General features: G+C 40.9%; 3 protein-coding genes across 12 annotated transcripts in view; 1 reads left to right on the top strand and 2 right to left on the bottom strand.

Annotated features, from left to right (window-relative positions):
* The window catches only part of PPFIBP2 (PPFIA binding protein 2), a 159,334-nt gene extending 151,744 nt beyond the window's left edge, over positions 1-7,590 (top strand). For 2 of the 7 annotated variants that reach the window (XM_075065190.1, XM_075065187.1), the window contains 5 exons: positions 218-343; positions 2,769-2,957; positions 4,166-4,345; positions 6,584-6,649; positions 7,401-7,590. In XM_075065190.1, coding sequence (XP_074921291.1) covers positions 218-343; positions 2,769-2,957; positions 4,166-4,345; positions 6,584-6,649; positions 7,401-7,472 — 633 coding nt within the window. In that variant the 3' untranslated portion in view covers positions 7,473-7,590. The remainder of the gene's footprint in view (positions 1-217; positions 344-2,768; positions 2,958-4,165; positions 4,346-6,583; positions 6,650-7,400) is intronic. The other 5 variants (XM_075065188.1, XM_075065189.1, XM_075065192.1 and 2 more) reach the window with 4 other exon arrangements.
* The window catches only part of CYB5R2 (cytochrome b5 reductase 2), a 35,999-nt gene extending 5,910 nt beyond the window's left edge, over positions 1-30,089 (bottom strand). Inside the window, exons 1-9 of one of the 4 annotated variants that reach the window (XM_075065198.1) lie at positions 30,058-30,083; positions 28,434-28,580; positions 27,034-27,106; positions 25,760-25,866; positions 23,022-23,151; positions 19,686-19,769; positions 18,825-18,909; positions 17,800-17,913; positions 7,737-8,323 (exon numbers count right to left, since the gene is read on the bottom strand). In XM_075065198.1, coding sequence (XP_074921299.1) covers positions 8,320-8,323; positions 17,800-17,913; positions 18,825-18,909; positions 19,686-19,769; positions 23,022-23,151; positions 25,760-25,866; positions 27,034-27,106; positions 28,434-28,580; positions 30,058-30,072 — 759 coding nt within the window. In that variant the 5' untranslated portion in view covers positions 30,073-30,083 and the 3' untranslated portion in view covers positions 7,737-8,319. Of the gene's footprint in view, positions 1-7,736; positions 8,324-15,857; positions 16,591-17,799; positions 17,914-18,824; positions 18,910-19,685; positions 19,770-23,021; positions 23,152-25,759; positions 25,867-27,033; positions 27,107-28,433; positions 28,581-30,057 lie in introns of those variants that run through there. The other 3 variants (XM_075065195.1, XM_075065196.1, XM_075065197.1) reach the window with 3 other exon arrangements.
* A 7,108-nt stretch (positions 30,090-37,197) lies between these two features.
* On the bottom strand, positions 37,198-67,343 carry OVCH2 (ovochymase 2). The gene is made up of 21 exons (XM_032788230.2): positions 67,253-67,343; positions 63,551-63,660; positions 62,720-62,811; positions 58,960-59,132; positions 57,374-57,469; positions 56,139-56,290; positions 55,173-55,368; positions 53,387-53,410; positions 51,611-51,701; positions 51,369-51,502; positions 50,107-50,247; positions 46,711-46,841; positions 46,037-46,130; positions 44,279-44,410; positions 43,943-44,014; positions 43,106-43,292; positions 41,581-41,650; positions 40,294-40,489; positions 39,707-39,858; positions 39,192-39,357; positions 37,198-37,208 (listed from the first exon to the last, which is right to left on the bottom strand). Exons 1-21 carry the CDS (start codon positions 67,341-67,343, stop codon positions 37,198-37,200), a joined length of 2,511 nt encoding a protein of 836 aa, XP_032644121.1.
* Positions 67,344-72,089: the final 4,746 nt, after the last annotated feature.

Genomic DNA, 72,089 nt, shown 5'->3' with positions numbered 1-72,089 from the left:
AGAATTTAGGAAATACTAATTGTTAGCCAGAGAAATGACTTAATAGTAACTGATAACTAGGCAGGCGTGAAAGGTAAACTAATTAGCTGAGGTTCAGCCTTTTTCAAGTATTGAACTGTATTTTCTTATCTGAATTGTGTCTGCATGTATGTATATAAACTAAAATTATCTGTGTAAAGAAGAGTAGTATATTGTCTTTTTGTGGTTACTTTTACAGAATAATATTTCACCTTCGGAAGTAGTGCAGTGGTCCAATCACAGAGTGATGGAATGGCTCAGATCAGTAGATCTGGCAGAATATGCACCAAACCTTCGAGGAAGTGGAGTTCATGGTGGCCTCATTGTGAGAACTGGTTCATCGTTTTATTCCTTTATATACATATATATTAACTTAGCTACAGTAGTTTTGGTAAGGTAATTTGGAAATGCATTTTCTGTTTAATTTCCAAGTATGAAACAGAAAGAGGATATACCTTAATTTTAGTAATCTGTTGCTGTATGCTCACTGATCAACTTTCTTAAAAGCTATTGAGTCTGTTTGTTTTATATAAATTAATTTTTACAACATAGGAAATGTAAAGAAAAAAGAAATATTAGAAATCTAAAAACTAAAATGATGTCACATTGTCTTCTGGACTAACAGGGAGTGCATGAAACAGAAAATTTCTGAACAAATATTTCCTTTCTACTAGCAGCATCTCCCACAATTCTGAATGTCTGGGCTGCTTCCCTCCGTTCTGCAGCTCTCACAGGCGAATTAATGTCGGTGCAGCATGCTCTGGCCATGCCCCCCTCTGCTGTTGCTTGCCACCAAAGGAGTTATTCCAACACTGGAAAAACTTGTATACCAATATGAGTAACTCCAGAGTAAGTAGACCAGCTATGTACAGTGGACCAAAAAACAGTTACATAGTAAAGGTTCCACTCAACATCTGACCTTTTGGCTCATAAGCCATTAAGGGGGGTAGAATTATAGGAGATGCTACTAGCAAAAAGGAAATCACCAATAAGAAATGTTTTCCCATTCTGCAGCCCAGCATCCCCCACAGTTTTGGACATTTGGAAAGTAGTGAGCAGTGATTATAGGGAGGATTATAGAAAAGGTCAGAAAGAAGGTATGGGGCGGGAGGAAGCCGTTTCCTCTGGGCTCCAGCTGCTTTAAGTGGTTTGGGACTCCCAAGTGTGCTCCTCAGTTATGAGAACCAGAGGATCTGGTAGACGCATGGGAATAGCATTGCAGATATTGCCCTGGGCTAACCACCATTTTAAGGAGCTGAGCACCAGCAGCAGGACCTGCTGTGGGGGGAGTTTCGCTGCATAGATGTACCTCCAGAGCCCTCCCTCACTGAGTCCATTCCTCCAGGGAGTGGAGATATAACACTAGAGGCCTCCTTGTCAAATTGGGAAGGAGGATATAGTTTGAGTCTGACTTATTTTCCCAGGGTACTTAAGACCCATTAAGACTGGGGAGGAGGGGAGAATCAACTAGCATTGTCCTCATCTTTAGAACCTCTCCCTGCTCTGTTCAGAGACTCCTGGTCTGTTTCTTCCACGTTGAAGTCACCCTCACATCCCTCTTCGACCCATGGCCCCAGGACCTAACAGAGTTCAGGGCGGAAGGCTGGGTACAGACAGGAAGGCTGTCTCACAGATGGGGCACCTGTTAGATTTTGCCCTGTGCTTTTTGGGCTGCTCTGCCACATCTGAGCAGTGCAGAGGAGCCAGCAGAGATATGGTAGCGGAGCTCGGGGTGAGTTAAGTCACCTGACTGTAAACCAACCCAGGGATGAGAGAGGCTAGGAAGGGAAAACGCTGCTCACCATTGCCCCCCCAAAAATCCTTAAAAGAAGAAAATAGGTGGCAGCAACAGAACCATCATTCATATGCTGCCCCAGAGGGGGTGTAGCCAGAACGGGTAGTGCCAAGACTTTTATACATCTCTGAGCTGCAGAGGGGGGAGCAGCCCTGATGTCCAGAACTGTGGGAGGTGCTGGCTACAGAAAAGAAATTATAGTGGAAATTATTTTAATAACTTATTGATAAAACATCACCAGACCTGTTCAAAGAAATAAAATGAACTTGAGACAGAGGCTGGTCACAGAAAAAGAATTGCCCCGGGGTTGCTGAGCTGTGGCACCTTTGCCAATAATCAGGAATTGTTTAGACTTGGGAGTTAAGATGACAAGCAGCTAGGGTACACTGTTTCAAAACCCACAGCAGCGAGTCTCCAGCCTTGGGCTCATGCTACGATGTTAGAACCAGTAGCGTACCTCAGGCTCATAAACCCAACCCAGCCTGATCCTGAATGTCCACACCATGGCTGTGGGTTTTAAAACACATTTTACTTAAGGCTACATCTACACTAAGGGCACTTTGAGGGCAGTGGATTGCCTTTACAAATGTTTTAGGGCTTTTGTTTGTTTGTTTTGCTTTGGCAACATAAAATTACCACAAGTACTTCCTAACTTCTCTATATGTTGTTAGAGAGAATAGCTAAGGAACAGTGCAAATACTGACTTAATGTTGTTTAGTTAAAGGCATTTGGAAAGTTTTTTCAGGTGACTCCTGTCACTTGCAGTAGTTACTCGAGAATGAGTGAGGCTTTTATTTATTTGTCTGATAGTGTCTATGACAGAAATGTAATTACTAAGAACATACAGATCATTTTAAGCAGCATTATAGGATGACTACTTTTTAAAATTATGTTTTTATATATGTATGTTGTAGAGGTTTGTCTACATAAAGCATAATTGTGTTGTTCTTAATAGATTCTTGAACCTCGCTTTAATGGTGACGCACTGGCAATGCTTCTTAACATTCCACCTCAAAAGACCCTCCTGAGACGCCACCTGACCACTAACTTTAACGTGTTAATTGGGCCAGAAGCACAACAAGAAAAAAGAGAAATAATGGAATCTACAGCTTACACACCTCTGACTACCACTGCTAAAGTTCGGGTATGCCACAGTGTGAATTCTAGGATCTCTCAGTGTAGTTCAGTTTGCTTTTCTTACAGACTCAGGGGCCAACTCTGGGAAGTGGGGGGAGGTCAGTTCCCACTAAGGTTACATTTTAGTTATTCTTAATACACAGCGATTCAGCATAAATTCATCATAATTTACTAAAGAAATAAACATGCAATATTATAACTTTTTATTCAAAGGAAACGCAATCCAAAACAAAATATTGTTCATTTTTATCATTAACTGTTCCCAGTTTTAACAAAGATTTAACCTAGTTTCATAAAAATTATTCTGAATAGCACTGAAAATTAACAATCCTCTTCTTTTGAGCTCCTGCAGTATGTTTGATGCCAAGTATACAAATGGTACCTGTTAAATCTGTGCTTTTCCCAATGGCCTAATACAGTGTTATGATTTGCAGAACACATATATCAGCTCTTACTGTAGCCAAAAATAGAGCGAGGCTGTTTGTAGACCTGATCTTGCAGAAACCTATGCACAAGTGACTTCGTTTTTGTAAACAGTCTATTGATTTCAGTGGGGTCTCTCTTAGGCAGGTAAGTGCTATGTTTGCTGCCTATGACCCCAGTTTAAGAAAGAGCTTAAGACCATCCTTGTTCAGAGTACTGAAGCCCACACCAGTGGCCTTGACTCAGCAAAGTACTTAAGCACCTGCATAACTTTAGACACATTAATTGTCCAATTGAAATAGTTGAACTATTGCTTAAAGTTACACAAATAGCACAACTGACTTCACTGGTCACAGAGGTGCCAAATGAAAATATCATATGTTAATCTGAGCTATGGTCAAACCCTACTAAATCACACCAATGATGGGGGAGACCTTTTGTGAATTAGCAAATATACAGACAGGTTTGTTTTTTTTTTAAATCATGGCTATCACAAAAACACACTTGATTTATTTTGACAAATTTAACTGTGAGAATTCATCTTTTTCCTAGTAAATGTACTGTAGTTTAGCTAGCAAAGATAATCCAATGTTAATCTCAGCACAGTGTTCTGCTATTATATCCTTTAGTAAAAAATATACAAGGGACGATTAAAGCAGTATTTTTCTAGTTTGTGGACTTCAGTCAAGATTTGTGCATTGTTGGCCTGTACAAAATTGTAACTTCAAACTAGATTTTACGTGTTAGATAAATTGTTTCTCTTGCGTAAAACTTTATATTTCATTATTTTAGCCAAAGAAACTTGGATTTTCACAATTTGGAAACCTACGAAAAAAGAAATTTGATGAATCTACAGATTACATTTGTCCTATGGACACAAGTCCAGGTGCAACTAATGGTACTCAGAAGAGCTATGGTGGATACAAAGGACTTAATCAACTCACTGATAGGGAATTGGACAAACTGGATCAGGTGGGACAAATAGATTGATGTCATTCTCATCTCTCATCCTCTACATGCATTCCAAAGCTTGCCAATAATCTTTTGTTACCATATAATAATATCTCTGCTACATCCGCATGAACTCATTGAGAACGTACGTATGGGTTGTGGACACTTTTGAAGAGTTTTATACTGAGGAATGTCAGATGAATTATATTTTTATCTTTGTAAGCATAAACCCATCCATCTTCAAACCCTTTTTCAGGTACATCAAAACTTTCCACTATGAAAGTTAACGTATTGGACTGTTAAATTTGGGATTATTGTAGAAACACCAAATATTTTTTGTACTTTTAATTACATAATCCATGAGTACTGCACAGATAGATTTTATCTTTATAAGTGATTTGTAATGTAATAAAATCTTATTCAGAACAATTTGTACAGAGATATCAATTTATATTTTATTCTCAGAAGTACAACTGGATTGTATATTTTAAGACTAACTGAAGGGTGCATCATTTGCACCACATAAATGTATTACTTTATGAAATAATTATGCTTAAGCATACAAACACTCATGAACATTATCAATTAGACAATAAAAGAATACTTTGAATAATTCCATTGTTTTTTACATATGTATTGATCACTTTCTCTCTGTAATGGAATGTAGTTTACACACACACACACACACGCACGCAGAGAGAGAGAGAAGGTTTCCCTAAAAACCTTATCCAGCCTCCTTCCTGCCAAAGTCTGTGTAAAGTACTGCAAACCCTGAAAAACGGAGCTGTTGGAGCTTGTGTGAGCTTCTGTAGTGCACAAGAACCAGATGTGGGCAGATCTGCTGGTATAAATCATCATAGCTCCAGTGACTTCCATAGAGCTATGACAATTTACAGTAGCCCAGACTGTTCCAGAGAGAAGCTAGATTAAATAATTCTCCTAAGTGAGAAACCAGATAAGAGAATGATCACAACATTGATAAACTGACAATTCATTTTTCATTTGCATGGTTTACTGCACCTAACACATCATTTGTGCTCATCTGTAAAGTAACTCATTACCTAACCACTTTTTTCTTGTGCAAGTTTGCACTGTGTTATTTAGAGGACCCCATTAACAAAAATGTTTTAGCGATAAAAAGGTGAAATGTTTCATATCTAGTGGCTCCCGTGTTAGTGTTTACATAGTAAAATAGTATTGTTAATCTTATTTATGTTAAGGAAATAAGAGAGGACCTAATCCCAACAGAGTTAAACGTGGTCAGTATCTGTAGTGAATGTACTGTATTTTGACACTTTGACATGTTTACTGAAAGGAAATGTCCAGTTACAAGGTAAAAGCAGCATTTAAGTTGTGCATAGTCTCCACTGATTCTGCTCTGAACAGGGGTGACTTTCGCCCACAGTAAATTAGTGTCCATATCTGATAAAAACAATTGAAAAACTGAAAATAAGTAAATTCCAATATTTTGTAAGCAACTACTGCCTCGGTTCACTTTACTGAAGCAGCATGGATTTGATTTAACTTTAACATGCCACCATTCCTGACCCCATTTTAAATTACTAAATACAAATTTTACAAAATATTTTGAATATTAAAAAAAATTGGCGACAGTCCGTCTTCCGGCTGAAAAAAATGACCTGGAAGTGAACATAATACATTCACACCTTTGTACACAGTGAAAAATTAATACTTTTAATGAACTACTACTGAACTCTCTTTACGTTTTAGGCCACCTGATGTGCTCAAACAATTTATATTCCTTTTTAAAATCAGTAAGAGAATATGAAGAGTACTTGTAACTGCCTGTCTAGTAGAAATGCATCACATGCATTACTGAATGCATCTTGAATGCTTTTGACTTCTGAAAAATATTACTGTAACACACAGCACTAAAATTCATGAGAGAAAAGTGATAAATTCTTAAATTTGCTAGTGTGTGTGTGTAACATTTGTACTAAGGGATTAAAGAATGACTTTTCTCATCAGAAACTGATCTTCCTATCATAACTGCATTTTCACTGCATTATGCTGGCATAGGAGTATTTTTCCTTTTGTTTTGTGAGGTGTTATGTACAATATGTATATTTATTTCCGTATAACTTTGAGAACAAATTGTTAACACATTTCCAAGAGTAGTAATTCATTATGTTGAGATTTCGTTTTTCCTCAAGACAGAATCACCTCCAAAAGATGCATGCTCTACATAAAACTGTAGTTGCTGTCTGATTTGATCTAGTTTACTGACTGATTTTACAGATGGAACATTCAGAAGGAACAGTAATGCAAATAGGGGTGCTCTCTCAAGGCATAAGCAACCTCACGGTATGTACCAATTTATACTTGCTGTAAAGTCACAAACTTATCCTGCTAGAATGCAGTGAAAGTTAAAGGACCAGCAGTCCCCTAGAGTAAGTGTTCCAGTGTTCTTGTTATAGACCCTTTATGTACAGCCTACTTATATTTCCATACTTCAAAAATCTTTATTTTGAAATAAGTTGTCAGTCCTCTAGTCATAGTGGATGGTCTAAGTTGAACTTAGTAGTGCAGTCTCCACTGATTCTGCTCAGCCTCTGAAAACGGTGACTTTTGTCCACAGTAAATAAGTGTCTATATCTGATAAAAACCCATGGAAAATCAGTAACTCCAGCATTTTGCAAGCAATTGCTGTCCCATCTCCCTTAGACAGATTTCACTTTACTGAAGCAGTATGGATTTGATTCTGTATCCAATACATACAATCACATAATGTGTACAATTAACGGCTGCATTGGTGCAGCTGATTTAAGTAGATAAACTCGTTCACTGGAAAGCAAAATAGATGGTCATGTAATGTGAAATTATTTTTATCCACTGTCACCCATCTGTGAGACTCACTGATGCTGATCATTGCACTGTTACATATAATCAGGTGACCTATAATTCCTTAAATATTTATATTATAAAATCAGCTACATCAAAATGGTAAATTCCTGCTGTCATGAATCAGATCTAATTACAGTTGGATTGCTTTGCCATTGCTATTCACATCTCACTGAACATACTTCTGACTGGTCTTCATACTGTTTACTTTCAGGATATGCTCAGCCAAGATGAAATGCTGAATGACAGCAGATTTTTAACACCTACTTTTGAAGACTGGAGATGATGAACATTGTTATACCTCACATGTATCCAGAGAACTGGCTGATGAAAGCTGGGTGCTATATGCAGAAAATGGCTTAGGTTTTTCTGCCACTGAGAAGTGTAAAATGTATATGAGGTTTATGAAGCAACACTTTACATGTAAAAAACAACAACAAAAAAAACACTGTGCTAGGTATTTTTACATGGGCATTAAGAAAAGCTATGCAAAATTATTCCTCAACATCCAGAGAGGGTAAAATTGGCCAATGATTAAGACTAGTAAAAGATTTCTTTACAGATTTATGATTACTTTTATACAGTGGATTTATGCACCGTCACCTGCTAAATTATCGGTTTTATAATTTTGTACTTTTATAATTAACTTGCAATATAGCAACAACATAAGTAGACCATGCCTCTGTCACAGAATAAAGGTCCTCTTCATATTAAATGATAGTGGCGAGGATGATACTTTGACAATTCCAGTGACTTTCTATCATGCTATATGATTCATGGTGCAGCAGATGCTATCTTGGGATCTGACAGACACTGGTGCAGACAGTTGTTCACTGAACCATTGCTGAAAAAGCTGCAGTCTGATTTAGAGATAGGATTGGCTTTAGGATTGAGACTCCTTAAGGAGGAAGAAGGAACTTCATCCCTCATTCTTTCTTCCTCTGCAACTCTCCTTGTCTCCGCTTTCTCTATCCTGATTATACTACTGGGATGAAGAGAAAGGACAGATCACCTTTCACCCTTCCTGAAGCCCTAGCAGGTGGGTGTGTTCTTAGGCCAGCAGAGAGCATGCTGATCCTTACTGTGCTCTCTCTGCAATGAGAAATTTGCTCACAGCAGGAAATCCCACAATCTCATCTTTGCAGTTTGAGACTGCAAAGGAAACAGAGACCCAAAAGTTGACTTTTCTTAGAAAGTGACTCTTAACACATGACTTCAAACAAGCACTGTGTGCGTTAGTGGTCATGGAACAGGCAGAAAATTCATTAACTTAAAACGCACATTTGAAATACCAAAATGGTACATACCACCCTCACTACAGATACTTCAAGGTGAGTGCAACAGAACTTTTCGCCCAGTACGTGGGTTGCCTTATGACTGGCGAAAGTTCCTAGTACAATTGGAACATTTCAGTAAGCTCCGCTGAATTTTGAGTCAAAATGACTAGAGCTACAAAGCACAGTTTAACATGCAGTGTGAAACTCAGCACACAGATGGTTGGCAAACCAGGAGAAAGTGATAAGCTCCATGCCCTTTGCTCTAAGACTCTTTGCTCCCTGAATTGCATTCAGCATACTATAAGCAATGTAAATATATATGGGTGCCACCTACTGGCATGACTGAGATGTGGTTAGAAACGAGTTGTAATGTTTGCATGAAACCTTTTTTTTTTTTAAAAAAGAAGACAGTACCTGCAGTTATACTTTAACTGTTCACTCTTCATTCCAGTTGCCTATATGTACTCATGTAGAGCACTACCCTAATATAACTGTAGCAAACCACAACTCTAGCCAGCGTGACATACAAAGGGTCACTAGTTAGGAAATGCTAGGTAGTGCCGTTGCCATTAACTGGTGTTAGTATAGCTTACTGCTGAGTATAGATAGACCACATCAGCTCTGCAGCTCCACAGATTTTAGCGGCATTGTGCTAGCATAAGCGAGAGAGACACTTGAACTACGTGTCTCAGGATGTGCTGCAATGAATGAGAAGTTCTGCTTCAAAGAAAATTAAATGATGAAATATAGCAAGAAACTGACTCTCCCTTGCATATGCCTCTAAGGAAGGACAAATGATGAATGTTTTATCATCTTCAATAGGACATAAATGTACTGGTGTAGTTCTTTTCTGGAGACCTGATGATCACCCACGTATAGAATCACAGAAGTACAGGACTGGAAAGAAACTTGATAGGTCATCTAGTCCAGTCCACTGTACTGGGGCAGGGCTAAATATTAGCTAGATCATCCCTGACAGGTGTTTGTCACTGGAGGTTTTTAAGAACAGGTTACACAGATTCCACAACCTCCCCCAACTACTTTGTTCCTATTCTTACATAACCCTATGGTTAGGAAGTTTCTCATATCTAACCTAAATCTCCTTTGTTTTAGTTAAGCCCATTGCTTCTTGACATGTCCTCAGTGGTTAAGGAGAACAATTTAACAACTTTTTATGTATTTGAAGCCTTATGTTCCTCATCAGTCTTCTCCTGGTTTTTTCAATCTTTCCTCTTAGGTCATGTTTCCTAGACCTTTAATTGCTTTTGTTGCTCTTCTCTGGACTTTCTCCAATCTTTCCTGGAGTGTAGTACCCTGTACCCAGAACTGGACACAATACTCCAGTGTTAAGTAGAGAAGAAGGAATTACTTCTCTGGTCTTGCTTATGACACTCCAAGTAATATATCCCAGAATTAGGTTTGCTTTTTTTGTTTGTTTTTTTTTTTTGAAACAGTATTATATTGTTGACTCATAGTTAGTGATCCACTATAAACCCCCAGATCCTTTTCTCCAGTGTTCCTTCGTAGCCAGTCTTTTTTCCATTTTGTATTTGTGCAACTGATTATTCCTTCCTAAAAGCAGTACTTTGCACTTATTACATTTCATCCTATTTCAGACCATTTTTCCAGGTTGTCTGTCATTTTGAATTCTAATCCTGTCCTCCAAACCTCAACCCCCTCCCAGCTTGGGATCATCTCCTCAAACTGGAAGTTACGCCTACCAGCTCCAGTGTAGACATACCAAACAGTGAGGGCTTCCCCTGGAGCTGGAGGTAACAGGCAGTCCTGCTTGCGCACGTAAAAGCTAGATGTTGTGCCTGCAAGGCCTCCTTCCATGTAATGCTGCCTAACAACCCTGCTACCTTAAGGTTTATCTGGCTGACAGCTGAAGAGAGACTGACAGGGCTGTATCGGCCTCAACAGGGGTCCCCCTAGGAGTGGGGCTACAGTGATGACTCCACACACACACGCATTCACTACCACAGTACCAGCAAGATATTTTGTACTGGGCAATTCCAAAAACAAGCTTGACTGGGTTTTGGAATATATATAATGATCTTGAATTAAACACTGTCAGAGGATGGGTTACATCTTATATCTCATCTCTTTTGGTTGCAATGAGGTTTGATTTTATATGTTATGATGCTAGACCATGTTTGGAAATATTTCTTAAGGGTATGTCAATGCCAGACATGCCTCATTTAAGAGAGCTTAAAGTCTGGCTGTTTTCACTTAAGTGCTATTCAGAATAGTAAGGGGTGGTCCTTCAACATAGGACTAGTTAAAGAGCAAAACATTACTCATGGAGTAAATCTGGCCTAATCTAGCCCTTACTGCACAAACTTCAAAGTGTGACCCAAGTGAGGATGCGAGACTTGAACTGCAGTCATAGAACTGGCTTCTCCTAAAGACTAGTTAACAAGGTTGTGTATAAATCTCTATAATGCTAGAAATTAACAGCTAACTTCCACTATGCCCATTGTGCAAAATGAGATTTAATATATGGAGGCAGCAGAATTGTTTGATAGAGGTGGGGATTTTCAAAAGTCCCATTCACTTACCAGGGATCAGAGTTAGGTTTTTAAACAACACTTTTGGTAATTTTCCCTGTTATCTGTTTGAACACATGGTTATCATTTTAAGTGTACTCTGTGCACCTTAGATGAATTTGTCAGTGAACATGTAATTAATTTTATTTGTTTTGTATGAACATTGACTCATTGTACACTGACACAGATAAGGGTAGTTTTGCACCCTGAGATGTTTCAAGCAGGCCATACTGTAAGTATTTTTAAAAAAATCCAGTTCCAGTGTGTTGGTTTGTAGACTTTAGTATTCAAATACAAATTAACAGAACACTTGAGTATCTTATTTGATATACAAACGCTGACCTTTGGGCTCTCAGACTGTAATGAATAAATGCTGTGTCTCTATTCCAGGTTGACTCGGTGGAGCATGTTTTATATATGCCTGGGCAGCTGGGCTTCACAGAATTTTAAAATTTATTCATTCACCCCCATTTGCTCTTCAACAGTTAATGAGTACCCTGTCTTGAAGTACAGGGTCCTTGTACCATGCCCAGAGACTGGGTAGGGATTTTATATAAATACATTCCCCCCCCCCCAGAGAGGCAATGTGGCTAGAATACTGATGAAGTCAGAATACCTAGGCTCTATTCCCATTTCTGCCACTGCCTTGCAGAAGGCCTGGGTATTTCTATTAACCTTTGAATGTTTGTTTCTATTCTATTGTATCTATTCAATGAGCAGACTCACTTTGAGAAAAAGTCTATGGCTGGAAAAATGCTCCGTAACAGCTAAGCATCATACATAGATGTAAATATATATTTAGGCAATTCTTTTGCATTTCATAAAGCGTATAAAATTCACCCTCAAAATGAGTGAGAATCCTTTAAATGTTACAATAATTTAAAAATATCATTTAGCTTTATAAATAATTGCTATCACAATGAGTAAATATGCAGTGTTTAAGAAGAAATGTTTTTTCTAAAAAAACAAACAAACAGAGGTAGAATGGACAAGAGGGGAAAACTGACAGGTTCAAGAGGTACTTAAGAGAAGACACATGAAGAGCTGCTCTTTGCAAGTAAATCTCCTCTAGGACAAAATCCTAGCTTCAGAAAAATGTAGTGAAGTATTGTCATGGACATCAGTGGGGCCAGGATTTCATCTCTGCAGTCCAGCTTGCAGCCAGGGAATGAGAGAATCCACAGTACAGGCTAGTGAACAGTGCAACAGTTAAAGCCTGCTATATGTTTGCCAGTTCCCACTGCACAGCCTAGCCTAGCGGCTCTCAGCCTTTCCAGACTACTGTACCCCTTTCGGGAGTCTGATTTGTCTTATGTTCCCCTAAGTTTCACCTCATTTAAAAACTACTTCTTACAGACATAAAAATACAAAAAATGTCACAGCATGCTATTACTGAAACAATTATAAAAAGCTGAAATATAAATATTGTACTTACATTTCAGGGTATAGTATATAGAGCAGTATCAAGTCATTGACTATGAAATTTCAGTTTGTACTGACTTTGCTAGCGCTTTTCATGTAGCCTGAACTAAAATTAGACATATTTAGACGAGTTAAATGTAGCTGTTGGAAGACCTCTATGTACCCCCAGTCATATGCATACGCCTGGTTGAAAACAACTGGCCCAGATAACAGCGAAGGAGCAGTGGCCCAGGCTGCCTGAAATCCATAACACATCCTTGAAAATAATTTGTAAAATTTTCTTATGTTTTTGCCAAAGGGCCCGGCTTATAACTTTCCAAAATGAAATGGTATTAAAAGGGTTCAGTCTTCAGTGGTACTGCGATCATTGCAACTTTTAAGATAGCTGGCCTACAAGCTTGAAGCATTTTGATCTTAGTCTGCTATGACTGTTATTGGGATAGTGGACTGAGTAGACTTAAATCAGTGAGGTAATGAAGAGCAAATTTTATTGGTCTCAAACATCTGATTGTGGGGCAGAGATCCTGTTTTTACTTTCCAAGCTTAAGGCACAAGCTAGTACAAACCAGCCCTGAAGTGTGTTTGTGAAGAGATATATAGTAAAAACCATGAAGATTAAGGGTGCACAGAATGAGTCATGTACCTTGTGTGGAAGTACCATTTTCTTTTGGGTGAGGCAAACTTCTGAAACTGCTCACAGCACATGTACTTCACAGAGAGAACAGTATTTCATAAGTACTGTGACAATGCTCCAAGCCTGTATTGGTGGGGCCTGCACTTCCAGGTGGATTCAGTGGCCTCAGAAACCACTAACGCCCTCAGTATGACCTCCCTTTCCCAGTACAGAGACAAAGGTCACAGCTTATTGAGCTACTTTCATCACAGGCCAGTATGGGAGGTGGAATACCCCCAGTCTCTGTTGCTTCTTAGAGCTCAGTAGGTGCAGTTTGGCCTCCTGCCTGGACCAAAGTCTGCTTCCCCTCTCAAGGGGATCTCTGTAGAGCATGGGGGGGGGGGAAGGGAGGGAACACCGGCCTGCCCTTTAGGGTCCCTGGGCTGGAACCCAGAGTAATGGTAGCAGCTGTTGGCAGCTTTCCCTTCACCACTGACACTGCTTTGATCCCCTAGCCCATTTCCCCTTGGTCCCCTTTTCCTAGCTTCACCCTTACCTCAGGATTCAGCAATGCTTCCTCTCCTCCAGCTCCTTTCACCTGGGCTTCTCCCAAGAGAACTGGCAAGGAGAGCTTTTAACACAGTATGAGGGGACCTTAATTGGTTCCAGCTGTGTCTATTAGCATTAACTGACCCATTGCCAGTTACTTGAGGTCAGGTGGCAGCATTACCCTAACAACCTTAACTGGTTGAATTGGCATCAGGTGTCCTGACTGACCTGGAGTAGCCTTTGTTTGGCTATCCAGGAAACTCAGACCAGCTCAGTCTGAGGCTGATATACCCACCTTTCACTACTCTCTTATATCCTTCTGGGCTGAGTCCGTTACAACAGTAGCTACTTATACTGAAATTTAGTCCAACCTAAGGCAGCAATGCAGTTTTCAGTGACTGTCAATCAAATCCTCTTTGTAGAGCAGAAATCTAAATACTGGCACACAAATACCATATATACTTGTTCATAAGCTGATTTTTTTTTAGTAAAAAAAGGGAAGCATCAGAGAAGGGGGTCAGCTTATGAACAGGTATAGAGGTGGGGACAAAGCCCCCTGCCCCCAGAGGGAATAAGGAGAGGCAGCAGAGCCAGAAGGGAAGAGGCAGGGCCAGAGTCTCTCTGCTTCTGGCCACACTGCTCTCCCCACAGCCTCTGAAGCAGCTGCAGCTCCGGGGCTGGCAGGCTGCAGCCATGCTGACCAGCCACACTCGCCAGAGCACACTACACCCAGGCCAAAGACATCCTCCCAGGCCCACCCCAGCTAAGATGGGAAGGGATGGGGCAGGCTAGGGGTGGGGTCATGTGGGGGGTGGTCACAGGGGTTACTCCCCTGACCCCGAGCTTTCCCCAAAAATACTTCCACACCAGCTGCTGTCCTGGCCCGTCAGGGTAAGCAGCTGGTGCGCCAGGACACTTTGTTTACTTAGGTTTACCTCTCTGCCTACAGATGCTCGAGGTAAACAAACCATCTCAGCCCACCAGTGGCTTATCCTGAAGGCCTGGGAGCCAAAGTTTGCTGACCTCTGAACTATAGGGTCAGCTTATGAATGGGTCATCAAAATTTTCCATTTTTACTTATCAGCTTATTAATGAACCAGCTTATGATCAAGTATATATACCTGAATAACATTCAGTGACTCAGCATGAAGGTTAATATTGAATCCCTAAATTAAATTTTAGATCAAATTAACTGTCAGGGTAGTTAAACACTGGAATAAACTGCTTAGGGAGGTTGTGGAATCTCCATCTCTGGAGATATTTAAGAGTAGGTTAGATAAATGTCTATCAGGGATGGTCTAGACAGTATTTGGCCCTGCCATAAGGGCAGGGGACTGGACTCGACCTCTCGAGGTCCCTTCCAGTCCTAGAATCTATGAATAAAATGAAAAAACAACACAAAACAGTATGAGAAGTCATGAGAATTTCTTCATGCATTTTCACTGTCCCTGAGCTACTACAATTTCTTCCCAGACCATATTCCTTAATTTACTTTGCTGTTTTATGGCAGCACACTCCTAACAAATACTATATCTTCTCACTTAACATCCTCCCACTTAATGTTGTTTCAAAGTTTTGTCACAGCTCCATTAGGGAACATGCTCATTTAAAGTTGTGCAATGCTCCCCTATAACGTCATTTGGCTGCCGGGTCTGTCCCCTGCTTGTAGGATTCTGTGGGAGAGCAGCAACTTTACAAGGGAGCATAGCACATGCTCCTCTTCTCTGCCTCCTCCCCCTCCCTCCCAGTGCTTTCTACTTAGGACTTTCTGGGAGGGAGCAGAGAAGGGTCTTGTCTCCACTTCTCCTCCTCCCTCCCAGAAAGTCCTAAATACCACCAAACAGCTGTTTGGCAGCAGGGAAGCACTGGGAGGGCGGGGGAGGAGTGGAGACGTGGCATGCTCCGGGGAGAAGTGGAGCGAAGCAGGGATGGGAAGAGGCGGGCCTGGAGCATCCCCAGGCAAAGCTGGCACCTGTTCTTCTGGGGGGGAAGCTGCCGCTGCGCAAGGTGCTTCCGAGCGTCCTTGCCTGCCTCATTGTCTGCAGAGGGCTGTGCCTGTGTGGGGTAAGCCAGTGGCACCTTCCAACCACAGTATACTGTACAGTATATAATGCCTTTTGTCTGCCCAAAAAAATTTCCTTAGAACCTAAACCCCCGCGTTTACATTAAATCTTATGGGGAAAATTGGATTTGTTTAACATTTCACTTAAAGTTGCATTTTTCAGGAACATAACTACAACGTTAAGTGAGGAGTTACTATATTCTTTATCCCCTCTTTCCTGCAGGAAAGAAATTAATTTATTCACATTGTAATGAACAGATTAAACATGTAGAGTCTTGTCACACAAACCCTGCGTAAGTTAAGAAATAGGTTCAGAATTTAAGACAGTTGTAGGCTACTGAATGTCAGTGCTATATCCAAGTATATAATTAATAAAATTAACTGATTTCCCCCCTGCGTTGTTGGATAATTTTATCGCATTATAGCAAAAAAGGCAGAACATTTCAGGGCAACTTAATGCCAGGTAGCTAGAGTCAGGAGGCCGTTAACTTTGAATATGAAAACCCTCTCCATATTATAGTTAGCCAGATATGCATCTCCATGTCTTATTGCTTAATAGAAGATATTTAAAAGACTATCACTCAAGCTCTCAGTATTAAAAATATTCAAGGTAACAGACAAGACAAAATTACTCAGCTATTCAATAAAAACCTTTAGTTAGGACTATGAAAATTGCAATCAACTTACATTGTTCTAAAAGTGCTGTAGCACAATGGATTATTTCTGCATGTGAATGAGACATACTGCATTGCATCAGTGTTAATAAGCGAATGTGTTATCTTTGGGATAACCAAGTTTTTCCAGATTGGGCTGACATGCAAACTGAATCATAGGTGGAGGGCCACACATCAGAATAAGAGTATCTCTGCCTGGGGGAGGGAGGTGTGCTTTAATCATGTCTGCAGTAATGAAGCCAGAGTTATACTTCCAATCTGAAACAAACAACAAGGGATACCATCAGTACCTTACAACAATTCAAACATATATTCACACTAAAGGTCCCCATCCTGCCCCTCAACATGACATCAACCACACACACTGACGAATATCCGTATAGAATCAGCATTAATACCACATTACTGTAAGCAGACACTTGACAAGGGCAGGATCAAAACCCTGGACTACATCCACCACTGTTGTAAGTACAGCCCTGTCTAGCAGCAGCAAGTAGGGTATGCAATAAGCTGCAGTGAAAAGCAGGCTGCTTCACACTGCAGCATGTACCTACACATGGCAGTGAAAGGCTCTAGTAGAAGGGAAGCAGTGGGGAAAGGCTCCACCAGTGAGAAACTACCGCTCTCCCTGCTGCCTCTCCCCTGCCCTGGGGGAAAAACTCTGGCAGTGGGACACTGACATGAGAGGCACTGCTTGGGCATGTAAAAAGCCATTTGGGTATGTACCCTAAGGTTCTGGCATGTCTTTACTCATTTAAGCAGTACTTCACCATCTACACCGATTATTCTACTCATGCTGCTTTAAGTGTAGACATAGCCTAGGTCTGACGGCATTGAAGTCAAATATTTAAAATCAACATAGTTGTGATCACTTACACCAGCCATTAATTTGGCTCTGTGTTTTGTGAGCTACATACAGTAGAGTTTAAGCTCTAGCTTTTTGTTTTCCCTCTCAATACAGTACTACATAGAAATCCACAACTGCTTCTTTATTTTTGTATTGTGCATCTGCACCCTATTTAAAACTGTAAGCGGCACTTGCATGTTTGCCTGTTGTGCCCATAGCAAGTACTAAGCAGACACGATGCCAAGGTAACATGATTCTGCAGGAGAAATGAGGGAGGGAGGAAGACAGACTAGACAAAGCAGCAGAGTTGTCTATTTTGCTGAGAAGTCCAAGAAAGTGACACTTTACCCTACTAGTACAATGACAAACATTTCATTTCACTATCCAAAGGTCTGCAGGTAATGGTTGCATCATTGAACGGAAGTTAATTATTAGTTCCTGTTTTCTAAGGTTGACAGAACAGCTCCCTGCTTTGGTAAGGTTGTCAGATACTAGTAAGTTTGCTAGAAGTGCTCAAATACCATAGGAATGGATGGCTGGATATTGTAGCAATACCCATTAATAGGAAAAAAAACTTGTGGATACAGAAAAGAGGGCAGAAGAAAGTCTTCCTTCAAAACACCAGTAACTTACCATGAGGAGGTCTGTCCAATGTATACTGCACTTTAAATTGATCAGGGTGATTTTTGGCTACCTCTTCTAGCTCTGCTCTCAGTAATATGTCTTTTTCAGTCCGTTTAAAAAAAAGGGGGGGGGGGGAATTGTTTGTCACCAGACCATATCAGTACACACAGTAACATGGACTAACATGGCACTTACTTCATTTTCAGCAGGAAGGAATCAGAGTTTTCCTCATTTATCAAGTCAGTAGACAAAATGAATTTTTCTTAAGCATATGGTAGTTTATACTTATCTTCACTGTAAATCCAGATTAATAGTAAAAACAAATCAGATTTAAACACCAACCTAGCTGAAACTAGTGTTAAACAGTTAAACAGCCAAATGCCAGGAAATTCAAAATCAAGGTTAAAACTCTTATTTCATTTGGACAGATTAGTCTTGGTCTCCCCACCACTGGGTTTTTTTTGCATATTACAAATATGGCAGTGCCTAGGTATAACAGTGAGAATTAAGAACAAGGAGTGAAATCCTGGCATCCCTGAAATCAGTGGAGCCAGGATTTCACCCACAAACTTCAGTTCAGGAGTTTGGGGCTTCTAGCAGTTTTACATGCACAAATTCTTTGTACATTGTATTAATATGATTTCTTAGGGATATTTTTTCCTTTTTGTTGGTTTAAGAACAAAAGAAACAAAACTCAGGACAGTGTATGAGAACAGATGCAATAAACCGTAATATCTCCTGTAACTTCTTATATAGATCGTTTTTAAATAAACCATGGCAAATCACATAGCAGCCTTCATAATCAAAGGGAGTTGTGCATGTGAAATATATGGACTAGGATCACATGCTTTAATGCAACTGTGTGGTATATATGCATAATACAGATCAAGAAAAAAAATCTTGTGATTCAGGGAAGTAATTTTTCAGAATTAAATATCACAACAGTATCACCAGTTCAAAGTCCTCCTAATAATGCCCTGGGGTAAAAAAGAGGGCAAACAGATGACATCATATATTTACCTGATTAGCAAAAAGGAGGTAACACTTTGTATCATCATTAGGATCCTTTGTGATGTGATGGATCAGCTGCAACATCGGAGTTATTCCTATTCAGAACAAAAGACAATTATAGATGAGCTTTTCCTTTTAGCTCACACAAAGGCTGCATTATCAGGCAGTATGGCAAGCTGACTTCAGTGGAGTTTTGTCTGCATGAAACCACAAGATCAGGTCCATAATATCCCAATTTCTGACCCATGTCAAGTACAAAGTTTCTTCTTTTTACTCAAAAAAGCCACAAAGTAACACTTTACCTAGTGCTTTACTAACATTAAATAATTAAACACTCTGGTAGGATGGATAAAGTAAATATTATAATCTCATTGTACAGAGACTGTCAGACTCAGAGAGGTTAAGTGACTTGCCCAAGATCACATAATAAATCAGTTTAAGAACCAGGACAGAACTCATGTGAGCTCAGACCAGAGCTCTCTTTCTCTGTATTGTTACGATTATTAATACTGTGGGCAATGCCCCACATCTGCTATCAGAATCAGGAGCCTATTGTCCAAGGACTGTAAAAACAGGAGAAAACAGTCCCTGCCCTGAATATCTTAGTATAAAGGAGAGGAAATCCACAATGTTCAGTACATAAATACATAGATGGACACTTTAAAATGTCAGTTTTAATCAAATGGAATGTTAAAATATTACATCCATGTATCAAAGAAAGCACTGTTAGGCAACAGATTCAATTGATAATGAAGAGAGGACCTTTAGTCACAAAATAAACTAAACAGAAAATGTCTCAATAATCCTCACAACCCTCTCAACCTCTATTTGCTCTCTCATGAGGTTCCTACCCTCAGCACAACAGTTTCACCTGTTCCTCCAGCTATCATCCCAAGATGCTTTACAAACTTCCTGTGTGCTTCAGACTTCTTGTCAGGCTTGATAGCAAAGTTACCTGGAAGAAAAATTCAAAACTTACAGGTAACTGAATAAATAAAGTATAATAGAACAAACATAAATTAAACAGTAATAAGTTACCAGGACCCCAGATGGCATTCAACCAAGGGTTCTAAGGGAACTCAAATATGAAACTGCAGAACTACTAACCGTGGTATGTACCCGATCACTTAAATCGATTTCTGTACCAAATGACTCATGGATAGCTAATGTGACAACAATTTTTTAAAAAGGCTCTGGAGGCAATCATGACAATTACAGGACAGTAAGCCTAAGTTCAGTACCTGGCAAATTGATTAAAACTATAGCAAAGAATTATCAGAAACACAGAAGAACACAGTTTGTTGGGGAAGAGTCAACACCACTTTTGTAAAGGGAAATCATGCCTCCCAAGTCTATCAAAATTCTTTCAGAGGATCAGCATACATGAGAACAAGGTTGATCCAGTGGATATAGTGTACTTAGACTTTCAGAAAATCTTTGACAAGGTTCCGCACCAAAGACTCTTAAACAAAGTAAGCAGTCATGGGATAAAAGAAAGACAAAAGACAGAAAACAAAGGGAGAATAATGGTTAGTTTTCAGAATGGAGAGAGGTAAATACTGATGTCCCTCAGGGATATGTTCGGGGACTAGTCCTATTCAACATATTCATAAATGATTTGGACAGAAAGGTGAACAGCAAGGTGGCAAAATTTGCTGATAATCCAAAATTACTCAAGATAGTTAAGTCCAAAGCAGACTGCAAAGAGTTAAAAAGAGATCTCACAAAACTGGGTGACTGGGCAACAAAATGCAGATGAAATTCAATGTTGATAAATGAAAAGTAATGCACATGGGAAAACATAATCCCAACTCTACATACAAAATGATGGGATCTAAATTAGCTGATGCTATTGTGGATAGTTCTCTGAAAATGCTCAATGTGCAACAGCAGTGAAAAAAAAGTGAACAATGTTAGGAACCATTAGGAAAGGGACAGATAAGACAGAACATATAATATCACTATATAAATCCATGGTATGCCCACACCTTGAATCCTGCTTGCAGATCTGGTCACCCCATCTCAGAAAAAGATAGAATTGGAAAAGGTATAGAGAAAGGCAACAAAAATTATTAAGGGTATGGGACAGCTTCTGTAGGAGGATAGATTAAAAAGACTGGGACTTTTACGGTTGGAAAGGAGACAACTAAGGGAGGATATGATGAACGATATGGAAAAAGAGAAAAAGGAAGCACTATTTATTCCTTCACATGACACAGGAACCAGGGGTCACCCAATTAAATTAATAGGCAGCAGGTTTAAAACATACATAAGGAACTACTTCACTCAACACAGTCAACCTGTGGAACTCATTGCCAGGGGATAGGCAAAGGTGAAGGCCAAAACTATAGTTGAGCTCAAAAAAGAATAAAGGTGAGTTCATGGAGAATAGGTCCACCAATGGCTATTAGCAACGATTGTCAGGGATGCAACTCCAAGCTCTGGGTATTCCTAGCCTTTGACTGCCAGAAGCTGCAAGTGGACAACATGGGGATGGATCACTGGTTGCCTGCTCTGCTCTGAATTACCGAGCATTGGCCACTGGGAGAAGAAAGGATACTGGGCTAGATGGACTTTTGGTCTGACCCAATATGGCTGTTTTTGTCCTTATGCTCTTAACAGATACAATTGCTGTGGAAGTTCAATTGTTGGATTGGCAACTTGATACATGGGGACAGATCTTCAGATCCAGCCAAGCTGTGCTAAGCAGAGGCCAAGGTGGAAATGGTAAAAGTGGCTTTATGACTCCTTTGTAGTCTCCAATCTCACTGCTGGACAAGGACTAGTTTAGCCACAAGCATAATTTAAAATAGTCTGGAGGCTCCTTTGAACAATTGCATCTAGCTGCATCAAAAGGTCATCCTACAGCTGTGGACTGCTGGAGCACAGTGGCCACACACCCTACCCTGAGAGCTGAGAATAGCAGTAACTGTCACCCGGAGATTTCCCCTGAGGAAATCCTCAGGAAGCTAATTAAATCATCTTTATGATCCCTTTGCATCATGGGAGCAAAGCTGAGGATCTGGCCTTTTATAATGTTAGTGTTCAACAGACTTGCACTAAAACATTAACAGATCAAGAGCTCTGAGCCATGAGACCCTGCAACAAATACATTAAATACATTAGTGTTCTGCACACTCAGATCAGACCCTTTTTATTATAGTAATTTATTCATCTCTAGATACCTATTAGCTAAGAAGAATCCAGTTAAACCCTTGGCATCGAAATAAATGCCAGGTGACCCTGACCCCTAGTATCCAGGAATCAAAAAAGCTACATAACTTGTTTTCTACACCAGCGGATACTGCTGCTTTGGGGTAATCAAAAAATAAGACACAGCTTGTAACTCAATTCAAATGCCACATATTTCCAAGAGTCAAAGAGAAAGCCTCATGATGAACGCTTTACAAATGCATGCTCTGATAATCATTTAACAGATTTGTAACCAATGCTGCAAATTGCTGTTGTCTGTAGCAATCAAAGTGCAACAGAAAAGTGTGTGGATCTGTAACTTGTGTGGCTCATTGACTCCATCCAAAAAATAAGACTCATTTGTACTTCATTCCTAATAAAGGGCCTAATCTTGAGAAGTGCCAAGCTCCTGGAGCTGCCACTGAAATATATGGAAGTTTTAGGTGTACAGTCCCAGTCAATCAAGATCAGGGCAAAATCCCTTATACTCTTTTACAACCATCTTATGTGAGAGTCCCTCAACACATGAGTCTCTCCCACTCCGAAAGATCTTTATCCAAGACAAGCCTATTTTAAAACAGGGCAAGCTGGCTTGCCACCAGAGAGTTACAAAGCAAGAAGGATGTGCTTCCCAAAGGAGCTCTTTTAAGATTTTCAGCCTGAGCATCTGGCACAAAGATTAAAGAACTCTCAGCTACTTCAAATATATTGTTGTGTCACTGAGAAAAATGTGACTGTATCAATAGAGAAGAGGGGATTTAATTACCCTTGACACGAACAGTCGCAGTCATCCCATTCTCAGACAAGTACAGTGCTCTCATTCCCCCACATGATCACACTACAACAGGCACTAGTCAAGAACACTGGGAGAGAATTCCCACAGGAGAACTTTGGGGCTCTTCTTGCCATTTCATTTCAAAAGAAAGCAGTGTCCCAATCTGGAAAGCCCTCAAGATTTAAATTGCTTTTGAAAATAACTAGATTCCCCCCTCCCTCCTTTTTAACATCACAGTACCTGTCCCCTTGTATACAAGGAGCCCATTTGGCCCTCTGAAGTCAATGGTATCCCCAACAGTCATGCTGTTTAAGTACTGGGACATCTTCCCGCCTTCAGGGAATTTGGGATTGACATTTTTGTAGTAGACCTGAAAAAACACAACAGTTGTTAGTGGTTCACCATTTAGCTATCAGATGGCAATAGTGTTTTCTCAAAAACATCTTGCATAATACACTGGCCACCTGAAATGAGACTCAGAAAATCTCTCGCTCTCAGTATTTGTTTGTGCACTGTAACTGGAAACCACCACAGTGTAATAAGCAACATGTTGCTTCATGCAGCTGCTTCTGTTCCATCCATAACAGATATTGTAGCTAATGGGAATGTCCATGTGGACTCTAGGCACTGCATTTATATCCCTATACCTCTGCAACACCAGCCTCAAGTCACCTCCATCACTACTCTCCCTCCAGAAAATGGCAGGAGCTCCTTTCTTATGTCACAGCATTCAAAAGGGCGCCACCATGAAGTCCATAGATGAATATTGCCTTTCACCTTCAAAACACTTTACAAATGTTAAACCGCTGACAAATCCTCACAACATGAGGAATCAGAACAAGAGCGAAACCCAAAAACAAAGGAGAAAAACAGAAGGAGAAAGTGGCTTGCCCAAAGGCAGACAGTCAGCATTACAATGGGGATTAGAAGAACTCCGGAGTCCAGGGACCAAACCACAGTGCATTCCACAATCCACACTAGCTTGAAAGGTTCCAGCAAAGGAAACTCTATGAACACCCCTACGCAAAATCTTCCAGGATTCTAATGTTGAATCAGAAAATGCAACATTCTTTCATGACACTGCACCATGTATACAAAGAACTCCAAGTCCATTATTCAATTTTGCAAGCATCAGAAAGGAAATAAAGGAGAAAATCTAAGGCTGCTGCATTAGCATACAGAAATGGTCTGGGGAATGTGCAAGGCAGATTCTCGAAGAGTGGGTTATAGATGTGCAGGCTGTAACATACTTCTCCACAAGGTAAGAGCAAAGCAATACCATCTCCTTCTCTACCCATCCTGACTAACAAAAATCAATTCCAGCTCATTTTTAGAGCTGAACTCTGTACAAGAATCTCATTGTGGAAAACGAGGGCCTCGTGCTCATGCCAGGAGCAGATGCCGACTAGCTTTTCTTCTTCCACTTCTGCTGCACCTAGAATACTCTTAAGGGCTTCCTCTCTCCTTCTTCATTAAATTCAAGCACCTCATTCATTCTCATGGCCCTGCACATCTCGTCCCCGGCCTCTATCTCTGCTCTCATTTCTGTACCTCTGTCTCCTCCCCATCCTAGCATCAAACTTTATTTTATTCTACCCTCTGCACTCTGAACAGCCCACAGTTTCGGCAACCAAATGCTCCCTCTCCTTCTCCAAATGTCTCCTTTAAACCCACTTCTTTTTTAAGCCTTCCCATGATAAGAGGTGGGCTGAAGACAGTTTTCCTATCCCATTAAAAAAAATTTAATTTCCAAACTTTTCCTGTTCTGCATGAAAATGACCCAAGACCTTTCAAAGTTTGTTTTTTTTTGACAAAACAAGAGAGAGATACTCCCAAAAAATTCAATCCTGGTCCTGAGAAAACTTTCCCGACTAAAGTTTTGTTGAACCTCATCTTTTCCTGCAATAAGTTTTGGTTTCAATCAATCAGCATTTCTGATGAAAAATGTTTCATTGAAAAATTCCTGACCAGCTCTAATGATGAACTCTTCACTAATTAGGTCCCCAGCCTTAAAGCATCTGAACTGTTGCCCCATGTTGGTTATCCATTTGAGCTCTTGGAGAAGGCAACCTTCACCAGATTCTGATTTCACACGGATTTTACACTAGTGTAACTATTGACTTTAATTTATCCCAGTATGAGAGCTCAGCCAGGCCCCTTGTTTTTTTATGCATTTTGTAGAGCACTCTGCACTTATGGCATTCTCCAGATAATAATCTCATTAGAACAACTTCCAAGTTTAAAGAGGTGTGAAGTTGAAGTTAGCAACCACCTTGTCACTTATTTTCTACTTACATGTAAACCCTATCAATGGCAGCAGCATGGTTTTGGGAAGAACAGTCCTTAGTTAATCATTGCTGAAGAAGTAGCAGGGAAGAGCTCCTGATGCCATTTTATTGGATACTGTGCCGAAATAGTGACTATTGTTTTCTTCGCACTCTTAGAGTCGTGATGGCAGATTTACTAGCGAGATTTATATGATTTAAAAGGACATTGTGAAATAAGCTGGTGTTTCAAATTCCTAACAGGCAGGTGTCACGTCATAAAAACTGCTGTCACAATTGGCAGCCTTGTATCAATCACCGTCTCATCCCTAAAGAATGAGGCACCAAAAAAGACATCCCCCTCAAACGACAGGCACTGGTAGGGAGTTGTAGGGAGAAATGTGCAGTGTCCCCCTTGTACCTATTCGACAGATAAATAGGCTTTACTCTCCATGTCTAATATCCAGCACCTTCCAGGCTCACTAAATACACTTTAAAATAAATACTAACCTGGAAGACTTTTGCCATCAAATAACCGTATTTTAAGAAAGGTCAAATTTTGAGCATAAACTACAGTGTTTGACAGCATCACTTTAAATGTCACTGAAATCCAATTCTTTCCTTCCTAAGGCAAGCATTGCCCTCTACACTTGGATAGTGAACATGTCCAGTTAGATTAAATTAGCTGCCTTAATGTAGACAAATAATATTTACCTTTATAATTAAGTCAACATAACCTTTTACTTCGTCACTGGAAACTGGAGTGTAGGCCCGGATGACAAGATTACCATTGATTTTGGAAGAGAGGTAAACATGCTGTCCTAGGGAGAAAGAGTTACAATCTAATCATCACTTTCAGGACTGGAAACAAAAAGAATGGAGTGGGAAATAAGGAATCTAAACATATACAATAACTCCAATGAAAGCATTAGAAGCTAACCACGATAGGCAAATCCTGTTGGGATACAGAAGTTGTGTCTCATCTAGTCATACAACCCTAGAAACATTCTTCACTACATTTCAGTCTAATCAAATAAATGCTATTGTTGAGAATATATTCTATATCCTTCAATATGTGTATCTACATAATCCATGGTTATCATAACACCATCAGGAGTATGCAGTACATACATACACACACACACACACACACAATATGTGATGAGAACAGCAATAGTATAAATTCCTTTTGCAACCATGAAATAAATTGCTGAACTATGTCATGGGGGCTATTTTGTTCATTTGTTCTGCACACCTTGACATTACCAGTATCCTAACCCATTTCTTACAGGGCCACCTCAGATACTGAAGAAAGAAACACTTTGCCCATTGTGGCTCTTCCCAATTCATGCCAATAAAGCAATATCATGTATAAATCTACAATTCCAGATCCCTATTACTGAAAAACGAATATAGAGAAGAGTCATTATTTCTACTAGACAGAAGATTTTTGCTTTGTTGCAGTTTAGACAGTGACTCAGTAGAGGGGATAAAATTTTATCAGATTATTCCTACGGTCACATCTCCTCTTCTCTGCTCTAGTGGCTGGGCCCACGGTTAGAACAAGATGCTGCAGACTCTCCACATGTGTCTTCATATATAACCTACAGTTGTCGGACTCTCCCCTATACACATATATTTGGGAAGGGGCTCAGTTTAATACATGAGTCAACCTATATTTGTGATTTATGAAAAAATGAAAGCACCGTAATTTGGCTTTTGATGCTGCTCCCAGCCTAATGGGTATCCAACACAGCCTCTGTTCCTTTTCCTGTTTGTCAGTGCTAATCTAGGATTCTTGTCACATAGCATTATACAACATAGAGAGCTTGTCCAACAACGCAGTACTATGGCTGCCTCCAGATGGAGTTTTTAATACCCCACCTTCCTGAGCACCAAATTCACTATGCTTTAAAAAAAAAAAAAAAAACAGGCAAAATCCTAAATTTACAAATAAAAATCTCACACGAAAGAGTTTCAGTATTTACCTATAGGTAGCCCTAATACGTGATCCGGCGACGGAAGCCCAAACCTGAATTTCTTGGTATCATGACTGATCTCCTGTTGGAAAGCAAAGAGATGGAAAACAAACAACGTGGTATTAACAAGACAGTATAGTATCCCTCTGAATTTGGAAAACAGCACAATATTCTTTGCTGAAACTACTGTTCATTAAAGTGCAAGCCAAAATCCAAGCAGCAAAACAGAAACAGTTTTGACAGTGAAGTCTAACAGTTCATCTTTTTCTAAACCTGGTTATAAAGGACCAAATCTTGAAGTCCTCTCCTCTCCCCCAAAGCCAACAGGAAGGCAATTTTTCCTGATTAAGGACATTGTGACAACTGCAGCCTTACAACAAAAATCATTAGATTTTCTCTAATCAACATGCATGCTCACTGTACATCTGACGTTTCCTGATCTATGACAGAACTGGCATGCCTCAGTAGAGGCACAGCCTTCCTTAATGTAAATGTGTAACTCCTACTTTCCACCAATGCAAATTCTAAGTGTATTAAAAGGAAGATATGCCTCTGGATTAATAACTGTGCATTCAAAGAAACTAATCCAATTATTTACTATTTTGAAGGGGTAACTAAAGTAAACACTAATTTTCGCATTATGTTTTAGGACCCAAATTTATGCAACATTTAGAAAAAATATTCCAAGACATTTCCAGTAGCAGCTATGAATATGAGATGTTCCCCAAATACTTTAAATACTTAATGATAGAGATTCCTGTTTTAAGTAAACTCACTCAAGGAACAGGGAGGATACAAGATCTGAGTGCCATATAAAAAGTATATTACCAAAGGTGGTGATAAAATTGTATTGGAAAACTCATGGAGATACTTTAAAGGGGTTGTTTAATACTAAAAAATAATCTTTTTTGCTTTCTAACTAAGGACCTCAAAACATTTTACAAACATTAATTACAGACATGCCTTTAAACCACAACACTCACAATTGGAAATCCCAAAATTCAGGGATGTTCGTATCAGAGTTCTAAGCTAACCCATTATTACCAGAGAAATTCTTTGGATCCAAGTTCAAATTTTAAAACCTCCACTCCCAATTTCAGAGAGGAGGGGGATCTGTGTTTGGCTTCATCTCTAATTATGCAAGCTTCACAACACTCCTGTGAAATAACTTAGCAGTATGGCTCTTCGTTTTGCAGATATGGACACAGACAAAACAAAGACTCATTGAACTGCTCAAGATCACACAGTGAACGAGTGTCAGAGCCAGGGAAAGAGCACAGATCTAACTCCAGTCCTGCTTTGGTCATTAGACCATGTTTCCTCCCTGAGAAAGTGTAGGCTGCACAATCCAAGTCATCTTCACAGAGCAGTTTGGCAGGATTCTAAACAGACCAAATGGCTTTGGTCACCTCTTTCTTTATCAATGGCAATGGATACTTAGTGTGTGGATCCTGTAATGTAATGGGATCACTCTTCCTCTGGGATCTCCTAGTCTTGCAAACTACCAGCAAGGCTGTCGCAGCAATGACAACCAAAGCAATCAGCAAGGCCAAGTCCTAAAAAAACCAAAACAGATTGTAAATGACATCAGAGCAATGCTGGGTTTACAATGGCTTCAGTGACTCCATGGAGCTGGGCCCATGCTCAGAAGGGGCCCCAGCCTGCTCTGCTTGCACTGTGCCCTGAGACCCCACTGGCTCCCTCCACCCACCACTTGCTCCTCTCGGCCTGCCCCTCACCTGGCCCAGGGCTCCTCTCCGCTCCCTGGCCCCAACCTCCTGCTCCTCTCAGCTCCCTGGCTGGACCCCAGGCAGTCTGGGCAGTCTCTGCTTCCCACCACCTGTGGGGCCCCACCTGTCTCCGTGGAGCTGAGCCACCTGGGACTGCTGCAGAAGCCTGGCCAGTCTCAGCCAGGTGGGGGGGGAGGGGGAAATCAGTGTAGAGGGCTTGGCTGCGTCCCTCCAAACAAGTGCATCTTGAGGTGACCCCGAACAGGGCAGGTCCTGGCCTGGTGGATCATGCCACTCCCGAGGGAACTGGAGTGATTCCCGGCCCTGGGACTGGCCCTGGCTGCGCTGCCGGCTCAGCCCAGCAGACACAGTGCCTCTCAGCAGGGCTGGTGAGTGCAGCCGGGAGGCAGGACTTCGGGGAGTGGGTCTGTGGGCAGCCTGGATGGGGGGGGGTGAAGGGGCAGGGAAGATCTGTGTGTGTTGGGGCACTAGGAAGTGGGGGTTCTGTGGGGGTTTCTGGGCAGTTGTGGTGGGGTGAAGGGGGCACTGGGCATAGTGCGGTCCAGGGGGGCTCTGGCCATAGGGAGTCAGGGGGTGTTGGGCAGGGGGCTGTGTGGTGTGGCATAGGCCCGCCCCCAAGGGGAAGGGGCAGGCTGGCAGCACAAGGCCAGGCAGGCCACTATGCATCTGGCAACTGCCAGTTTGTAAATAGTGCCCTCGCATTAGGCGAAGCAGGGCCACTCCTGTCATTCCCCTTTGCCTCTGGCTTGTCCCTCGCTCCAGGGACTGGCCTCCCCGCGCCATGCTCCATTCTCTCCATGGGGGCCCACAAAGATGTTTGGCACCAGGCCCACAAAAGGTTAATCCGGCCCCTCCACCAGAGAGTCAGACAGCCTTTGCTCACACTGCTTTAGTGCATCAAATGCACCAGCCTCTAAGGGACACAGCTAAATTGACCCTGGGCACGTTAACGTTATGGCCACATATTTCAGACGGACGGGAGGGGGCGGGCAGCTTCCCGGGAGGGAGGCTGTGAGGAGGATCTGGGGTTTCAGAAATGCTGAAAACCTGCGGGTGCCGGACAAGAGACAACTGAGCACCCCCCTCACAGCCCCAGCCCCCACCCGATGCTCCTTTGCGCTAAAGCGGCTCCCCCCGCTCCCAGGAGTTTCTCAAACAGCCCCATCCCGGGGGCAGCCCCATCCCTCGCCCCGGCGCAGGCTGCAGAGGGGTGGGAGCAGGTACCACAGAGTCCAGCCGCGGCGCAGCCTGCGCTGCACGCCGGACACAGCGCCCCCCGTACCGCGCTCGGTTCCATAACTGCGGCAGGCAGCGCACCCGGCCTGAGGGCGCCGCCTCACCGGTCCCGAGTCGACTCCCGCTCTGTTCCGGTGAAACCTCTGAGTCCTCTTCCCTGCGCACTCTGCCCAGCCCGTGCAAACTCGCTCTCGAGTCCCGCCCTGCACACTCCCCCCTCCCCACAGGCCTGCTTTCTCTCCAGCTCCTGCGCATTCCTCCCTGTTGCACGCTCCCCCCTCTCCCCAGTACACTGTCCAGCCCATGCAAAACCCTCCTGCCCGGCACGCTCCCCTGCCCCCCCCCCACTTTGCCATGCAAGCCTCTGCTCTGCACACTCCTACTGCTCCCTCACCCCACTGGAAAACCCTGCCCACCCATTTCAACACCTTCTGACCCTTGGTCCCAGCAATTCTTTCTCCCTGTCCCTGCTTCAGCAGTGTGCTAGCAACTGACTATAGAGGTCACTTCCATTGCACTTACCATGTTCCCTAATCAACCACTGGATTTCACCAGTCTAGATGCGGCCTGATTTATACTTAAAAATTAGGTTGACTATCACAGGCCCCACTCATCATGCACCAGGTCTGATGCTCCCTTCTGTCACTGACTCATGCATGCTACCACGGATCTCTGTGACTCAGGGTGCTCTCTCTTCATGGTTTGGCCCCCTCACCAGGTCACTATAATCCTCCCCTTCTGGGGTATCAAAGTCTCTCCATGCAAAATGGCAGTCTTCCCTTCACCGCCCTGATCTTGCCACTCCTCCAGTGGCCCACCTTCTACTTCAGGTTCCAGCTCAGGGTCCTTCCAATCAGCAGCCAAGGTCTGCACCATTTTAGATCTTGTTGTTATTCCCCTGAACCTTTTCATATATCCTCTCTCCTAAGTTTCCCTCTCCAATGTCCTGAGAGTGGCTACACACTCTGCTGCCTGGCTTTATACTAGCCCCACCTGTTCCTTCTCTGCCTCCATCAATCAACCTTTCAAGCCCTGGCTATCCCCCAGGTGCAGCCCATCAGATTAATTAATCTAATTTACCCTGCTCTGCCACCTTGTGTGATGTGACCATCCCATCACTTTGACATAGCTATATTGCTCAGAAGTGTGGATTCTTCACACTCCTGAGTAAAGTAACCCCCAGTGTAGACACAATTCAGTGAAAGAATGCTTCTGTTGAAAAGCCACCGCTCAGGGAGGTGATGTTCCTACAGCGATGGAAAATTCCTTCCATCAATGTAGTTGATACTATGGAGTTATGCTGGCATAGCCATGTGCCAATACATCCCCACAATTTAGACATGACCTAGAATAGTGCATGCACACACACGTTATACTAAGAAGCAAGAAAGGAAAATAATGCATAACTCTGGGAGAAGAGAAAGAGATGCCAGCAATAATTTTCCACTGTCAGGTTATGGACAGTGGTACAATAAGGTTGCAAGATATAAAACCTCAGTACCATATTAAACCTGTCCTAGACAATTTCTTGGTGCATTAACTTTAGTAACACTTGTATATTTTGTCATGCTAGTGAAGTTATCCAAACTGAAAGTAAAATGCATGCATTATATTGTTATATAATGAAGCAAGTATGATTATAAAAAGAGGGGGGAAAATGCATAATCCAATACCTCTACACCTCTTGTTTTCTTGGTTCCTATCATTTTTACCTTTCTTACCACTGTTTTCCTCCACTCATCACTTTAAAAAATAGGAGAATGTTTAGCCTCAAATACCATTAATTCTCCCCATTATTCAGACTGCCAGAGAATAGAGATGTGCTCTGGAAAATGCCCTGGTTTACAATTCAGTAGTTACATTAATGAATCCCTTAAGTTAGTGAACATAATGGGCAAAGCCCACGGTCTATCATAATCAGGACCCATGGAATTCTTTGGCAGCATAAGTTTTATTTCCATGGCAGAAGTTGTTGGATTCTGATGCCACAAAGATTGATTAAGGTGTTATGACTTCTTATTTTCCATGGCAGAATAACAGTTAATTTGTTCAGTTGGAAAAACAATTTATATTTATAACATTTTAAAATAAAGACTAATGAAAGTAACATTTTTATATAAAACTTCCATGTTGTTCAACTTACAGTTTGAAGACTTGACAAAACTAAACTAAAATAAAAAACTCTAAACACAAGTTCCTCAGTCAGGAATTAATCCTAAACTTCACTGTATGTTAGTTTCAAACATGTGGCTTCCAGCATATTTTACTGTGACTCTAATGATTGCAGAGCTGCGTGCCTAGATTATCAGCGGCTTTCTGAACTGTGTGTTTGGTGGGAAAAGAATTTGTCTTCTCTCAAGGACATGACTTCAATTCCTATGATAAGATGAAGGCAAGAAAGGTGTCTTGAAACCCTTGAAAGAATTTAAGGAGTGGATTTTTATCTGCTCTTTTGATTATTGCAGGCCATTTCTGAGGCCTCTTTCTAGCCAATATTATTTTTCACTTTCTTCTAGTGATGGTCCTTTCTTGCCAGCCACAAGCTGGATTCTGGACCATGCAAAATTCTGATTCGTTCATTAAACTATTAAGCCCGATTCTACTCCACCTGTCCAGTTTTACACAGGTGAAACTATTGACTCCACTGGAATTACTCCTTAATTTACACTGGTGTAAGTGCCTGAAAAATCAGGCCCATTGTCTCAGGTTTCAGAAAGGAAAAGCTTCCTCTTTTTGTGTGGGTCCAATATTTGAAGGCAATTTTCTTCCATTAAAAATTACAATTATGGCTCATATGCTTCTTGCCTTTCCATAGCACAGAGGGAAGCCAGCAGGGATAAAGCAAGAGAAAAATAGGCCTGGGAAGACCCTGTGGAAAACAAATGGAGTAACACATGCTGCATGATGCAGCTGCTATCGGTTCCTCCACTGAAGACCCCCACAAAGGAAAAGGTGTGTGGGCAGCCAGAGGTTGAATATCTGCTTTTCATGCTCCCTGACAAAGTATATCAAGGGAATATGACATACAAGTTACTGCTGCTCTGTGTTCTCCAGTGGAGCTCACCTGAGCACAAGCAAAGTTGGAGTACTGGAAACAGCATGACACAGGAGTCAGCTGTGTGGCCCTCAGCAGGTAAGGGAGGAGACAGGGCAATAAAGAGTTGGGAGCCACATGAAGGCAACACAGATACCCACATAAGATCCATGGGGTTTCTGATATCTTTTCCCATGGATGCAGATTTTAGGCCAACATCACCTTCCTGTTTCATACCATTGTCAGGCCTATATTTCTTATGCAATGGACATACTCTCAAAAACAGAGAATTTTTGTAAGCATGAGCACACTCTTTCAGAAGACATGGAGCCGTGCTAGTAATTAAGGGCCAAATTTTTCTTTCAAATTCTTTCTACCAGGTGTAGCATCCATCCATAAAGTGTTTGCACAGTTGGATTCTAACACACATGCATACACTAGGCCTAATGTTTCAGAGCTAATTAGCTAGGTGGTTGGTCAGAGATGCATCACATATAACCAGAGTATCAGAAAGCGTGATCACACAGGACTGGGACTTCCATTTCACATACTGATCATGCTGTGAAACAGAACCCAGCACCTTTGTGTACTTGTTCTAGACATTAAGAAATAGTAGTAGTTGTTTTTAATTCTAATTATTTCAATAGGAAGAAAACAAATGCCTATTCCAGATAAAAATGTAACACAAAGCTTTAATTTGCTTCCACACACTGTTACTGAGAGGACTGTTTTCACTTGCATGTCAAGAAACAAATGATTTCATCTTGATTTTAGACTCTTGGAGCATGAGTCTCATTTACACTAATGTCAGTGTATACCACCATGGCAGTGAAGATGGACCCTGAAATAGGTGTAATTGTCATTTACTGGAGCGGGGTAAAGTGGTCTTAATGAAAATAAGAATCAGGCCCTGATCTCTGTTATGAAAAATTATATCAGACAATAAAAACAAAGGTTTGGCAAAGTAACATTCTATATTTCACTCTTTAACCTCAGTAGTTTTCCACCACATCCTTTTCAATCACACCTACAATTCTGTTTCAAGGGTAGTACTCAAGGTCCAAATTCCTTTCTCACAAAGGTGGATGACATCAAACATCCAATGACATCAACAAAGTTATAACCAGAGCTGTGCTAAAGCAACAGAACTGCTTCCAGTACACTTGACCACCAATAAAGACCACACATAATGAAAAAACAGCTTGCATCCACTGTTCTTCAGGGAGTGAATGGCCAGTCTCTTTTCCTCACACTTTCCCCAGGTTTTATAGCCTTAGATTTTGAAGTATTTTCATGTGCTCTGGGAGCTTTTGGTATGGTCTTGACAGAATATTTTCAGTGGAGGGAAGACTCTTGTCAAAGATTCCTGACACATAGGTTTGGAAAGCAATATTCTCTTTGTTTCGCACAGTTGCCTAAAGCTTTCTCAGTTGCACCATAATAAAAAAAATAAAATCAGAAGACTGAGTCCCAAACCCCACAAAGGTTAGACTGCAGACAACTGAGTCAGACTGATAAATTTAGTGACAGATCTCTGAAGACAACGGGGATTTTGCCATTCAAATGGCTATAATCAAAACTGGGCTCTTTACCTGCATTCTGACTACTTACCTTAGACATTAAAATATTCTCTGACTTGATTATTCTTTAAACTAAATATTGTACCATTATATTTATGATCTTTTCTAAACTGACCTTTGGATGCAGATTTTCAAACACTCAGCCATGCACAAAAATGCATGTACAATTGTACGGCTAATTTGCATTGACAGTTGCTGAAATTCCATCTGCAAATAAGGTATTTGTTCATGCAAGTAGCCATGTGGGCATTAAGTAAACAATTGTGGTTTGCATGTGAAAATATCTGATTTGCAAGGACCACCTTGTTACAGTATTTCCATGTGTAGCACTTCTGTGTATAATTCTAGGCTTTTGATTTGGCAGATCTGGCCCTGGAAATGCTTTTAAATTAGTTAAGTAATGCTAAGAACTTTTCTCCTTACTTGTTGAGCTGATGTGATCAACTATGCACGTGTTCAAATATTTTGGAATAAAGAAGGGCAAGTGGTTGAAGTTTCAACAGTGACAATCCTACATCTTACACATTTTTGATGTACCTTGTAATCCACATTCCCAACATGGAGTGGCTGATATTGGACTCAATTAGTAAAGGATTAAAGTAGGGTAATGTAATTAATGCAAATCAACTTGGATTTATGGAAAATAGTTCCTGTCAAAGTAACTCAGTTTTTTTTAATGAGATTACAAGTTTGGTTGATAAAGGTTAGTATTGATGTAATATAGTTCTCTAAGGCGTTTGACTAGGTATTGCATGACATTTTGATTAAAAAGATGGAATAATATAAAATTAACATGGCACACATTAAATGGATTAAAATCTGGCTAACTGATAGCTCTCAAAATATAATTGCAAATGGGGACTCATCATTGAGCAGGTGTTTTCAGTGAGGTCCCACAGGATCGATTCTATGTCTTTTGTTATTTAACATTTTTATCAATGACCTGGAAGAAAACAAAATCATCACTGATAAAATTTGCAGATAACATGAAGATTGGAGGAGTGATAAATAACAAAGAGGAGAGTTCATTGATTCAGTGCAATCTGGATCACTTGGTAAACTAGGTGCAAGTAAACAATATATATTTTAATTTAGCTATCTGTAAAAAGTATGCATCTAGGAAAAAATAACATAGGCCATACTTACAGGATGGGGGGCTCTATCCTGAGAAGCAGTGATTCAGAAAAAGATTTGGGGGTCATGATGGATAATCAGCTGAACATGAGTTCCCAGTGTGACACTGTGGACAAAAGAGCAAATGCGATCCTGGAATACATAAACAGAGGAATCTCATGCACTCGTAGAGAGGTTATTTTACCTTTATATTTGGCACTGGTGTGACTGCTGCTGAAATAGTGTCCAGTTCTGTGCCCACAATTCAAGAAGGATGTTTATAAATTGGAGAGGATTTAGAGAAGAGCCATAAGAATAATTAAAATATTAGAAAATATGCTTTATAGCGATGAGCTAAATAGATTGATAAACTAAAAGCTCAAAGAGAAGGTTAAGGGGTGATTTGATTACAGGCTACAAGTATCTACAGGGGAATAAATATTTAATAACGGGCTCTTCAGTCTAGAAGAGAAAGATGTAACGTGATTCAATGGCTGGAAGTTGATGTTTGACACATTCAGACCGAAAATAAGGCATAATTTTTTAATGGTGAGAGTAAGTAGCCAGTGGGACAATTTACCAATGGTATCAATGGATTCTCCTTCAATGACCATTTTAAAATCACAATTAGATTTTTTTTCTAAAAGATCTGATCTAATAGTTATTTTGGGGGAGTTCCATGGCCTGTGTTGTACAAGAGGTCAGACAAAATGATCACAATGGTCCCTTCTGGCCTTGGAATCTATGAACCATAATGGCCCACAAGCAGTTAGACTCTACAAAAGTTCATGCAGCCATTTTCAGTACATAACTATTTTTATTATATGGTCACATATTACATATAAAAATATTGAGCCAAATCCTACAGTCCTTTCTCAGTCCTTCCAGTCAACATGTCCATTTCTGACTGAGTCACTACTAAAGAGGGCAGCCTAACAGAAACTAATAGATGAATATGACTGATTTCAAGCCTTCTATCAACAATTCATAAAGTGTAGTTTCAAAGCCAGATGCAATGGACCTGATTCTCCTTTCACTTAAACTGATGAGAGTCATCACAATCAATGGAGTTAAACTGGTGTAAACAAATCAGACCCAGTAAAATGTACCAAAAAAACCCCTCCAAAACAACTCTGCTAAATTTACAGGATGTTGATATTATTAAAAAGATGCAAGGGATTAAAATGAATATGTGCCCATGAAATGCATCCCTTATCTTACAGATCCACTGAGTTTTCTAAATACAAAATGAGGAGCTTAATGTCCAAAAGCCACATTCAAAGGAATTTTAATCTTTACTTGGAAAACTGTAAACCACCCAGAAGTCACAGAAGTAAGGTCGCTAGAGGTCATGGCGAATTTCATTGTGAAGGCAGAACTGCTGGAGCAGATGATGCGAGGCACCAGATCTTCACTGAATTTAGCTGTTGTCTTGAAAGTTTGAGTAGTTTGGAAATCCTTATGCCTTGCCTGCATATGGTAGCAATGCATTCATATTAGTGAACAGCACAGAGAGCAAAGCTGTTGCATCAGCTCTATACTGATTATATTTTATGTAAACAAGCTCTCAGCAAGAATTTCTGTAGTTAAATATGTTACCAAGACTGGCAATTAATGTTAAATTATCTTAACTAGCAGAAGTATTGCAAAATTTAAAAATTGCTGCTAAAAAAAAATCACCCCATGGGGCAGAGAAGTGGATTATTCTGCATTCTAACTCAGCTTCCTTGCTGTAGCGGCTATCACAACAAGTTTAGACACCTGCAGCAAGATCTTCAGCTGGCACTAATCATCACTCCTACACTGAAGTCAACAAACTTGCTCCAATTTATACCAGCTGATGATCTGGCCCATAAAGAGATACCGTCCCACTCAATTCATGTTACTGAGTAAAATGCAAGACCACCAGTACTGTAACAATTATGTCTTCTGTACCTGAAAAACAGATCTCGAATTGAAAAAGCTGGAGCCTGATTCTACTCCCATCGAAGTTGATGGTAAAATTCTCATTGACTTCTGCGGGAGCTCCTGAAAACTAGCCCTTTTATTTTAGTCAATACAGGTTCTTACATGACCCTCATCACTGTCATATTTGAGCACCTTCCAATAGTTCACTGAGTGACGTGACTCACAAGTGTCACATTCATTTCATTCCCTCCCTCTCCTATCTTCCTTCTAATACCTGCAGATTTCTGAAATTATGTTAACCTGTAACGTGTGACTGCCCCAAAAATACACAGGTTAAACAATGGGTAACTTAACTGAAGCTAGACTCAGACTATCAATGAGTTTGGAATTTGGCCTTTACTGTATGGGAAAGTGTTCAGACAGATTAACACACTATAGGTCAAATTCTGCCAGCAGTTACACTGTTGGAACCCTACTGACAGAGGAGAAATCTGCTTTCCTTGACAGACTTATATGCTAAGTTTGTATTTTTTATTTGGGGGTGCCCTACAACAAGGCCTGTTAGAACTGGTCTTTTGAGCTGTATAGCACGAAATTGAGTAGATCTAGAAAAATGACAACTGGAAAAACTTTTAAAAGATTCCCTGGTGAAAACTGCCAAGGGTTCTCAACTAACCTGTCAAGACTATACGTTCATACACTGGAATAAATGGAGATGCCACTGAAATTGTTTTGTCATCTAGTGTCATTACATTTCAAAAAACTGGAAAAGCAAAGCAGATTAATGAAACACACTACTGACTTGAAGAAATAGAATCAAAGGTAAGAATAATAATATATGATGGGGCAGCCAAACTTACTGACCCTCCCAGCTGCATACGATAATCTTCAGAAGTTCGAGAGCTGGGCTCAGGGTGCGCCTGTCGGGGCTCAGGGCTTCAGCCCTCCAGGGTGTGCTTGCCTGGACTAAAGGTAGGGTGACCAGATGTCCCGATTTTATAGAGACAATTCCAATTTGGGGGTCTTTTTCTTATATAGGCTCCTATTACCCCCTCGCCCCCTGTCCTGATTTTTCACATTTGTTGTCTGGTCACCCTAACTAAAGGGGAGGACCTTGGGCATCAGAGCTTCAGTCGCAGTGGGGCTGAAGCCCCAAGCCCTGGCAGGCATGGCCCACAGGGCAGAGGCCCCGAGAGCCCCGCTCCCACTGGGCAGATGCTCAGAGTTCTCTCCCCCATCCAGAATGGGGTGTGGAGGGCTCTGTGAGTTGTACTTTAACTTTAAAAGATCCATATGTGGCTCATGAGCTTTGGTTTGGCCACCCTGATATATGATGAAGAGTCAAGGCTGAGATTTTCAAAAGTGACTACTGATTTTGGGTGCTTCCGTTCCCGGGTGCCTAACTTGAGACATGTTAAAGGGGCCTGCCATTCAGAAAGTGCTAAGGACCTGCCCTCTGAAAAGGACTAGGCCCTTTTAATGTGCCTCCGGCTGGGCACCTAAAGCAAACTCCGCGGCTTCTCTCCCACCCAACCCAATACATACCAGTATTGTTAATGTAGTGATTGATCCAGTCAATGAAAACAGCAACGTTTGTATATACTCCTGGGTAGTTTTTTCTTCCACAACCGAAGCCCCAGCTTATTAGTCCACTCAGAGTGTAAAATCCTGACTCTTCTGAAGGACAAACTAATGGTCCACCCGAGTCACCCTACATGGTAAGAGAAAATAGTTTATGTTACAAATTAACATTGCCTTTTCAATATGCTGCCATGACAAATCTTGACTCATATGTTTGATTCATACTTAACTCATTTCTTTTCAACCTTTTTTATCAAAGGCTTAAGATGTGCCATTTTGGGGGTATGTGAGTGGGTGTGTAATATGAATAGCTGATGGCACTGTTGGAACGCCAAATTGTTTCACATTGTACCAGGTAAGTAATTTTTGTCCACAGTGAAGCAAACCCTTCCACTTACTTCTCAGCACTCCCTATGTCAGAATCAAAGATCTTTTCAGTTCCCTGATAAGTACAATAGTGGCACTTTGTGTTAACTTACTGTGCATGAGTCCTTTCCCTCCTCCAGAGGGAATCCAGCACAGAGCATCCGCTGGGTCACCTTGCTGGGATAGTTTACATAGTAATTCTCACATGTCTCGGAGACTAGGATTGGTACTTCCAGCTGCTGAAGTTTATTGGACTTTTCTCTGTCTTGAAATGAAAAATATCTTAAAATCAGCAAAAACACAGACCCGTGATGAACACTGACATATATCTACCTCCTGCCATAGACACGAGCGCTGAAAAATACCCCTGGGATCACCAAGCCCTTCCTCCTGACAATGCAGGATTGCTCTCTACTAGACATTCTGTCATGCTTTGTCCTATCTTTAAATGTTTCAAGTGACAATGTTTCCAGTACTCCCCTTCTGCAGACTGTACCACATTTTAATATATCTGATTCTTACCATGCCCCATTCACACCTCATCATCCATGTAATCAAGAACAATTCCCAATTAACAAATTACTTTTCTAGGAGCCAAATAAAGGTATGATTCGCTGTCTTATGTGCCCTATAGTATTTGTTAAAATATATCTGCAGTATGCAGTATGCACAGCCCCATGAAATGAAAAGACTTGCATACCTTCATTATGAGTACCCCACCCTGTAGTGGTGCACACCCTAGAAGGCTGAACCACCTCATTCTTCTCAGGCAGGCATACTGGACGCACGTAGTGATTAAACTCCAGGGGCTCAGTCAATTGCAATAATGCAATATCGGAATCCATAGTGATCTTGTTAAAATCTTGATGAATAATGTACCGCTTCACTGATCTTCTCTGCAAAAGGGAAGACACAGCAATTCATTAAATGATCTGGGAGCCTGGTGCTTTAAATCATTCCAGTTTTATGAATGTGCCTGGAGCTCTGGTGATGGTGTATGAAGAACCACCAAGATTATTAATGATTAAGGCTGCATGTCTGTCACAGAGGTCATGGAAATCATGGATTCTGTGACCTTCCATGACCTCTGTGACTTCTGCAGTGGCTTACCTGGGGGGTGGGGCTCCCCGGCTCCCACCAACATGGCCCTGCAGCTCCTAGACAGCATGGCCAGTGAGGCACCACCCCTGCAGCTCCCATTGGCTGAAGTTTCCAGCCAATGGGAGTTGCAGAGCCAGTGCTTGTGGCAGGAGCAGAGCATGGAGCCCCCCTGGCTGCCCCTCTCCCCGGGTAGGGAGCCTGTCAACCCCACCGCCTAGCCCACTCTCCAAGCACCAATGAGGGGGTCCCAGACCAGCACCAACCAGCACCCCAGCCTATCTCCCCGACATCCACAGTCCCCTGGCCCAAGTTTTAGTTAGGGGTATATAGTAAAAGTCATGGACAGGTCACGGGCCATGAATTTTTGTTTACTGCCTGTGACCTGTCTATGACTTTTACTAAAAATATCCATGACTAAAATGTAGCCTTATTACTGATTAACCGCTTGAAAGCAGCGGTCTTGTCATGATAGGTAAGGGATACACATGTAGGATATTTAGGAACTAAAGTCAGCAGAATGGGATGTGGAAGGGCTGCACACAAACTGAACTGCCGCTGTTCTGTGACAACAGACAGCGTCTGTATTGGCAACGATCACCAGGTCTTACAGAATGTAGAGCTAAGATACTGGAGCAGTTGTGGCTGAGCCATTCCTCCACCATGAGCTTCCCCCTTTGCACCCTGCACACTTGTGAGTTGGGAGCAGTGCTCAGAGTTTGGGGCTCACAGCTGCTCAGTTCCAAGTTCTGTGCTGGCACCTAAACTTCCTCATGCGCATGTGTAGCCTCCATTAACATTTGTGCAGCAGCTCAACAATCTGCTGCATCCTCCAGGCTCCAGTTAGTGAGAAGTATTTAATGTACAAACCAGATTTAATTCATAATACCTGACTGTGCTCTTGCTCTGTAATATCATGGAGTCCAGCAACCACCATCCATAAATCTCTGTACTGTTCCCTAAAGAAGAAGAATAAAGCAGGAACATTCTCAGGGCTGTTCTCACCATGAAGTTTATTTAACAATCTCTGGCATGATTAATCCTTAAGAATCTAAGATTAAAATTCAGGGGCCCAATCCTATCCCATAAATCAACGGGAATAACTTCAGTAGCAGCACGATCAAGTCCCGTAACTTGGCAGTGTGATTAGGCAAAATAATAATTTGGGCCAGGAAAAAAGAGCTTGCAGGGTCTGATTCTTATGCAAAGCATCTAGAGAAGCAACAGGACACAGACATGCTAGGGACAAAACCAACACTTAACACCATTTTTTTAGTTTCATGTCAGTTTTTCATTAAAAAAAATTAAAAATGATTAACAGAATCACAGAGATCAAAAAACACAACAGAAAAACTCTGTCATACCCTTTACAGTTGTTTCTCTTTTTGTTGAGACAATAAAAACGCTGAAGGATTGACTAAATCAATTAATGCAGAACCACTAGAGGCCATATAAAGATTCTGATGGGATGAGATCATGCAAAGTAGAATTTTCCTCTGACCACAGTTCTCATAGGGTTGTTTTCTTTTGTTTTGTTTTTTTAAATAATGCAAATCAGGACACGTAGGGTAAAATTTCCAAAGCCACCTAAGTCCCATTTTCAGAAATACCTTAGGCAGTTCAGAGTTAAGTTCCATTAAAAAAAAATCAGTGGGGTTTAGGACCCTAAATGCCTGAGTCACTTCTGAAAATTTGACCTCTGATCTTTAAAGACAATCTCAAAATTATTTGAAAATGGACCAGAATTTCTAGGGTCAACCTTGGGAGAAGAAGCTCTTGCAGAAAGAGAGCCCCTGCTGTGGAAAGAAAAACTGATGGTAAGAACAGGAGGATCTATATGTGCTTTTCATTAAATTAGAAAATGACAACAGTCATATAAGATTCATTACAAATGATCTAGAAAACATTCAAGAGAGTTACAGTATTTATTGGAAAATATATTTTTAGAGGGAGCTGCTGCTGCCCAGGTCTATGATTAACTCCTTCCATAAAAGTTTCCTCCCCAACACTGGTAACAAGGAGTAGGATCTGTGGGTTTATGAGCTTCTTAATAATGACAAGCCTATCACAACCGTCTGGGCAGATAGACCAGGCCTCCTGTTGATATCCCAGGGTCTAAACAGATTCTGAGGGATCTTCTGGATTTGTGGATGGGCCCTGACAGTTCATGCTATGGAGAGGAACAGGACAATCAGGGAGGAATTCCCCAGGGCTGGCAGATAGATTTGGGGACTATAAATCTTGTCAGTATCCCCTAGTGTCAAATTAATTGTATGAGAAGATGTTAGCTGCCCATGCTTTACACCAATCTAATAGAACAAAATCCAAACACATACATCACATTGTACATGACATCTTGTGATAAAGAACTCCCCACAGAAATCTTATAGTATCTTCTTCCCACGTGTACCTACTTATAATTAAAGCAGTGAGCAGCTGTGACAACCCACTCTTTGGTAAGAGCTGCTCCTCCACAGATGTGCTCGGCTGAAATCTGTATGCTGACCTGCCAAGGCCACGAGTAGGGCACAGCTTCCTCCCCACCCATTATCCTACTGAAGAGAAACCTGGGCTGATTTGAAGGCACTCCACAGATGTCATCTGTTATATGGAACAGAAAGGGTTTATATACTCAAGGAGAGTTCAGTTTTCAGTTGGGGACAGAGTTTACATTTGCTTGACTGCATTTACTGTGATGGTAGCCTACCTCAACAACCTTTTTCCTAACCCTAAACCTCCCCCCACTGCAATGCATCAAAACGTGTAGGGACACCACTGCCAAAAGAAGATGTTCATTGCAGAAACAGAGCCTATTTATAAGAGTAAGATCATCTACAGTACAGTTAATTAGCCTTAGGTCTGCAGTAAATTGAGGATTCATCCCAGTCTATAAACCCTTAGGGGTAAAAAGACAATTTCTAAAAGTACAGGCACGTTTTTCCAGTGCCTGGTGTTATCATTTACACTAGTACGAAGTGTTTTTTTGCAAAATGTTACCAAATCAAAATAGTGACATTTTAAACCCACTTTTTACTGGTGTGAGTGACTGCACAAGGTGCAGCACCAGAGAATCAGGCCCTACTACTCTAAAGCCAACTCTTTATTTCTTTACACCTTTATTTCTTTAGTTCTTCTTAACTGGAGCATCTTGGAGCAACTCAAGGTACAATCATAAGCCATTCTTCTCCCCTCCTTCCCACCCAAATTGACCCACATTCCCACTGAAGAAGGTGTATCACAGGCTGACTTACCTGGAATTTCTGTGGTGGTATTTAGACCCTCAGGAAGGGCTGCTTCATTGTTCAGATCTGATATGTTTAAATCTAGCAAGTGAAAATAGCATATTAGTGCATTTCAAATGAAGTTACTCCTGGTATTGTCGCAGAGACAAACTAGTAATTTCTTGTGATTTTAGAAACCTATCTACAGGGGGACAACATCTGATGATGGAAATCTTCAGTTATGTTTTACTGGGAGACTTACCCAGAGCAAAACCAGGTGAAATACCAAGATTCACTGCAGAGCCCCCATGCTGCCCACAAGGCAAAGCAGGCTGTCACATATACACTATGTTTCAACTCTTTTACCTGTTACATGAATGAAGGAGAATGTGGCTCGGAATCCCCCAAAGGTCTCGGTTTCATCTGAATGAAAGATGATCAGCATCATGCTGGACATGCTCAAAACAGGTGCTGGGACAGCAAACCCACAAGACCTAGCTAAAGACAGACCCAAGACTTACAAATGATTAAATATAACTCTTATCATATATTTTACTGGCAACAGAAGAAAAAAGGAAGGAGGAAAGAAGAAGCACACTTTTTCCAAAACACAGATATGATCGGAAAGAAACCTAGTTTTGTATATGTTAAAAAGATCTCTCATGAAACTCAGCAACAATATTCCGAGCTTCCCAAAAATCCAAGGAGTTTGGATCCAGGATTTTGGTTCATAAATATAGAAGCAATTTGCAAAATTCAATTTTGGGTTTAGGTTTTCAGATCCCTCCCAGGTCTCAGGATAATTAGATCTTTGTCCATGTCTAACCTCAGCTATCAAGATGAGGATTTGTGGAGCATTCGTTCATAGATTTATATCTGCCAGCTCTGTTGTGGGTATTTTGTGTCCATTTCATCATGTTTCACAACTGTGGGAGTAATACATTGGGGATTTGGCTTTCCTTGCATCCAAGCATCCTACTGTCATTAACTGATCAAGTTATTACCAAAAATGAATATAATTTGTTATTTACAAATGGTACCATACTGTTAGATATTCGATGTCCCTCTTCCTTGCACCTTCTCATCTCAAAAAAACTACTGTTACCTTCCAAAGACACAAAGCTGCCCCCAATAGTACAACAACATTCTCCAGCTGCTTTCAGATTCTTCCAAACAAAGCTAATTTTGGTCAGTAAAGAGCAATCAAAGCCTAAAGGTGAATTCAGCCTTGCTATGCTGCCACAAAGGGGCTGAAAGTAACCATAAGACTATCCTGGGAAATATCCCTGATGCAGGAATCCCATTTCACCCAATCCCATTGATAAGACGGGCTGGAGTGGCAAGGCATTGGCCATGGCAGTCCTGTACTCTTGCACAGCCTATGGAAGCCATTGCGGGAGGTGCAAGTTAAGGCAATTCTGAGGACTTCCTTAAACCACCAAGGTCCCAACTGGTCCCCAGCAGTCCCTGAATAAAGGGAGGCATAAGCTATATCCCCTGTGGCTTTGCTCCAATACTAGCACCAGCACAAGGATGAATTGGGCCTATTATGTATTCCAAGCCCTGGACAAACCAAAGAACAAGTCCTTGGGCCCAATTCTCCTCTAACTTATTGGTACACTGCCATAAACCAGGAGCAATTCCAGGGAAGTTAATGAGAGTTACACCAATATTCAACAGGGATAGTGAAGAACAACAAGCCCCTGAAAAGCAAACTGAACTTAGGTCACCTCAGGTGTTTTGTATAATCAATGTGTCAAACACCAGTGCTGCAAAACAAATATCTGGCAGTATTTCCTAAGCATTGCATTTAGCATACAATTTAAATATCTACATCATTAAAATCTTGGATATATGTTTCTCTATCAAAGTAAATGGATAGTAGATAATGTTCCTCTGAAAAGGATCAGTGGTGAAAAATGTCAGTGTGTACCATGCTGAGAATAGTATTCAGTTCAGCATCTAGTGGCAGTAAAGGGGAATTGCTCTTTTTTGATTTGTTACTTGGCTTTACAGGCTGTCAAGTTTTTAACTTGCTAAATTATAGTGTTTGGAGATACAAAATGAGAACAGAAGAAGCCAGGTCTGAATTAATGACCTGGATTGAAAATCAAAAAAACCAACCTATTTCCTCCTCTTTTGTTGCATCCTCATATGCTGTTACAGAGTCATAGGAGCAGTCTTCATTTTCCTCTATTTCAAAATACTCATATGTAAGCTTAAAAAGAAAAAGGAAAGAATTAGATTATAGAGCTAGTAGCAAGAGATGGGAAGACAGATTACTGATCTTTAATACCCTCTAAGATCCTCTTGCTCCTCTAAGGACAGGATACAGTCCCCTGATAGAAGATCTATGCGATATTAAACTGATGCTCTGTTTTGTCTTCAACAAAAGGCTAATAGGAGGAAAATCATTATGTTCATAGCTAATAAGAGAAATATACTTTTAATTTACATTAGTAATGAACCAAAAACACCCAATTCAAACATCTCCAAAACTTTGGAGAAATCTGCATTTAGACCTGGATCCAGATCCACAGTTTCCAACTAGTGCAAGCAGGCCAAGTCTAAATGATTCCAAACTTTGTTACGGTTATAACAAATCTGAAATATCATGAGAATACTGCTGCTTTTGGGGTGGAATGTAACAGCCATGCACTGGACCCAGCAGCACAACACAAGAATTGAAGGTGCAACTAAAGTAAGCTTTCGTTGCCAGTGCTTAGTGTATGACTTATTTCTTTCCAAAAGAAATGATCTGCACAGAATGAAAGGTGTAAGACCTTCCTGCATTGTACCTTGATTACATGGTTCTCTGGAGCATGAACAATCCAGTGACAGTCTGCCAGATTGTTGTAGGGCTCAGGATAGTTCATACTTTGTATCACTCCTCCTTCAAAGAGGACAGCTAAGGACCTGCAGCCAGAATCTAGAAACACATAGGAAAACAAAAAATCAAAGGGAATCAAGTGTTTTCCTATTAATTGTCCATCCATTAACTTCAAATCCTGAACAGCTCCCAACCAGCACTCTCACAGGTGAACTACAGAAAAAGAAAGGGAGAATGATTTGGCCCATTACTGTGATCCATGCACAGAGGGGACCCTCTACCCTCAGATCATCCCCCTCCCAGATGGAAGAGGGAGCCATCTCACTGAGTAATGTAACGTTCTTCTCCCAACACTGCAGAAAGCACTCTGCAGGTACTGGGATCCATGCAGAGCCACAGCAGAATGAGGGTGACAAGAAAAGGCCAGGGAGCTGCACTTTGCCTCCCCCTATACCCCTCACATTGGAAAGGTAACATGGTCAATGAATGTGCTTCCTCCAGATGGCAATCTCCTTTAAGAGGAGTGCTGGAGGGACTTGCCACACAGGCCTGGTCTACACTACGCGTTTAAATCGATTTAAAGAGCGTTACATCGATTTAACACTGTACCCGTCCACACTACAACGCCCTTTATATCGATATAAAGGGCTCTTTAAATCGATTTCTGTACTCCACCCCGGAGAGGAGTAGCGCTAAAATTCGATATTAACATATCGGATTACGGTTAAGTGTGGACGGAAATCGACGTTCTTGGCCTCCGGGCGGTATCCCACAGTGCCACCAACTGACCACTCTGGACAGCAGTCTGAACTCGGATCAGCTGGCAGTGTAAACAGAAGAAGCCCGTCGAACTTTGAATTACATTTCTGTTTGCCCAGCGGTGGAGCTCTTGATCACAACGGGTGGCGGATTGCAGTCTCAAAACTCCAAAAAGAAGCTCAGGCATGGACCGTATGGGAAATACTAGAATCTTGATCGCGTGTATGGGGAGACAAAATCTGTTGCTACTCAGAGCTCCGTTACAGAACACGAATGCCAAAGATTGAAAAAAAATCTCCAAGGATACACAGCGCCTGCCGTGACAAGGTAACGGGAAAGCACGAGACTGCAAATGACAATACATGGATGGAGGCGGTACTGAGGACTCGCGAGCTTACGCCACAGTCACAGCAGTCTTTGAAAAGTTATTTGCATTCCTTGTGCTGAGCTCCCAATGTCTGTAGTTCAAATCACAGGTGTCTGGCAGCGGTTTCAGTGAATAGCTCCTTCAGTTCCTCCACCACCACCACCACCACGTGAAAAAGAAAAGGGAAAGAAATCATTTCTTAACTTCTTTCAGTGTCACCACTATGTGTACTGAATTGCGTGCTGGGTAGACGCGATCTGCAGCAGTGAAGAGCAGTATCCACTTCCTCTCCCGCCTCTCCCAGGTGGTAGACGGTACAATATGGACTGATTATCCGTCAATCGCCATCAGCCCGTGAGTGCGCCTGGCTGGGCCTCAGGTTGAGGCTGGCCGGTGGCGCGCCTGGGTAAAAACGGTGGGAATGACTCCCAGTTACTCCCAGTAAGATGGTTACACGAAGCTGGTAAACTGTCTCATCATAGCAACTGGGGGCTGAGCCGCTTCCATCAGCCCCCTCCCCTTTCCTGTGTAAAGAGAAAAGATTCCGACTACTGCCTGGGACATGTCATAGCCCCGGGGAGGCTTGCCTCCCCCTCATTGTTATCTCACGACAATCTCTGTTTCTTTATTCTGCATTCTTTATAACTTCATGACACAATGGGGGGTGGGGGGACACTGCCACGGTCAGCCCCAGGAAGGGTTGGGGAGGAGGGAAGGCAATGGTGGGGTTTGTTGCAGGGGCACCCCCTGTAATTACTGACACGGAGCAGCTGTGCCTCTGAACACCCCTGGTCCTTCTAAACCTTGACCCTTATTCTAGGGCAGGACTGACTCATTTTTAAGAAAAACCCATAAGAAGGGAGGGATTGACTCAGTCCCAAAGTGAGTCAATCTCAATTTTGCTTTTGCGTCGCCCCCGGCGATTAGCCAGGGGCACTCATGATAGGCAGCGGACAGTACAGAGGGGGAGAGATAACCGTCATCTCATTTGCCAGTTTTCTTCGCGCAGTTAAACGGTTTAACAGATTACGGGACCGGTTTATCATCTCTCTAATCATTGTAAACAGCAAGTGAATGCTGCTGTGTAGCGCGCTGGAGTATCGCCTCTTCTCCTCCGCGGGGCAATCCAGAAACACATAACGGTTGCTGAAAAAAAAAAGCTGAATGGGCTCCATGGTTGCCGTGCTATGGCGTCGCCAGACAATCCAGGAAAAAGCACGAAAGGATTGTCAAGCTGGATGTTTTCAGGGGAAGGAATGACTGATGACATTTACTCCAGAACCACCCGCGGACAATAATGATCAACCCAGAATTCCAAGGGGCGTGGGGAGACTGTTGGGAACTATGGGATAGCTTACGAAAGAGCTACCCACAATGCAACACTTCAGAGCTTCAGAAATCGACGTTAGCCTCGGACCATGGACGCACAACGCCGAATTACTGTGCCTAGTGTGGCCGCATGAAATCGAATTTATAATATCAGTTTTATAAAACCGATTTTAGCTAATTCGATATTATCCCGTAATGTAGACGTGGCCACAGTTGCAGAAGCCTTTAAAAAGGAATCACTCTACCAAGGAATTAAGCAAACAGAGTGACAGACACACAAGGCCTCTCTCTGCTTGATATGGGGATCTTCCAGATTGGAGGCTGGCCCTGGGACTTGTTCTATGGGGAAAACAAACCCTACCCAAAAATATGTCCTCCTACTTAGCAGTCTTCCTTGGATTCCCTGCTAGGAAGGAGTGATTGGACTCAGGATCCTTTATAGAATCTTTTGTCTGAGGATCTCTGTCACTTTACAAATATTAAATATTAATTAATTAAATAAGCCTTAGAACACCCCTGTGCTATAGGGAACAGGATGTGATCCCATTTGGTTGGTGGGGAGGAAATTACAGGGGGGCCTCTCACTGCGACAATCTCTCTCCTGATTCCTCATAACAAAAGGATTTTTCAGGACAGCCCCCTGGTAGTCCCATTTGCAGTTAGTTCCCTTGTCCTCTCCATCCCATCATCTGCTTAGAAAGAGAACTCACACACCGTCATCCTTTATGCTAGTGCTTTTTTAGCCTCAACCCAAGCCTCAGTCTGAACTTAATCAAGACCATCCCCACTTCCTCAGGCCATGTGCCTGACAATGCAACTACACAGGTCTCAGAACAGATAACTTCATTGTATAAAATCCAGTGCATTCTTGAATTAACAGGGAAGATATAATACAGCACTAACACTTACCAGGAAGAGCATCTGGTGAAAGAGCTCTGTACATCATTGAAAATCCAGTTCCAGATACCTTGTTGTCAGAGACAAATTTCAGCTTTATACCATTGGAGCTGACCAAAATAGGTAGTGGAGAGTCAACTCCACAGAATCTCCCTGCAAATTACATATTTATTATTAGAGAACGATCATTTTTAAAAAAAGATAGTAAAGTTCGTTGAGAAAATATATACACATCAAAATAATAAAACCTCAGCTACAGTATTTGGTCATAAAAAAAATCAAAAGTACAGATATAACTAGAATTCTTACAGCCCCCTCAGTTTGGGCTTTTCAAAAGTCCAAAAGCTTTTACAGCTGTAAAAACTAGAAAAAGCCCCAAAGCTAGAAACTAATATCCTCTGTGTTGGCTCATTATCATTTCACTGAACCTCCAGTTCCTCCTGCAAACATTTTCCCCCAGTAAATTGCAATAACTAGGTAATACCACTCACTGCTGCATGAATGGTCAGCAGGCTTTCAACCAAGGAACTTTAAAAAAAAAAAAAAAAAAAAAAAAAAGATTAAAAAAAAAAAGGCTAACAGGCTTTATTTTCTGGAATTTATAAAATAGCTCAAGGCAGCTCCCGCTTTAATATTTACAATGCAAAACATATCAGTAAATGCACAAGGGACTGTACAGTATGGCCACTGCCTGGCAGAGGGCTAGGAACGCTCCAGTAGCCACGCTTGAGGCCAGGAGGGGTTCTGTCTATTACTCAGCAGATAGACGGCTCCCCGGCATTCCGGACAGACAGGGTGGGAGCGCAGAGTGAGTAGGGCAGCATAAGTCAGATCACTGGCAGAGCACGCACTGAGGCAGCACAGCCTCCCGGAGCTCACAGCAGCAAGCACATCACACTGCTGCTCTGTACATTTCAGCTCCCTTTCTCGGACAGTGGTCAGGTTCAGGTTCCACTGCTCCGAACCTTGCACTAGTGCAGCAAAAGGAAGGGACCCCAATGGGGCTGCAGTGGACAGAGCTGCTCTCAGACAAGTCTTTACCACTTGAGGTTAAAGGGTAACACCATTAGCTAGCAGAAATAGTAAACTGCTATCATCTAGTGGCCAAGCTCTTAGAGGGAGACATAACATATGACTTGTAAGCATGAGTTCAGTGGGATCAGTGACATCACATACACAGTCTGATACCAGTGGATCCAGTTTCTATTATAACTTTAAATTTTATTGAAGGACTCTATGAAAATATTTCATAGACTCACTGAAAAACAACTCACCAACAAGTCTGTCATCTTTCGAATACACTGACAAAGAATCATAGTCACAGAACGTGTCCAACTCCATATCAAAGTGGGAGAAATTAAGTAGTATATGCATTCCTTCTGGGACCAGCAGAGTCCACACACACAACCTGCAATGACACAAACTGGATGAGTTCTTGTCTTCAGTCAAACAACAAACTACAGCTGCAAGATCATTGCATGCAGCTTCTGAAAAAGGAATGCTTGCATCTACTCACTGGTTGTTTTGATAGAAATGTTTGGTACTTTCTGGGAAATGTAATTCACCTTCATTGCTGGAGAGTTTACCATCCTGGATGCTACATGATGCTGCATTGTGGGGGTTTGAAATAAAACAACAGAAAATTAGGTTTGAGACACAGTCATCTGCTGCTCCCAAAAGCTCATCTACCATGTAAGGAGGATTACGAGATTACAGTTTTAAAATTTCCAAATACATTTTTGTCACAAGATTAGATTTGTATTGTGTCTCCCTCCTGCTTACCCCTTTATTCACAGATATGAGAACAGACAGCAAAATTTTGATGCACAGTGAGGCCCAGAAAAAAAAAAACAATCTAAATCCCTTTATATTTGTAGTATAAGAGCATTAGTGCAACATTTTTATCATAAGGACTGTCAAACAATTAAAAAATAATGACAATTAATTGCAAGATTAAAAAAATAGTCAAAATTAAACACAGTTTTAATCGGACTGTTAAACAATAATAGAATACCAATTTAAATTTATTTCAATATTTTGGATGATTTCAGCTACAACACAGAATACGAAGTGTACAGTCTTCATTTTATATTATTTGTGATTAAATATTTGCACTGTAAAAAAAACAAAAAACTATATTTTTCAATTCACCTCATACAAGTACTGTAGAGCCTTCTCTTTATAGTGAAAGTGCAACCTATAAAAGTAGAATTATTATTATTATTATTATTTTTAACATAACTGCACTCAACAACAAAAGAATGTAAAACTTAAGATCCTACAAGTGGAAGCATGAAGAAGCATACGAATATTTAGCGTATCTGACACGTAAATACCTTTCAATGCCAGCTACAATAGTGCCATGCAAATATCTGTTTTCACTTTCATGTGTCATTGAAAATAAGCAGGCAGCATTATCTCCCGTAAATGTAAAACTTGTCTCAGCGATTGGCTGAACAAGTAGAACTGAGTGGACTTGTAGGATGTAAATTGAAAAATATACTATTTCTTTTGTTTATCTTTTTACAGCGCAAATATTTATAATAAAAATAATAATATACAGTGAGCACTGTACACTTTGTATTCTGTGTTGTAATTTAAATCAATATATATGAAAATGTAGTAAAACAACCAAAATATTTATAATAAATTTAAATTGGTATTCTATTATTGTTTAACAGTGTGATTAAAACAGTGATTAATAGTGACTATGTTTTTTAATCTAGTTAATTTGTTTTGCATTAATCGCATGCATTAACTGTGATTGACAGCCCTATAAATAAACCTACTTGTTTACTGAAGAGTTGAGTACAACTAAATAGTAGAAAAGAAGAATGCAAACCCCAAACTCTATTTTTTACATATAACATTTTAAAATATGCTCACTCAATTTCTGGTTCTCATGTACTATTTGAGTTTTCATTCCTACATTGCAGGGGAATATTTAATTATTTTTTAAAATATCTGTTTACAAGGAATGCAAATAAAAATGAATGAAAACATTTCTTTTTTTATATTAGGTGCTCTAAAGGATTTTTTTTTAAATCCCATTGACCTTTCTGAGGTCAACCATATTTAAGCACACTCTTAGGTGCTTTCCTGAGTAAAGACTTAAGCATGAACTTAAACTTTAAACACACGCTCAAATGTTTTGCTGAATCAGGGTTTAATTGTTTACGAGATCAGACCATAAATATGTATTTTTCCCCATCATACCTAACATAACAATAATAGAGTTTCTATATCATTTGCCTTAATATCTCTAACACAGGTAGAAGTTTGAAGAACTCACCTGTAGAACTTTTCATTTTCAAATCTAATTTGGGGAAGGAAAAAAAAAGGGGATTTTAGAGAAGCACATTTAGTGTCATGACAAATCATCTGTACACTTTGCCTTTATTGGAATGAATAAGTTTGTAAAAACTACAGTGAATTTTAATCAAACTTCTATTTTCAATCAGAAATTGCTAACTCTGCGCCATACTCTGCTATCTGTAGGGCTTGTTTGCAGTCTCGTGAAAGTAATTCTGGAATAAGATGGGGGTGTGAATTTTAAAATAGGTATTCCAGAATAACTCCATATATGGACACACTTATTCTGGAATAACAGCACTTTTTATCCGTTTAGTTTAATCTATTTTTCAAGTGGATTAAGCTAGTTCAGAAAAAGGCATTCATTCCGGAATAAGAAAGTGTGCCCACACACATAGCTATTCCAGAATAACTCATATGCAGACAAGTCCTTAATCAAGTAGAGTAGCATCCTATTCTGAGTAGTCCCATTGAGCTGAGTGTGATTATTTGTGGAGTAAGGTACTACTTAGCAAAATAAGGGAGGCAGAATCTGGCTGGTAGTGTCATAAAAATGACATTCTGGGCCAGATGCTCAGTTGTACTGATCTGACATTGTGAAGGGGCCATAAGGTGGGTGCAAATGGAATTTATGATATTTTATGAGCTGCTTCTAAAGCACCCCTTTTTATGTTGAACTAGGTTATTTCCAAATAATTTAAGCAGAATAGCCAAAGTAAGTAATAAAGAAAAATAGTATCTGAATAGGGCTAATAAATTTTCCACTCAAATGTTTTCTTGATGGAGAATTGGAATTTCAATTAAATGAAAATCTGCATGGAAAACAGGTGCTTTCCTCAAGACATTTCAATTTTTCATTAGAAACCAAAACACTGGAAACAAAATGTTTGTTTTTTTATTTGATTTCAGTTTTTTATATTTCAGTTTTTCAAATCAAAAGTTGAAACTTTGCAGTGACATTTTCACTAAAAACTTTTGTAAAAAATTTTTGTTCAAATATTCTATGGAAAAAAACATATTCCAGACAGTACATGTGAATCTCAGCCAATGCATATTTGTTTCCACTCATACTCCCACAATCCTTGATCTCATTTAAAGAAAATAGCTCAAATTTGAAGAAAATATTAGCTCAATTTATAACTGCTCTTTAAGTAAAATTCACCCTTGTGTAGAGTGACAGCAAAAAGCCTATGCACCATTTAAGTAATCAGCCCCATTAATTTAGAAGTGGTGAATAATCCTCATGCTGACCCTCTGCAAAAGAGTGAATTTCACCCTCTGTTCACAGCGAGGGAATAGGTGTGAGAGGTGCAGAACTCATGCGAGTATGGACTTCTCCATACAGTTACAACTCCTGACCCAGCACAGCTCACTCAAGAAAAGCTCCCATTGACTTCAAGAAGTGCTGGTTTGGGCCCAAAAGATCACCAATGTTCTGCTGTAAATTAATGAAAAGGGTGTAAATGAATGAAAGTTCCATTTTAACACACTAACTGAATTCAATCCTTGAAACTCAATTGTTTTCCAGGGAGAAGATAAAATAAAATGATAATAAAATAGTCACCATTTCAACAGTTCTAAACAATGACCTTTCTATTCTATCAGCAAGCAAAATGCTGTCCAGCTAGACACATAATGAAATCCATAATAGTTATTTGTTATGAAGCAAAGCTTAAAAAAGAAAAGAAAAATTTGGAGCCATGAAGAACACACCAGGAAGTCATTACTCCTACTTATTACTAAAGTATCTATGGAGGTTTTATTACCAGTATTGACGTTTTCTTGAATCCAGGAGAGCACCTTACGGAGATCTGTGAAAACCCCTGGTGATCCTCTCTGATCATACTTTTTCCTCATGTTATTATTCCAGCTCCGAGCACATCCCATACCCCAGGAGGTCACCCCAGCTAGAGTCCAGGCACCATGCTTACTCCTACACAAAAGAGGGCCTCCAGAATCACCCTATAATAAAGGTAACCCATCTTAATATAAAGCATATATGTGACTAAGCAAGCATGAACTCCCACTGGATGATTCCAGAAAAAATCCAGTTGTATTTTGTACAGGAGTAATCCCCCTGCTATTTTAGGGCATGTCCCTTTAAGACAACCAAGGAAATGAGACTGTGCCTCCGCAACTGGACTTGCTGTATTTAGTCAGGATCATTGTGGGAGGGAGTTAAAAACAGATAGACAAACATGTTCCCTGCCTCCAAAATGCATGTCCACATTTTTTAGTGCCAGAGTAGGATGAGTTATGGCCTTAGCACAGAACTGAAGCAAGGAACTCTTGAATTTTAGTTTTGATTTTGACACTGACTCCCTCTGTGGCCAGGAGTGTGTCATTTAACTTCCATGCCTCAGTTTTTCCTTCTTGATAATCAGAGCACCACTTTGTTTGTTACCTCCCTGGGGTATTATGAGGCTTCATTAGTTAATGCTTATGAAGTGTTCTGAATATGGGAAGTTCAAAGTGTGATTGCACTGGGACATGTTCCAAAAGGCTAACCTGAAAGGTTCTCCAAACCCTAAGTAAGTTTGAGGAACCCATACCACAAGGGATGTGAGAATAAAATGAAGTGAAGTCATAAGTGGATTATACTGGACATCCCTGAAGAGTTAAAAATATCAAATGGATTACAATGCCTATCATATTACAGAGTATGTCTATTCACTCACACACACACATATGTGAGCTACAGCATGGTCTGCAAGGCTATCTGTTCCACCAACCTGGCATGCATCCTTTCCTCCATCTGGAAATCCAGCACACATTAAAGTGTCTCCTCGGATCGGATTCCGTAAGGTTGACAAAGCTCTAGAACATTCCTTGTTGTCTATGATTGGCAAGTCTACTTCATGCATGATATGAGGGAGGATTCCATCTAAAAAAGAAAAAATAAGGGAACTAGTTTGCTAGACATACTGAAAGGTGAACTGAAAGTTCAGTGGATAATGATAGTTTTGGGGGGGAGTTGGTGAAGTTTCATCTTCTAAATGTTGTATTTTGAGAAACAGCCATTGTGTATATGAATGTGTGATGTATATATTTCAAATCAAATATTGGCTGCATAAAATTTCAACTGTCTTGATTTGAAAATGTCGGCCACTATCCAGTGGTGACATCTGTGCAGGCACTGGGATCTGCCCATGCAGAGGCCATTGCAGGACAGGAGCCTTAGAAAACATGTTTTCATTAAAAGAGAGACCACTTTTAAAACAAAAATTAGCTTGTTCCCCCCCCCTCAAAGTCCTGTTTTCATGCAAAACCTCTCCTTGACTTTTTCACCCTGTGAAACTGGATCATTTTTGTAATTGTGAAATACAGCTCCTGATGTTAAGATTTTCATATATACCACAGGTGTATTTTATGTATTATAAAACCCTTATTAATACATATAGAAAGAATTTCAGTTCTCCTTTAAAGAAAAAGCAAAAGTATTCCATCCTCAGACAGTTGAACTAAAAGAAAAGTTCAAATGTTCAAAATAAAATACTTGGATATGTAGTAGGACTTGAATTTATACCTCCTGCTTCCACAATCTCCTTTGGCAAACTACCGGTACTTCTGTCATACATTCAGGGTGAAATTTACTCTGTGTGACCCCTCTGTACTGTGCACAAAAGCCATTGTACCACTTAACCCCTGTTTTGAGGTTCCAATTCTGATTCATAGCTGCTGTTTTCTTCCTGGCCCCCTTGTGGCCTAGATGCCTAAATTGTCTGTGTTCTGACTTTCAGATACAAGCTGACCCAACCTAATATGTTACAAAACTTAAGAGTCAGAAAAATGTCTAATGCAAAGCCTTATAATCCCAGTTAAAAGAACTCTCTCACAGAGTTTACACCATTTGTCTGGTCTGTAGATCTGATGGGCTGCACATACCACTAAACATCTAAATAGAAAATAAAATAAAGGAGCTTATAAGCAGTACTAAGAAAATTAAAAAGTTACTTCAGTGGCTTACTCTCTTTTAGACGGCCCCAACCACAAGTGGTACAAACATCTCCTGGATCAAACTTTTCACCCACATCAGGAAGGCAGGCTGGCAAAACTGATGAACCTACCATGAATATACATGGAATTTCTTGTTAAACATTTGAAAGAAGAGCCTAAGAACATAAGCTTTGTTTTACTTCTCAACTAATCCTTTAAATAAAACAGTACTGTAGTTTATGGTGACATCTATCAGAGGGTTAATCTGAAAAAGACACCTGTTACAAGCTGCTGGAAACTCATTCATGCCCTCAGCGTCTGATAACCAATGCCTGTTTTTCAAAGCACCTCTGAGGAGGTTACCTTCTTTCCTGGTGCTTTATTGGATGAATGTATTCTTTTAACCTGAGAATTCATTGCTTCATTGTGTTGCCATTTGCTGGTTTGACAGAATGGAAGACCAGTTTAAGTTAGGTATTACAGACCCAGGCCCTCAGATCCTCAAATTATCCGTCTATAACAGAATCTAAATTTTCCTATTAAAAAATAATCTGGTCGTCATGGTTGCAAAGGAAACCATGCAAATGTAAACCAAGTGTAAACAACACAGTAATGCATACCTGAGTCTGCAGAGAACCTGAAACAATAGGTCAGAGAGATAACTGGCTCATGCATCTCAATGTGGTGTTAACACCAAGACACACTGCTCCAGAAGGCACTGTCAACATTACTCCAGGAGACATCCCTGTTTAAAATGAGAGAGTGCAATGGGCCCAGCTCGCCAACCCTGACTGCTGGAGTAAGTACTGAAAGAACGAATGCAAGCTGCTGTCCCTGCCTCATTTCCTACTCCCAAACGGAGGTGGGTCCATGCTGCCACTACTGGGGTTACAAAGAACTCCATGTCCTTTGTCTGCCTCTAGGGGAAGGAGAGGGGAACTCCAGTTACCTCTACTGCAAGTGGTTAGTGGGGTGATAACATGGCAGCAGGGCCATAGAAACGGCCTATGTCATGTTATGTCTAGGCCATAGATGCTGGAACAAAGGGTGCTATCACACCCCTGGCTTGACATGGTTTTCATTATATACAGGGTTTACAGTTTGGTGCAGCAGCTCTCACCACCCCCTCTATACAAATTGTTCCAGCACCACTGTCTGTGGCCCTGAATTGCCTTAATCTGGCCCCGCTGGAACATACTGGGAGTGCCACTCTGTGGACACACAAACCTAATTTCTTTTCAACACAAGCCTTTCAGTTAAATACTTAGGGCCAAATTCTAACACCTGTACTTCCAATGAGTAATACCCTATTCTTCAAGGTTCTGCTCCATGTGAATAAGTCTATTCAACTCAGTTATTTTTCTGACTTGCCTCCAGACCTTTAATTACTCTTTCTCCAAAACACAAAGGCCAGGCACACTGATGTATTCTTTTTTCTCCATCTCCATTATGCTGCATATATTATGGTACAATTATTTTTTCTGTGAAGAAATGCATTTAAAATTATGCATAAAATATTTCTCCTTAGGAGTTATGCTTTAACAAATATGTTTAACAGGGAGGTCTGTGAGCTTGATATTTATAATTGCAAACTATTGTTTAGAATTGTGGCCTTACTAAAGTTGAAAGCACCATCCAGCTTCACAAGGGCAATATCATAATTCATCGGTCTTTTGGGGTTGAAATTTGGGTGTTTAATGATGGCTTGAACTGGTAGTGTCTGCTCTCCTTCGTCCATGAGACTTAAATCATGTTCTCCGGCAGTGATGTTCAGGTAATCACGTAACTGTCTGTAGGATAGAAAGTAAACGTTTAAAGAGTAAAAGTAGAAAAACGCAACAATGAAAAATATAGGCATTCTTAGGTATGTCTGTACTGCAATCAGAGGTGTGATTGCAGCATGTGCAGACACCTCCAAGCGAGCTTTACTTTAGGTAGCAGTAAAGCGTGGACTTCAGCATGTGCAAGCTGTCTGAATAAATACTCAGCATCCTGAGTGGGCTTGTACAGCCCATGCTTTCCTGTGCTGTTGCAGATTGACTGCTGTTGGTATTGAAAATACATGAGCTAGCTTGAATCCAGCTATGTTTACACATGCTGCAGTCACAGCTCCAAATGCAGTGTAGACATCCCCTCAGTTTTATAACATACAACTTTGATAAGGACTGCCATTATGTAGCACTGCCATTATGTAGCACAGATCTTAAAGCACTTTACAAACATTAATAGATTATCCTCACAATTCCCATGTGAAGCAAGCAAAGATAGGGAAGTGAGGCACACAGTCGTGACTTGCTCAAGCAAAACAGCAAGTCAGTGGCAGACTCAGGAACTTCCTTATTTCTAACCTTGTGCTCTCAATATTAGATCATGGATTTTTTTTCCCCTTCAGATGGGAAACTTAAGCCACAGAGAAACTAATCTGTGACTTCCCCAGGATCATCCAGTGAGTCAGTGGCAGAATCAGGTCTAGAACCCAGATCAAAATATTCCCAGTTCTGTGTCCTAACAGTAAAGGTGAAATTCACCACTGTGCAGAGGAAAGCACTGCCTACACGCTATTTAATTCCCATTTGGACCCTATTGTGACGACATAAGTGCCATTAAGTGGTATATCATCCCTGTGCTGGCTCTCTGCATAGAAATGGATTCCATCCTAGATCTCAATGAAATTAGCAATGCAGTACAGTAGTTACACAGTGCTGGTTTTCTATAGAGAAATTTAGTTTTCATCTCCTTAGGCTGGGATTTTCAAATGCACTTAAAGGAGTTAGATGCTAACTTTCCACTGAATTGGCACCTAACTCACTTAGATGCCTCTGAAAATCCCAGCCTAATTTGTTAAAATTATTTACAGGTAGTAACCAGACAAGGCATTTTCCTTTATTAACGTTCAAAACTGAACCCCTGTCCCTTTGATGAATCTGCTCAGCGATATGAGTCATTCTTAATTTTTTAAAAGTAACTGCTGTACATTGATAAGCTTTCTGATATCTTAATGAAAGTGCTGCTTCATAGGGCTTAAGCCAAGGGACAGAAACTGAGGCTAATTCAGCTCCTACTTCTCCCCTCAGCTCCCTGCTGTGCAGGGCCAGCTCCAGGTTTTCTGCTGCTCCAATAGGCGGAAGAAACAAACAGACAAACAAACGCCTATCGGCCACTCCGTTCTTCAGTGGCAGTTCAGCAGTGGGTCTTTCACTCCCTTTCTTCCTCTTTGGCGGCACTTCGGCAACCGTTCAAAGAGGAAGAGAGGGACCGAGGGAACCATCGCCGAATTCCCTCTGAAGACCCGGATGTGCCGCCCCAATAGCGGCCGGACTTGCCGCCCTTTTGTATTGGCTGCCCCAAGCACCTGCTTCCTTAGCTGGTGTCTGGAGCCGGCCCTGCTGCTGCGGGATCTTTAATTACTATGTGTGACCGAGGGACCCCTTGATGCCAACTGGCAGAGGACACAGGGAGTATATACGGTTTTATAGGGATCCCTTGATTCGGATAGATTCATAGTAGTTCACCGAAAGTAATATGTAAGGTCTCTACTGAGAGCCAGTACCTCATAATCATCATTGTGACATGTATGAATAGATAATTAAGGAGTTGTGTATCTATACTGAAAATTATGTTCTTAAGGTCTTGGAGGCAGGTCACCAGGAGGTGACATACCTCAGAAATGTTCCTTTCAGGCAGGAAGTAACAGACATTTGTCTCCTTGTCTGGCCATTTGGGTAGTGTGTATTGTATGCCTCCCAATGTATGCCTATTTGCATAATAAGCTAAGGGCTGAGTAAGGCTGTGAAAAAACACCTCCTGAGCGCCAAAATTTTAGCACTGAAAAGTGCCAGTATAGACAGCACTTTATCACCAGGAGCGCGGCTTCCAGCAATAAAGCTATCACCTCTCATTTGGGGTGGTTATTTATCATTGCCAGGAGAGCTCTGACCCAGCGATAAAGTGTGACTACACTGCCCATGTCACAGTGCTGCCCCTGCCATGCTGTAACGTGGGCAGTGTAGACATACCCTAAGACTGCAAAAATTGACAAGAGAGGAAATCTACAGGATGAAACAAACAGCAGGGGAATTCCCTACTTATGAATAAAAGACTAAGGGTTGTTCTGGTATATCTTGGAGTGCAAAAGAACACACTAGGCCTGACACCTAAGAAGCAAGCTGACAGCGAGCTTGTCTCAGAGAAGGCCATGGCCAAGCTGGGCTGTAAAGTGCTGCAAGGATTTTGGGTGCTCAATATTCTACAAGACATAACTATGTGTAGGCTCTAGAATGTGTGTTATTTTTTATTTTATGTAACCATTTGTTTCCAATACTTCTCTTTGGTACTACCCAAATCTCTGTACTTGTTAAATAATCTTATCCTTGATTTCAAAATACACATATCTAAGTGCTGTGTGTTAGGTAGAGTGGTGACCTGAGGAGGAACTGGCAAGCTGGGGCATGCTGGTTCTTTGGAAGCAGCGAATCTGTGACTACTGCAAATATGCAGTCAGTGGACCAGAGGCTGGACACTCCAGAGAGATGCTTGGTGGGCTCAAGGGTTGGAGTGTGCCAGTCACTAATCTATAGAGTGACAATGGAACCTGCAAGCCTTAAAGAAGAGAAAGTGCTTGTGTTGCCCATGGAAATGAGGAACTGACCTACAACAGGCATAGACAAGGCTTCCTCACGCTAAGGGCAGGTTGTAGTGAGGAGCCTCATAACTCTGGGTTCCCTCAAGATGGGTCATACCATGGGAGGCTAGGTCAAGGTATCAATCATTGCTAATTGAAAGAGACTCTCCAGCAGCAGTGCACTCCCTGGTGCTATAATGGGACCCAGTTTGTACTTGGAGGTAAGAGTGCCACCTACTGAGTCTCTAGCTCTCTTCCATTAGCACCCTGGATTTTATTGGACATCTTTCATCCAGCAAGATTCCAGTTTTTGTAAAGGTCTGTTTCTTTTGAAGAACCTGATCCTGCATTTCAAAATTCCTGGTTATTTCACTGGAAGTTTGCGGCATGCAATTAGGCAGGATTGAGCCCTTAGTGTCTTGCATTATGCTGCTTCTAAGTAACCTTTACAGAAGTATTACACTCCATTGGTATTACTGGATGTATATTCCCACCCCAGAACAACATAGCTGCTCCTTACTACTCTTTGGGTGTATTTTCCTCTTTTAAATTGCTTGTGAACTTTTATGAGTTCTTTTCCACACACCCCCCCCCACTCGCCCAATAAAAATTCAATTTGCAACCGGTATTTTTCAGAGGGAAAGGTTATTGGTGTCTGTAAACAATTTCCACAGACAAATGCCATAGCGCAAGCACTTTTACTAGCAATACACTTTTCTTCACTTGCAGCCCTGTAGTGAAATTCCTCATCCATACCTGTCCAAAACACAGTGAGCTGCCGTGACCACCCATTGAGCAGAAACAATGGTGCCTCCACAGAAATGCCTTTGCCATCGTTTCAAGGAAACCTGCATTATAAAGAATGCCTGTCATGTTAAAAATCTGTACATCTGATCTAATCTAGGAGAGAGAGCATTCTCAAAGCGTTCACCAAATTACAGTTAACACTGCTTAAGAAAATTCAACAATACTTCTTGGCATTTGGGTGGGGTTTGGTGTCCTCAGCTCTTAGAACTCCCATTGAGCCCCAGTAGGTGTCTAGTTTTATCTCCAAACATTGTGACATGAGTACAAATTATATATATTTCACAGAGGCAAAAAGATGGACATATTCAGCAGGGGACTGGCTTGTTTAGACTCTATACATTATTGATCCTAATTGAGACAAGTTGCCAGAAGCCTTCACAGCTGTTTGTCCTGTGTGAAATGAGTTTGTGGTCTCAACCACCAAACAGTACAAGGCACCCCCCTCCTCCCAATCACTACATTCTCTGGAGGTACGTGATGGTTCTTTTATTTTCCAAACAAGTTTACCCTTCCCTATTTACAAGAGACCAGCTACAGACCCACTTTAAGACCCAATAATAAACATAAAAGTTTCTAGGAACTTGGAGAGAGTGGAAATTATTCCTGCCTTCTGTCTGCTTCACTGCTCTTGCTAAAAGCAGCACGGAACTCAACAATAGAGCACCAGATGTGCCAATGAGCACAAAGTACGCCTGCCTTTCTGCTTTTGTTACATCTATGAAAAGTTGGGCCTTTGTTCCCAAAGTGTCACAGGATAAAACCGCATTCCCTTGCACTAACCTGCCATGGATGTGAGCCTTGTTTCACCTGGTTCCCACCAACAATGCGAGTGAGGTGGTTGAAATTATTCCATGGCTTCATTTCATGTGGCTTCTGTCCACACCTAGAATCTGAGCAGTACCAAAACCAAATCAAATAAAAGAAAAAGAAAGAAAGAAAGAAAATGAGTTTGTGTGGATCATTCTGTTCTTGACTCTCTAGCATCAGAGATTGCAACACCAATAAGCATGTAGACATTCAGGGGTAGAATCCAGTAGGAGACATAAGGGACCAATCCTGTAGTCCTCTCATATAATCAGCTCCCACTGAACACTCATTAATGTACATGGTCTCTATAGGATAAGGAATAATTCTGTGTTTCCTCATTGCCTTTTTATTCTGGATCTAAAATGCTGCAGCTGCACCACTGTAGCGCTTCAGTGAAGTAGCTACCTATGCCGACAGGAGAAGCTCCCCAGTCAGCGTAGGTAACCCACCTCTCCTAGAAGCAGTAGCTAGGTTGATGGGAGAATTCTCCTGTTGACCTAGTGCTGTCTACACCAGGAGTTAGATCGGTTTAACTGCATCGCTCAGGAGTGTGGATTTTTCCCCTAATGTCCTCGTGTAGACCAGGCCTCAGGTTCTCCATTTTTTGTGCCTGCACAGTCAGAAAGAAACTTCAGCTTTCAAGTTGACAAAAGCTGCTCCACTGCTGCTTTTCTTCAGCCCTGCTTTGAAGCACTCACAGATCCAGGGACCAGTTTTAATACATTCTAATACGTCATGGGACACTGATATTATGAGATGCCTGTTTGCTCTGATCTGTGTTTCTGAGTAGTGGCATCAGCTTCCTTTATTTTGGGAGGGGAGGGCAGATCTGCATTTTTTCTTACACTATGAAGCCATTTTTAGGCTTTCCCATCTTTTCCTCCGATAGCTGCACTCCCTGTTTTTCAGATTGTAAGCATTTTATGGGGTAATTCATGGTAGAGGGAAGATGGGGACCCATTTCTACACCCCATGAGACAAAGTGAACCCATCTTCAAGCCCGATCCTCCAATCAGTTTCACATTGGAAGACCACTTCACCTGTCCAGAGCCTTACTGACTTCAGTGGGGCTCTGCTGAAATGCAGGAGTGCAGCTCAGGCTGCAGGACTAGAGCCTCAGTATTTGTCTTGCATTCTTGAATTTGCCACCAGCAAAGTGCACTTTATTGGCTAATTAATGGAGGGAAGCAGTGGAGCAAAAGTCTGACAGAATTGGTTTAACCTGCAATTGGTGTTATAGCTTATAGAATCATAGAAATATGGGGCTGGAAGGGACCCCAAGAAGTCATCTAGTTCAGCCTCCTCCATGCTGAGGCAGAACCATGTAAACCTAGTCATCCCTGACAGGTGAGTGCCCCCTCACATAAAACCAGCTCTATTTCTAAGTACTTCATGCATGAGACCAGTGACTCTCACCACGGCTGTATGTTCTGAGACCTGAAGGCAATCGCTAATGCAAAGAACCTGTTAGACCAGCCAAGAGCAACTATTTACATACTACAGGAGCTCTCCATTCAGGTGTTCTCATGTTTTATTTTTACTAATATGACCTTTTCCTTGTTTGCCTTCTAATATTTGTTCATGGCAGAAAAAAATATATTTAGGAACACTTAAAACCCCTTTAATCTGAAATTCCCTTTTATACAAACTTTGGAAATGAATCGCTGTTCCACTAACTCCCTCAATTATTGGGCCATGCCTTTAGCCAAACTTCTTTGCATCCCTCAAAACATTTTGGACAAATGGGGTTGACCTACTGACTACATAGGTTTTGATAATCAACAATTTATGGGTGGACTTTTCAAAAGCATTCAGCACTGGCCTAACTAACTCTGTTCCCACTCAGTTCAGCTCTCTAAGGCAGAGATATATTTATATTTTTTAAATGTGTGGTACAGAAAAAACATTTACAGCAATAATACTGAGTTTATAGAGGTTTATTGCAAAGCTAAACGGAATCCTTCCAACTTCAGCAACTACTTGCAATCTGTATTAATGAAAAGGGCATTGTTTTGATGCATTTTCCAAACCCAGCATATTGCCCATAATTCCCATTTTTGCTTTTCTATTTGAAACTGTGTGAAAATTTTCAGTGAAGTCCAAAGTCTCCAAAGCACTTAACAGACCATGTATATAGAGTTCTCTCAACTATCTCTGCAATGCAACCACTTGTGTGGCAGAATGCTGCAGTAATAATATGTGCCATCATTTAGGATACCAAGAGTAGCTGGCCATGTTTGTAATAAAATGCTCCAGGGACACTTCTGACTTCAATATGCGTGAAAACATTAAAATAAAAAAAAACAATAGTGGAACTATGGTAATTTGCTGGGTTTGAGCAATGCAACTCCAAAATTTCCCTTTTCACTAGTTCAGCTTTGCAAGCATCTGCCAGAACTGGATGGTTTGCTGCGAGCTTTGACACTCCACCACCAATAAAACTTAGTCCCATTGCTATCAGAATATTTTGTCTACACATACACACACACATTTTACAAAACAACAATTATATTGCTGCCTCAGTGAATCAAGCCTGAAATTTAATTTACCCTTTTGCACAAGTGAAGTTGAGTTCACAAAAAAATATAATGGCCTGATTCTGATCTCATATGGATTTACTGCATTGGAGTTTCTCTGGATTCTCAGACTGTAATTGAAATCAGATCCAGCTGACCACAGGCATATTTTTGTATTATACAATAAGAGACCGATGGAAATCCACAACATGACTGTTAACACTTCTAATAATGATTGCCATATTCCTAAACCAAACAGCAATTAAAAAAATCATGAAATGTGATTAAATTGGACACAGTTGCGAAAATAATCCAGATTAGTCATTATATTTCTTCCTGGTGGGGCTGGAGAGACATTTCCAACAGTGGCCTGTGCCTTGACACCCATATAAAAAGTGAAACAAATAATCTACATAAATGAAATAATTAGGAATATTCAGGATTTTTTTCCCCAAAAATTGGTCCAAATGGAGTACACTCTGGGATTTTAAAATACAAGACAATTTAAAAGAGGAGCTAGTCCAAGTCATTTCATTTCAATTGAAGTAAAGGCTGTGGGTTGGTAATATACAATTAGCATCGAAATAATGACATCAGTTTTAATCCACAGCTTTTATTATTTTGGTGCAAACCTGTGAAGGTCTTTTTTTGATTTAGTTCAGCTTGTTAAAGGAACAATTAAGCTAAACTGAAAAAGACTTTTATTCTCAAGTGTCCACTCATAGACATGCAGTGACATAACAAAAGGAGTGGATTCAACCTCATACTGTAGACCAGCGGTTTTCCAACTTTTTGAGCTGAACTCCCACCCTTTGAGTTATAATTTTTGGTTGCGCTCCCCACTTAACCACACAAAAAGAGATTAGTCACAGGATGGAGGTGGCGTTCCCTCTCTGAGCCCTGCCATGCCAGGCTGAAGCCTGAGCTGAAGCCCAAGCCACCTGGCGTTGCTGCTCGCCACCCCAATGTTCTCTGTGTCCCTTTATAGGGGCGCACCCAACAGTTTGAAAACCTCTGCTGTGGACAGACATGACTTAGGGTCAGATTCTCAGCTGGTATAAATTAGTGTAACTCCTTTACTTCCATGGAACTAGACTGTTTTACACCATCTGAGAATCTGGGCTTTTGCCTTTAGAAAATGATTAAATTTTGATCCTACCTTTTTGTAGACGCAGTGGGACGGAGTTTCCTTCTCTAAGACAAACTATCCCAATCATGAATAAAAGCAGCTCGCCTAGGGCTACTGGCATTTTGAGGCTGTAAGTGATCAAGTAAAGATGGGAAGAGTTTTTATAGGGGGAAAGAAGAAAACAGCGCTGTGGGAGACCAGCAACTGACTAATTAAAGTGAAGGTTACTCATTAATCCAGCCATAAAGCGTTTACTGGGCACAACTAAATTTTCCAAATTTAACCAAGCATGATACCTTCATAAACCTAAAGTTACTGAGGTCTTTGTTGCTAAATATTTTCTGAAGTCTCACAGAAAAAATAAACAGCCAATTCAAGACAAATGGCAGAACCATAAATTATTGCATGCTTCCCTAGCTGATATCTAGCTAATACAGTACACATATAATAGCATCACACCAGAGAAAACCAATTGGTTGTAATTCTAGGTCACTACAGCTTTCATAGTTCTTATTGCTGGTGTATGTAAAGTTCACTTACTGTATTTTACATGTTAGCCAACATAGCAGATCTGAGAAATATATTGATTATGGTACGCCCACATCTCCATGGTATGCCCACATCTCGAATACTGTGTACAGATGTGGTCTCCTCACTTCAAAAAAGATATACAGGCACTAGAAAAGGTTCAGAGAAGAGCAACTAAAATGATTAAGGATTTGGAGAGGGTCCCATATGAGGAAAGATTAAAAGAGGCTAGGACTCTTCAGCTTGGAAAAAGAGGAGACTAAAGGGGGATACTGATAGGGTATTATACATCATGATGATGTGGAGAAAGTGGATAAGGAAAGTTATTTTACTTTTTCCCATAATAACAAGAACTAGGGGTCACTAAATTGAAATTAATAGGCTCCAAGGTTTTGAAACAAAAGGGAGCTCACTTCTCTCCTCACATGCATGCACACCAGTTATACTTGTGGAACTCCTTACTTGAGAGGTGGTGGAAGGCCTGAGGACATAAAGCGTTTAAAAGAGAACTCGGTAAATTCATGGTGGTTAACTCCTAAATGGTATTGAAGAATTGGGTGATAGGAATTGGTGTTCCTAGCCTCTGTTTGTCAGAGGATGGAGATGGATGGCAGGAGAGAGATTACTTGATCATTGCCTGTTAGGTTCACTCCCTCTGGGGCACCTGGCATTGGCCACTGTCGGTAGACAGATACTGGGCTAGTTGGTCCTTTGGTCTGACCTGGTACAGCCATTCTTATGTTCTTATTATGTGTTCAAGCTGTACAAGACACAAAATAAAGACTGTCCCTGACTCAAAGAGCCTATGTGTAAAATTTTCAAAAGTGCAGAATCAAAGTCCTATTTTCAAAGGGACATAGGCACCTAAGGCCCAGATTTTTAAAGGTATTTCAGTGTTGTTCAACTCAGCTTTGCCAGGTCTAATTGATATAGATGACAAGGTCTCATTTTCAAAAGTGCCCTTGACACTTAGGAGAGAGAGAAGATGAGTGAGATAATCTCTAATATACTGGAAACAACTTGGCTACAACACCGCAAAACAAACTTGACACTTAAGAGTCTCTTTGAAAGTCAATGGGACTTAGGCTCCTAATTTTTGAAGTACTTTTGACTCACAATGACACTCAAGTTCCTAAATGTTGGTCTCATTTTCAAAAGTGACTTCAGTACTTAGGAAACTAAGTCCCACTGACTTTCAAGGAGACTCCTAAGTGCCAAGGTCACTTTTGAAAATGGGACTTTGGGCAGTGCAACACTTATAATGCTCAGTGAAGCAACACCTAAGTACCCTTAAAAATCTGGACCTTTGGACCTGATATCTCACAGGAACCTAAATCTCATTGTGAGTCAAAGTGTCTAAATCATTCTTGAAAATGGGACTTAGGCTCCTAAATCATTTTGCTGCTTTTGAAAATTTTGTACTAAGGAACCTGAACAAGACAGACAGAGTAGACAGGTTGCACTGGGAAGCCTAGAAAAGAGAATGCATCACCATTTTCCTCATTAAATTAGTAAGCAACTGTAGTCTGGTTTGAAATATTTGGAACAAAATAAAACAGATTTGACCAAAATATCAGTATAGCAAAAGTGAACTTGTATGAAATACATAAGGACCAAAATTAGGTATCACCACAGTTTGTGTTATCACTGAAGAAAATAAATAATCCTAGGAAATCTGAAAGACACAAATAAAGGTACAAGTCTTATCTAAACTGAGAAAAAAGATGTACTCTTACAATGATCACTAACAGATTGTAAAATCTTATTGCAGTCAGGGCAAGTTATAGTTTTACCTCAGTTTAGCTTGTCAATGTAAATCCTAGGCTCCCTCAGCTGCCATGTTGTAAAAGACACCCTTTTTCCTAGTGTAGCCATACCCACAAAAACCAAAAGGCAATAACACTCTTTCCTGCACAGGGTGTACATTAAAGTCTGAGACAAGATATGAGATGAACAATACGTATGTATTTCTATATATCTAGCTATTTAAAATCTTGAGCAAATTCAGAGTCCACCGAAATACACATATTCACACAGGCTCTAAAAAATGACATAACTCTACACTGCAAACAGATAATGTGTCAATTTTTTTCCTTTACAAGAAACAAAAAGGACATTTCATTACTAAGATTATGATTACCATTTTCATAGGGGCATATATATTTTCTTTCATTCATTCATGCTCTGAAAATAAATAATTCCCCACTGATCACATAAATATGATTTTGCCTGTTAACCTCTAAATCTCTTCCGAACATATTCTCATGTGCAGTGCACATGACACTTTCTAATCAGCCATTAATTTCACAGTAGCACACTCCAAACTTCACCGCTTCAGCATTGATACAATATTCTGTTATAGATTCTTGCCATTCGCTTCCTGATTTTCAACGAAACTCAACTGTATACAGATCTTATCCTAGAAACAGCCTTGAGCAGCTGCTCTTCTGCTGAAAAAAGACCCCGTTTCCTTGCTGGTCCCGAGGGCTGCCTTTTTCTGACCCCTCGTACCTACTTTGCAAACTAAAGAATAAAAATCAACTGCATATAATGAAGAGGTCACTGATTAGCCCATCACAATGACATCTTTCAGGATCACAAAGCCTAACAGCTACAGTGTAACTACTTATTTTTCCATATGTCACTGAGCCTGACATATCTATTTCTCGTTGGTAAGATGACAATGTATTCACACAGTGTCACTTACAATAAGAATAAGCAGTCAGCTCGTTTGGAATTTAGAATACAGAGAGGAAACACTTACTGTGCAGTGACCTAGGAGGTCCAAGGGGAACGGCACAGAACAACGTGGACTATACACTCTGTCTCTTGTCTAAGACAACAAAAGAGGAGCATAGGCTCTTGCCTTCTCTAACTGCTCTTTGTTCTCTTCTTCCACTGCCTATTTATCTTTGCCCTCCTGCACATTGGATAAGATGTAATAGCAGCTCCAGACAAAGGCACTGATAAACCTATCCTCATTCTCCATTGCTTGGCTGCTGTCGCTCCCATAGCATGCAACCTTGGCAATCAGCATCACAAGTCTCATTCCATACAGACTAGACATGGGCCAGAACAGAAATCCTGAATTTGATCATCCTCTTCTATGGTGTTCAGAATCCAAACCCAGATCTAGATTTATATTTTCCAAATCGTCACTATATTTATAATAGGTCAAACCAAACCCTTGAACCCAAAAGACCAGGAACTTTGGGATGTTTGAAATCCAGATCTGGATTTAACAGCTTGAGCCCATCTCTAATCCCAGTATTACAGTGCTGGCCAATTCCTGACTGCCCGTTCTGTCACTTTTCCAGCTGTATATTTCACTTTCAGCTATTATAAACAAGTCTGCATTCCATTGTACTTCAAATGCACCAGGGCCTTGCTTCCTCTCTCTCAGACTATCACACAAAGAACTCACTTACCAGCAAGAACAGGCAAAGAAGATGGAAAATCTCTGTCTTTAGAACTGAATCTTATTCAGTTGAAGCCTAAACACTTTTTTAGTATTACAAAATTTGAAACAACTCTGGCTGTTTTGCAGAAGAACAAAAAATACTCAAAACTTTCATTACATAGCAGCTAAAGTCAAACAGCAATGGGCAATTGTCTTTATCTGATCACTGCTTGAGCAAGCGGTTATTTGTTTCAGTGGCATAAAGTTTTGGACCTAAGCAAAGGCAGGGCCCCATTTGCAGACATCAGAGCAGCAGAAAGATCAGAGGCTGTGATTTGCCTCCCATTTTATCCCACTACAAGAAAAGGACACTGGGTATGGAGTTTGCCTCACTTCCTATCCAACACAAATGATTGGGTGGTGAGTATGCTCACCCTTTGGTCTTACTGCCAGAGGACAAAAAACAAAACAAAGACACCCCAAGCAGTTAAATTTACAATCAGTTCCAATGCTGGAGGGTATTTAGGCTGCTAGAGGTCTCACAGGAAAGACTTTTAAATGAGCAAAACATTTTTACAATGAGTTAAAGCTTTTAAAAGGCCACCTAGTCACACTTGTTAAATTGCTCATGAGAGATCATTGGCAAGAATTGCAAGTTTTAATGGTTAGACAAAATTAAAACTTGGAACTCCACTAGGTCACTCATCCATAGATATTACAATTTCATTACCCTTGTAAATCCAACCTTCTTATTTGAAAGGAATTCGATTCAGGATGATTTAGACAGAGCTGCCCCTGAAATTTAATTCCTTAGGGCCTGATTTTCCTCTTATTCCAGTTTCACCCCAGTGTAACTCTACTGATTTCATACTGAGTGCTTCTATAGACTGGCACTTTACAGCACTGCAACTTTCTCACTCAGGAGTGTGAAAAAACATG

Source organism: Chelonoidis abingdonii, chromosome 4 (assembly GCF_003597395.2).
Source record: "Chelonoidis abingdonii isolate Lonesome George chromosome 4, CheloAbing_2.0, whole genome shotgun sequence".
NCBI lineage: Eukaryota > Metazoa > Chordata > Testudines > Testudinidae > Chelonoidis > Chelonoidis abingdonii.
This window is presented reverse-complemented; position numbering and strand designations above follow the sequence as displayed.

What these genes read in the sequence shown, in the direction of transcription:
- OVCH2 (XM_032788230.2), bottom strand. Translation starts at nt 67,343, where the DNA reads ATGCCAGTAGCCCTAGGCGAGCTGCTTTTATTCATGATTGGGATAGTT. An exon ending in CATTTCTATCAAAACAACCA is followed by an intron (nt 51,503 to 51,610) that starts GTGAGTAGATGC and finishes GTGTCATTGCAG; the next exon opens with GTTGTGTGTGTGGACTCTGC. An exon ending in CTCCTTCATTCATGTAACAG is followed by an intron (nt 44,015 to 44,278) that starts GTAAAAGAGTTG and finishes TTCACTTGCTAG; the next exon opens with ATTTAAACATATCAGATCTG.